Source organism: Thalassophryne amazonica, chromosome 5 (assembly GCF_902500255.1).
Source record: "Thalassophryne amazonica chromosome 5, fThaAma1.1, whole genome shotgun sequence".
Lineage (NCBI taxonomy): Eukaryota > Metazoa > Chordata > Actinopteri > Batrachoidiformes > Batrachoididae > Thalassophryne > Thalassophryne amazonica.
This window is the reverse complement of record NC_047107.1, coordinates 29,015,971-29,088,059: the sequence shown is the minus strand read 5'-3', so window position 1 is coordinate 29,088,059 and position 72,089 is coordinate 29,015,971. Positions and strand designations below refer to the sequence as shown.

General features: G+C 42.0%; 1 protein-coding gene across 1 annotated transcript; it reads right to left on the bottom strand.

Annotated features, from left to right (window-relative positions):
- Window positions 1-14,026: 14,026 nt before the first annotated feature.
- On the bottom strand, window positions 14,027-47,938 carry LOC117510250 (tetratricopeptide repeat protein 28-like). Its single transcript, XM_034169890.1, has 2 exons — window positions 47,721-47,938; window positions 14,027-14,344 (listed from the first exon to the last, which is right to left on the bottom strand). The coding sequence occupies exons 1-2, from the start codon at window positions 47,748-47,750 to the stop codon at window positions 14,027-14,029; spliced, it is 348 nt and encodes a 115-aa protein (XP_034025781.1). The 5' UTR covers window positions 47,751-47,938.
- Between the last annotated feature and the right edge of the window lie 24,151 nt (window positions 47,939-72,089).

The following is a 72,089-nucleotide window of genomic DNA, read 5'->3' as shown; positions in this document are numbered from 1 at the left end:
TCCACACCCGTAGGTGTATCCATAGACAACTCTCATTTGGCAATTAATATAAGCAGGTGCACAACCCTCCATAGTGAGGAATTCAATAACAGCACTTTGTTTCAAATACACATCCATGTACAGTATGTCGCCTATTTTTTTAACGACTACTGTGAGCATGTGTTACGTCAAACATTTAATGTGGAGATAATAAGTAGATGATTATTCTTGTGACAGTTTCACTTTGACATTCATTTCAATTAATCCTTTATTGTCATTGTATACAGGATACAACAAAATTACACATGTCCCTTGGTGCTACAAAACGAATGTAAAAGAACTATATAAAATAATGCAATAAAAGTATAGAATTAAATCTCAGTGTAGCATTCTGTGCTGTTATTGCTTTAGGATGAAAACTATTTTTAAAACCATTTGTCGGGTTTTTATTGTCCTGAACCGTTTGCCAGAGGGCAGCAGTTCAAACAGTGAGAGTCCAGGTGAGTCTAACTCTTGATGCTAGCCTTGCTAGCATCAAGAGCTAGAGAATACATCATGCTTTAGGGGAGGTGATGGTCTAGTGGTTAAGGCGTTGGGCTTGAGACCAAAAGATCCTGGGTTCAAATCCCAGCCTGACTGGAAAATCACTAAGGGCCCTTGGGCAAGGTCTTTAAGCCCCTACTGCTCCCGGTGTGTAGTGAGCGTCTTGTATGGCAGCACCCTGACATCGGGGTGAATGTGAGGCATTATTGTAAAGCGCTTTGAGCATGTGATGCAGTTGGAAAAGCGCTATATAAATGCAGTCCATTTACCATTTTTAACTTTGCAATTAATAGAATAAGTAGACATTTATTAGTACATCTCTTCCCACAGTCCTTTGCGTTCCTGTGACGTCGCCAGGTGCCATCTTTATTAAGACAAAATATTTCCTACAAAGACTTGAGCAATGAAAATAATGTGGGTGCATTTTTAATATAATATTGCAGGAGGGATGGTCATTTCTTTCTGCCTTGCATTAGCAGGTGTTTTTCCATTTATAGTCATTTATACTATGTTATAGCTGATTTCACTCCAACAGTTTTTTCTTTTCTGTTAAGTATTAGGAGTGGGACCGAACACCCAGCAGAGTCTGTTTTACTCTGCAAAATTTACTGCATTCATATATCACTTCTTTTCCACATCATCCAGGAGGGTAAGAACCAACAGATGATTTAAGAATGCCCAAGTGAGATCAACTTTCTCTGCACAATATTATGAGTCTGCACTCTATATCATATTCTCATGGCCAACTAGAGACATTCATATTTCATAAGTACTCTGGGCCTGGTATTCAGGTTGATACAGGCTGTATTTGGTTCTGTCAAATCACTCACCAGACCAAATCATACTAATCATAAATATGTATCACTGAAGTTATAAATATTCATTGTTACACAACAGTAGTGTGGAGACAGCTGAGAAATTTCAAACTGCAAACAGACCAAGAAATATTCCCTAGAGTTTATATATTCTGCATTTTTCTCTGCATACATTTATTTGCCTGCTTTCACTTATTCATATTTTGCTTTATTATCCAAATTTGTGCAGTTATTAATTTTCAGACTGAACTTTTCTCATAAGAAATCTTTAGTGAAGTTTCAAAGGACAGCAAAAAATAGATTAAAAAAAATGAAAGTTGTGTCGGGTTGTGCACGCCATTTAAACCAATATTTCAAAGAAAGCATTGAACAATGCAACACATCGACAAGTATGTCCCAGCTTATTTAATAAAATTCAAATTTTGGTCAACAAATCTGAATTCTTTGTATTTTGGACCTACTATGCGGCTTTTTCAGTTCATCAACAACCTGTTAAATAACCAAAAATGTTATGAAATAAATACTCCAGGTGTTTTGTTTGTTTTGGGTTTTTTTAAGAAAAGCAAGAAAAAAACCCTGGCACTGTAACCACTCTCCATGTCAGCTCAAAGGCCAGGTTCATTTTTCTTTAAACACACACACAGATGAGATGAAAGTTGGTTTAACGTACCGTCATAGCAACAGGGGAGCCCTACACCATGGAGGATTTCATCCACATGAAAAGCAGAGTACTGCTGAGGGTGGCAAGGACGAAGGTCCTCAAATCAAGCGTGCCGTACTGTTCTTCATACTATGTGTACAACAGCACATATTCATGGTGTACAATAGCCACACAAGGCAGCCATCAACTCTCATTACAAGAAAAAGACCTTATGGACGTGTCAGGATCCACTCCTCACATGATTGCTGGATATGCTGCTGTAATTAAAGTCCTCCCTTAGCCCTCCACATACCATGACCTTTTCAAGTGCAAACACTCGTCTCAGGGAAACTGAAGGAGCCTCCACTGGGACTCAAATGGCTCTTTTTAAGTAGGCAAAAAAAGAAAAATGAATGCAAGCTATGTCAGGAACCATTAGTGTGACTGTCAGTAACAATGTCTGCTTGAAACACCTGAAAATGCCAAATACCAGCGACAGACAGTCATGACCTATAATCAGAAGATATGGAGATGATGCATGTTTCTCCTGACACTACAAGACCATCTTCCCCATGAGGAACAGCCTAAAAGTGTTCAAGCATAAATGTCCGTTTTTCAACTGAATGTTTTGTTAAAGAATTACATAATGTTTACATTTGAGTTTAACCCGATTACATTTACACGTTATTAATGTGTTGTTGCCACCATATCAAAATCTAATCTGTTAAGGGAAATGTGACGTGAGGTCTGTGTAGGGATGGGTATCGAGAACCGGTTCCTTTCGGGTATCGTTAAGAAATGATTCAATCCACCGACATCAATAAGCTTTGTGCTTAACGATTCTGTTATCGGTCCTTCAGAGTGGCCGTTGTTTTGGCGGGTGTTTGTCAGGAAAATGATCATTTCTCTACATTGATTACAGACCCTGCAGCGGGTCCTTAATCAACTTTTCTGTAGCGCGGCTTTGCTTTGAACCTTGAACCAATCGAAGCGTGGTTCGCAGATTGAAGCAATGCTTTGGTCGATTGCTTCGTTTATTTCTTTCTTTCGCTCAATTTTCCCCCGCTAAAACCCTAAAGAGCATACGTCTGTGAGTATTATTTACCTTTTCTAACCGACCTGTTATGGTCTTCTGAAACAATTGATAGATGTATTTTATAACTTATAAACGGGAGCGATGCTAACGCGTTAGCATGTCTATGGCATTTTCAATGTTAAAAGTTAGCATTTAGCAATTGCAGCCGTCATCACGTTCGGGTGCATTTGTTTTCAAATTGTAATATTCCTTAAATTTATTTTTGCTTATATATTAATAATCTAATGATTATTATATACAATTTTAGAGAAAGAGACAAAAAGAACCTGAATAGAAACACAACAGAAAATATATAATAGCAACTAACATAAATAAATACATACATACAGAAATAAATAAGTGTTTCCTGTGAACACCGAGTGACTCTTACACCTCCATTTCATCCCTGTTTTATTTAAGTTTAATGACAGTTTGTTTCGGTCAAACCATATTTTCAATTTGTTAATTTCTTCAGTGATTTCCTCCAGAACTATCTGCCAAACTAGAAAACTGCTGCATCCAAGTAAGAGCAGAATACTACTGGAATTAATTTGAATAAGGAAAGTTGTATTTTTTTTTTCTCACCTAAATGGATTCAGCACTCACTCCAGTTTATTGTCTGGAATAGTCCCAGATTGCATTTCAGAGCTTCTAGAATTCAAACATTTGGGGGGTAATTTTGGGTTTCAGCTTTTTTTGTTTTTCACCACTTTCATCCCTGAATATGAGTTGTGATTCACTTTTGTGCGGATTAAAGTTACTAACTGGGACTCCTGTCTTGTTGCGAGAAAGAAACGAGAATCATCCTCATTCTGTTCACACAGCTCCAAAGGTTGCGCGGCTCTCTGACAAGTCAAGATAGAACGATAGAATTCAGTCTGAATTAATAACTTCAAAGCGAAACACAGTTTTGTTTATTTTATTTATGTCCAGAGATCAAGGATACAGTGACTAATTTCATATTTATTTACTTTAAGACTCAAGGAAATACATAGAAAACCTGTAAAGCCTACTTTTAGTACAAAATTCACAAGAGGTATCGATAAGGAATCGGATCGATAAGCAGAATCGATAATGGCACCGATATCGATAAAACCTTATCAATACCCATCCCTAGGTCTGTGCATATCATACCCTTTACTTTTTGTGGGTCTGCCAACCCCCACCCCACACACACAAAAAGCAAGCCATCTGTGATGTTTTTTTGATCTTCAAAGATGGCGAAGAAATGACAGAGATAAAAGTAGATGAGAATGCTATTTTATCTGGCTATAGTTCAGCTTTGGTCAGTGCTACACTGATCCCACTGTTGTATATTTCATGAAGTAGAAGGCATCATGTTTCTCCCCATAGCTGGTAAGTTTAACTTATTAGTTCCCATGACGGTGAGTACTGCTCTAGCAGGTGGCAAAACATATAGGTCAAACAAAATTGCTTTTTCAACTGATCTGGTCCATCAAAGTTCCAGAGATTTTAATCAGCAGGTCTCTGTTATATGACATTTCAAGTTGTTAATGTGAAAGATCATAGCATAGATTCCTTTTTGAGTTATTCATTACACAGACCTGTTCAGCTGGACTAACCCACCCCGCACACTACAGTTTTGTTGTGCAAGCTCTATGCTGTTACAAGCACAGAAAAAAAATATATCACCTGACACAACACATGTATGTCACATAGACTATTCCATTTAAAATGCATAGACACATGTTTAGGTAAATTAATACTGTATAGGGAAATAAGTCTGAGCATACAACAGTTTTCCTCCCACACAAACATGAGCAGAAAACACTGTGCTCTTCTCTATGAAATGACACCCTATTTTGTTCTCATTTAAGCTTTTAAATTCAGTACGAGGGTGAGGTACAAAGGGCCTAAAGCTGTCTTGGGTCATTACACTACATATTTTCTTTCAGAATGTGTTTTCTGCAGGGAAAGCTGACAGATTAGACAGGAGTTCCTTCACGAGCTGGCTGCAGGCTTCCAGGGGGTGGGCTGCTCACTAGTGCTTGGGGCAGCAAAACCATGCCTGTCGCCGTTTGACAGCCCAATCCAGAAGTGTGGTCATACAGGGGTATGATTGATGATATTATGTACTCACACAGGATCTAAATGCCAGCACACTGCTGTGATTTAATCCCCATTCCTTCATCAAACATCCAGCCTGAACAGATGGACCGCATAACGGCAAAGCTCTCATTCCCTGACGCCAATGCCGCGAGTGTCACCATCGCCATTGCAAATCACTTATTCTCGGTGGCGCTGACTGGATATTACAAATCATTCCTCATTCATATCCACTGCAGTGCAACAAGATCATACGCAGAAAAGTGAGTGAAGACAGCGTCACATAATGCTTCGTTTCAGCTTTACTTTTTATTTCTGACTCAGGAGACAATAAAACTGGAAGCTGAATTTGCTGTGACCTTGGACCACAGCTGTACATTTATCAAATAGGAAAAACACTGTTTCCCCACAAGTCTGGGGAAACAGTCTGGTGACTGCGATCATGCATTCCTAACTACAGTGAAAACAAAAGCCAGTCATGATGAAAACATAGTCTACCTTGAACCCAATAAATGCAACAAAAAAAAAGGATCATGGAAATAAAATAACTTGAACAACTTTTTGTTCTGCACAGAGCAAATGCTGACAGCATGATCAACCCAGTGAAAACACGCTTTGTTTGACAACACTGGCCCCTTGTGGTGACATACAGATATTAAATTTATAAAAAGAGCCTGAATCCTCTTGACTTGTCAGCACTACTTAAGGATTAAACCTTTAGTCTAACAGCACAAAGCAGAAAGCTAACTTAAGCCTGCTAACTTCAGAATCGGAGACAAAAGCCGTCACGTACTAAATCCAAGAATAAGCAGATCTACGCAGCTCAGATTAGATCAGCCATTCCACCGTCACACCACAAAGACTTCATTGTACTTGGACAGCATATAAAGAAGAAAAAGGGAAATGATTTGGTCGTGATTTTCAATTACACTCAGGCCTCACAGACCACAGCGGCCTATGAAACTGTCACAAGTGAACGATAAAGATTTATTCCACATTAATGCCAAGATGCAAGCTAAAAATGTAGCAACATCAAGATTACTGGCATATAATCAGCAATATAACTGCTTAGACGACAACAGAAAAGTAATGAACACAACAACAGCTTGTTCGTAATGTAAGAAATGCATATTCATAAGTAACAAAAGAAAAACTGTGTAAAACGTAGCATCCATTAATAGAAAAAGAAACTTACCTGAACATGCAAGGGTGCACAACCTCCAATCAAAGAAGATGTGGCCTTTTAATGAACCAGTCCAAAAGACAAATTATCATCAATATCACTCCTACACATTACCATCAATCTCTTGCCCCAACACAGAAGTATCTCTCAGTGCTAAATCATGAAATCAATCCATTTCTATCACTAGGAGGAATAGGTCTCCCACAGTGATCTCTGTCTCTGACTGATGTGAAATCCATTGCAGGTTATAGTCCGCACAGCCCGTACAAGATCAAAGATAATACCTTAGAAAACTTTACATTGATTAGCAGACACGATGCTAGGATTAAATATGCGAGTACAATCTGGAATAGCCAATTCTGCAATATAAGAGTAGCTGTAAATTTTCAAGAAAAGTCTTTTAAAGAAAAAGAGCAAACGCTAACAGTGTTCCTCCTCTTCTTACTTCTGTAACCAGCTTTTAATAAAGGAAGCTCCCAAAATAAATAACAAAACAAACATTTTTCTCATTTTTCTTATTATCCGGTAATTAAAATTTCAATGTCTCTAATTATATCCAAGCTAATTTCTCTGACTTTGATTATCAAGATATCTAAGCAAATGACAATGACTTTTAAAATTCTATTGAGTCTTTCAGTTATTATAACACTGTGTAAAATGACGGCTAGTGTTGGAAAAATATTTTTCCAGAGTGAAAGTGTAAATTATCAAGGCCACAGTGGTCAGCCAAGTGTAAATGTTTAACTGAAGTTTATTTAACCAAATGTTTAACACTAATAGGATTGGCGGAATATTATCAACCTAGCAACATGCTTGCTAGCCATGTTTGCAAGTCATTAACAACTGAGCATGACTAGCAACCTTTTGAGCTTGTTTGGTTACCTTTTATATAACGCTTGCTGAAACAAAGATGTTAAAATTCTCTCTTGTCTTAAAAGGAATTTTTTGGGGAACAACTGTTCCTGTAAATTGTTTTTTGTTTGTTTGTTTTTAATTAAGTAGTGGCAAAAAAAAAAACAGCTGCAACAGTGGTGAACACTGTCTCCTTTCTGACACCTTGTGACTGGGCAGTGATGAAGGTCTGTATGTCAAGATTTGCCATAAATTAACTCATAAATATGCATACAAGTTACACAAGTGAATATTTCACAGCTGTGGAGTAAGTGACAAATTTGAAATACATTGAAATTTGTTCATGTCTGGTCCCTTATGTCTGAGACATAAAATTCTGAACAATGACACTGTTTTGGAGCAGAAACAACAAAAATAAAAAAAAAATTATAAAGAACGCACATAGTGTAACTCTACAGCAAACTCACCAATGACCTGCCTTTTGTTTTCGCATCAGTGTTGTAGCTAGGCATGGGCTGGTATGAGACTTTAAAGGTCTGACGATATAAAACAAACATTGTAGCATGCGCTAGTTTTAAGTGTTGCACACCTACATGGACACTGTATTTCAGTGTAAAGGGCCTTTAACACTGTGATAGAATGGTGCCCTGTCCACGGTGTACCCCGCCTCATGCCCTATTACTGCTGGGATAGGCTCCAGCAACCCTGTGACCCTTAATTGGAGTAAGCAGTTGAAGGTGAGTGTTTCTTTATATTTTAAGAAACATATTTCTTCACTTGTCCCACATCAGGAACATTTCAACATTTGCTGTACAGAGAACCTTGTAAATAAACTTCAAAACTTCCAGTGATGAGCTGAACACCAAAACCTGAAGTCAATAAAGATGAGAACATCTCTGCTCTTCAAATTGTGAGGAAAGTGTCTCCAAAAACTCCACCAAGAGGTTGAAGCTGCAGAGGAGACCTTCATCTGGTTAAATGTCCCTAGAGTCCAGCTCACCTGTCATCACGGAAAACCAACACCTGCTGCTACCCTTCTAAATAAAACAAAGGCTCTTTAAAGAGCAACTATTTTATTATTTGAAAAAGGTGTTTTCTTTAATATTTTAACATTAAATCCATGAATCATTAAACATGTCTATGAAGTCAAAGTTCAGTCATTAAGACACTTACACAGGTAGAAGAAGTCCCGCCCCTACTGTGCATAATTTCAAAGTTTTCACAATCGCTAGAATAGTCAAACTCATATTTTAGAAAATACTCTGTCCTACAACATTAAAACATATAACACAATGCTAAAATACCCTCAGCTGTATGAGCCTTGTGTTCTTTGTAATTTGCAGTTTATTTAATTATTGAGATTGTGTTGTCTTACATACAATTTGTACATGTTCAATAAAGCCCCTCTATTACAAACAATATTTATGTTTTAACAGCGTCTGCAGGAGCCTTTGCGTGTACATGAGCTTTTGACAAAAGTAGAAATTATGCAAATTAAAGAATATTGGTTGATTACCCTCTGTGCATTTGCTGGTATTAATGACATAAATTTAACTCCATAGGAAGTTAGCTCTGAGTTAGCGGACATTGGCGTGCACACTAACACCGCAAAATGTGTTATCAGGTTACAAAAAGAGCGTTTTCAGTTTTAGAAGTGTTTATTTTTCGCTACCTTGTAATATATGACAAAGAGGATATATTCAGTGGTGTAGTCTACATTTTTGAAGTGGGTTGACTGTGTTTTTTGTCCGTCATCAACCTCGTGCATTGCACCCCCGGTTATTAACATTTTTAACACCATAACAACAAATAGATCTATACTTTCCATCTGATCATTTATATTCTATATTTGCCACTATAAATGTGAGAAATATGTCAGAATGTAAGTAAGTAATTTGCACCAATTGCAAAATACAGTATACAACAGTAAATCTAAAAGAGTGATTAAAAAAATACAAAGATCAAATACATTTATTTTTTGGCATCTGAAAACCTAATTTAACAAAGAAATTTAATCAGGTCATAAACCAGGAATAAACAATGTTTAAATCCAGCCAAAAGTATCATATGCAAGCTACTGTGTATTGTTTAACAGTAAATAAGACAACTTTAAGTCACAGTCACTCAAAAAAAAAAAAAGTGACTGTGACTCCTTGTTATTAAGAAAGAAAAGTTCTCTTAACAATAATAAGGAGCAGATTATTGCCTCCCAACTAAGTATATTGCAAGAGTTCACTTTTCCTCCCTCTATTTAGTATCGGATATGAGCCTGTACTGTCAAATTCAGCAGCTGCAAGATTCACCCTTCATATAATCCGCATGGCCCCACGTTGTTTGTGGACAGTTTAGACGATAAACAAAAACAAAACAGAACACACCGGTCTACATGAGCATGCACTGGCTGCAGAGCCTCATGCCTCCTACCACAATCTCTGTTGAAGTTGACAGTCCATCACCAGGTCCAGACAGGGGACTGGAACCTGTAGGCTTTGTGGTCCATAAGGAAACCTACCCAGTATAAACAAGCTAGTATTAGTATACGTTAAGTTCCATTAAAACAGCAGCTAGGCTGAAGGACAGAAGCCAGGACAGAAGCTAGCTCCCAGAAAATTCACATACAACAATGAAAATATGGTAGATGCTTTACTTTGCAGAAACCTTTTCAACCCATGACAAAAACATTGTAGGCCAAATCAGTGGCACAAAAGTATAGTATGAAGACAACCAACTAACTAAGACAACCATGCAACTACTGAGAGTATGCCACTTACTAATTCCAGTCATTTTAAAACTACACTATCCAACAGCAAACAGGACTCAAGCTCAAGAGAAATCTGTAGATTACCGGCAAAACTCTATTATTTTTTAAAAAGCTGTTTCATTTTATGTTTTAACAATAAATGAATGGATCATTAAAAATGTCCACGAATCAAAGTCAAAAGACATTTGCACAAGTAGAAGCTCTCCACTTATTGTGCTCAAATTCATATTTTAGAAATGACTCTGTCCTGATAACAACATTAAAAGGCAATTACATATTTTGTCAAAATTACAAGTTGAAATGACCATTAAAAAAATTCATCAAGAGGTTTACGTCACAGAAATCCTACTTTACAATCACTGCAGTCATTGTTAAATTATTTCCTGTTGCATTTATAATAAACATTTGTATTTATTTACAGTGTCTGTTTTTCTGGTTGAAATGAGATATAAATAATCTACCAGACTTAAAAAAAAAAAAGTACAAATTTCCATGTTATTTTGTCTAAAAATAAATGTCCGAGGTTCCTTATGTTAAACAAGAAATTATCTAATCTGAAATAACAGGTGGTTTCTAAAGAAACATTTATTGATTTATTTAGCTATTTTAATTACAAGTGTTCTAAACTTTTTTAACAGTAATTAGAAATTCTGAGGTAACAAACAACAACAACAAAAACCATTTCCAAGGATTTTTCTTCAGAAAACTGCTCCATAAATGAGCAGTCCTGTGACACGTTTGTTTTGTACAGATCAGTGGTTTATTTCTACACCGATCCATTTTGTACAGATCAGTGGTTTCTGCCACTAGTCTCCCGTGTTTTGGCCCGACGCGTCGTTCCTATTGGACAACGCAAAGGTAAGTCACAGCTCAGAAAGTTGGATTGGCTTGAACTTTGTCCACGTCAGCCTGCCGACAAGCGGCAATGCGCGCTCCCGTCAGCATCTAAAAAGCAACGCGTCTCATTGAAAATAATGTTTTTTAGACCGTTTTTTGACACATCTGACGTATTCAGTGTGAAAGGCCCATTAGCTTAGTGAACAAATAAAAAACTAGCTGTCGTAGGCCAGCCCACTTACCAGCAATGCAGACAGCGCCAGGTTTATCTCCTCCACTCAGGGTGCAAACTTCATCAATCGGCCCTGAAGCAGCAGGTGGACGTTTTCGAAAAAAAAATCTAAAACCGAGGCCTGTTTTCATTTTTTCGGGTAATAATCACCATCGATACTTTCTGCAGCATTCTTCTTGTTTGTGTGCGGCTTTCGCGCTGATTAGCTGGTAGCCCCGCCCCCATCTGTCTATGAGCCAATTAAAACTCTTATCTAGCAGAGCGAGCAGGGGAGGGACATACGGTGCACTCTGCAGTGATGGACGCCTGATGGCTGTCTTTTAAAGGGAGAAAATAAAATTACAGTCAATAAGCGCTTATTTTATTTACACTGTCACGTTCCCCGGGGCAATCTGAAGTGGGTAGACGGAAATTCCCGGTCATTTTAGGTGAGTAGACGGCATCTACCTGCGTTCCACGTAGACTACACCACTGGATATATTTACACACAAAAGAAACAGAGTTTTGCAGCTAACTACCAACCTGTGACGTCACCATGCTAACGTCCGCAAAATAAGTTCAGAGGTGTTATTAGGTTCCAAAAACAGCATTTTTGGTTTTAGAAGTGTTGATGTCTCGCTAGCTTTTACATAATATATGAGAGACATGCATATAAACACAAAGCAAAGTGCTTTTGAAGAGACCAGCCACTGACATCACGGTGGAGCTCTACTCTGATTGGCTGTTATCCCCCGCTACTCAAAAACAAAGCAGAACAGATTCAAACAGAATGTGACATTTTAAGACCAGTTAATTAATTAATTAATTTTTAATTAATTAATTAAGCTCTTAAAATACCTCTTAATGTATGTCAAGGTCAACCATCTTTGAACTTGTCCATGGTCTGTGTCCCAAGAATGTTCCCTGTGAATTTGAAGACTGTGGCAGTAATAGAACTGGACGTATGCTGAACACAGACAGATGAATGGATGGACGCCAGGTCTTCGCAATACCCGATGGCCATATGTTGGCCTCGGGTAACAATCATAGTCAATGAGGATGTGATTAATTGTTGAAATTAGCAAATTAAAAACTGATTTCATCATGAGGTTTATGTCAGATTGAGAAATTCTAATTAACAGACACAGTGCAGTCATTGCGATATCTCCTTAAATGCAGATATGAATGAATGAATCTACCAGACTTAAAAATGTACACATTACTACTTTTCATGCAATTGTATTTGTCTAAAAATAAATGTCCAAGGTTCATTATCATGTTTGTCAAGAAATCACCTCATCTGAAACAACAAACAAGTTATGGTTTTAATTTACAGATGAACATCAAGATTTCTAGAGTCTTTTTTTTAATTAAAGCTATTTTCATTACAAGTTTTCTAATGTAAGAAACATTTCAAACACTTCAAAATGTACAGTAATCAGAAATTAATAAAGGTTAAAAAAACATTTGTAAAGATTTTTAGAAAATTGCTGTGTATAAATTAACAGTTCTGATGTTCCTCTGATACACATTTCTGCACTCTGTCATCTTCTGTGTTTTGGCCTGATGCCTCATTTCTGTTGGATACATGAAGCTACATCACAGCATGCAGTGGTGAAAGTTTGAGTTGAACTTTGACTGTGCAGTGAGTTTGACATCAAGTGGGGGTGTACGCTCCGAGCAGAGCGTCATGCAAGCTCTGTTTTTGCACTTGTGTAATGCGTATCATTGAAAATAATGGGTTTTGGAACAATGCGCACCATGTTGCGCACTTGGTGTGAAAGGCCCTTAATGGTACATGTATTCCAGCTACTGCACATGTGGAACTTTTTCTGTGTGCTGAACTCACTTTCCACATTTCCCCCATGCAACTTCAGTAAAGTCTTTAGTTGTTGTTGGATGAGCCCGTGTGTGCAGTGCAGTCCCTGCTGGTTTGGAACACATTGGTTCTTTTATAGAATGATGGACATGTGGATCAGATGAAAGCTATATGTGGCACTTTACATCTGTGGTCAGGTATGACTATACTAGTTGTTGAGAACACAGATTTTAAATCCATGCTGAACACAACTGAGCCATAACTGTTACGACGGTACCCCTCTATCTCATTAAATAAAAAAATAAAGTTGTTTTCTTTCTTGTTTTTACTGTACCAGAAGCAAACTGTGACCTCAAAACTCCCAGCAAATACTGAACCATGATTTTTGTGTACCGATACACCCCTATTCAGTTTTGATATGTGAATTATCTCTGGCCTTCTCATATCCAGAATCTGCAACGGTCATGAAAAGCAAGGTTTTTATTTCATGCATTGATGAATATCAGAGTAAACCACTGAAATTTGTTGAAAGCAAAGCACCACAACGCAGTATTTCATTTAATTACACCATGCTTTAGAAAAGTAAGCTCATTTGCTGTACTTTAGGGAATTTTACCCAGCAGGTTAATGGAATCTTTCATGATTTAAACTCTAATTTATAATGTTAACAATAACAGCAGCAATAATTTGTGAACAGGTTGCTGACTCCATGTCATTTTGATTTGAATTCTGTCTACACAGACTGGAATGAAAAAAAAAACCTTCACTAATCACATGTGTTCGAATAAGCCTCATTAGCAAAGCTCAAAAAATAGTTCCACAATTATAGCAGCTCCCTATCTAGTTCTTAATCATTTTATTTTCAAAATAATGCCATCTTGAATTTAGCACAGAGCTATGCCCCAAAGAGTCACATTTTTCCTCTTCTTTCAGTCACTCTTCAAAAAAAATGCTTTGTAGCTTGGGTGGTTTACCTCTTCCAACTAGCAGTCCTCAGTTTATTTGTTTTGTTTTATTACTCCCACACTCCAGACATGATGTACAGGTTTTAGTTACCTAAACCTCAGTGACTGACCCATGTGGAATGACATCAGATTTGTTTACAAACAAAGGGCATACCATCAAACTGGAAAAGTTTACGATTTTGTAACAAGGACTGTTTTCAAACCGTAGTAAAAGATGCAACCAGTAATCAACATCTACCTAGTTGCAGCATCTGGTTTAACATTTTATTTCAGATTACTTCACTGAGACACACTTACCTTGGGCCACTTTGAATTAAGCTCACAAGCCTTTTCAGCATCATCTAGAGCTGCCTGGTGCTGTCCCAGTTTGAGGAGAGCTGCAGAACGATTACTGTACAGGATGCAGTTCTGTGGGTCCGCTTCCAACGCATCACTGTACAACTGAACTGCTGCCTGAAAGTCACCGCGCTGACATGCTTCGTTGCTTTGCTGCACCTTCTCCATGAACTCTGCTTTGCTGAGACCATTCCTCGCCCCTTCTTCTCCAGGAACATTCCGATTAGGTCTTCCCATGGTCCGAGAGCCAAAGAATGACAACTGTTGAAATGGATAGATGTAAGTAACTAGGCAAATGTTGGTCTGAAAACCATCTTAATAAACACGTGAATAAGGACACTCAATACTTTAATGTTCAGCAGGAGAAAACTGCCAACTAAATTACTCCCATCTTCAATGCTCTTTCACACACCTCAGCACTAAACTAGTCTTAGCTGTTAGGACAGGATACCTGAAAACAGTTACAACATGCAACTTAAAGGTTAAGAAACCAATATATTAGATTCAATTTCAATTTATTTAGCGACAAATCACAAAAAAGTTGCCTCAAGGCACTTCACTCAAGTAAGGTCTAACCTTACGAACCTCCAGAGCAAGCACACAGGCGACAGTGGTAAGGAAAAACTCCCTCTGAGGAAGAAACCTCAAGCAGACCAGTCTCAAAGGGGTGACCCTCTGCTTGGGCCATGCTACTGACAGAAATTACAAAACAATTCACAAAACAATACAGAGGAAACGTTGCCGGTGCACAGGACACCAAAGCAGACACCACACCCATCTCTGGATGGAGCTGTACCTCAAACAGAGAGAAAAACAGAATCAAGCATCAGAAAGACAACCAATACAATATAATTTGTCAGCATTAAGTAACAAAGAAAACAAAGGAAATATTAAGGTGATAGCCGGCCACTAGCCCTAAGTTTCACTAAAAGACCCAGAAATTAGACAAAGTTGAGGCTGCGGTACGCTCAGTTTCCTAATAAAATGAATTAAAAGAGTAAAAAGCATAGTAACATACTATACCAGTATAGTAGCCACAGGAAAGGGAAATAAGTGCGTCTTAAGTCTGCACTTGAAAGTCTCTACAGAATCTGACTGTTGTATTGACGCAGGGAGATCATTCCACAGAACAGGTGCATGATAAGAGAAAGCTCTGTGACCCGCAGACTTTTTATTCACCCTAGGGACACAAAGTAGTCCTGCACCCTGAGAACACAAAGCCCGGGCCGGTATGTAGGGTTTAATTGGGTCAGCTAGGTAGGGAGGTGCCAGTCCGTGAACAATTTTATAGACTAGTCGCAGAACCTTAAAATCTGATCTCACAGGGACAGGAAGCTAGTGAAGAGATGTCGAAATGGGTGTAATGTGGTCAAACTTTCTGCTTCGTGTCAAAAGTCTGGCAGCAGCATTTTGAACCAGTTGGAGACCCCTAATGGTAGACAGCGGTAAACCAGAAAATAGAACAATGCAGTAGTCCAATCTGGAAGAGACAAATGCATGAATCAGGGTCTCAGCATCAGCCATAGACAGGATGGAACGAATCTTCGCTATATTTTGCAGGTGTAAGAGAGCAGTCCTCATAATATAGAATAGAATGCTTTTTATTGTCATTATACACAAGGTACAACGAAATTAAAAGACAACTCATCTCTAATGTGGAGGTCAAAGGACAACATAGGATCAAAAATTACCCCAAGGTTCTTCACTTTGTCAGTGTGATGTATGACACACGAGCCTAGGCTAAGCACTAGCTGGTCAAATTGATGCAGATGTCTTACTGGACCAAGAACCATCATTTCAGTCTTATCAGAGTTTGAAAGTAGGAAGTTGCGAGACATGCAGCTTCTCACTGATGCAATGCAATCTTCTAAGGATTTTACGTGAATGAGATTACCAGCAGTTACAACTGGATTGGATGATATGCATTTGTCCAACAACACATATAGAAACTACTCTCCATAGGGAAAGTAATGTATCCAATACAGGGGTGCATCCAGACATTTTTGGTGGTGGTGGTGATTCATCATAACTGGGTAAAGGAATGTGTAATATTGTCACTAATATTAAAACTAAATATTTTTTATACCAACAGTAAGCAACTTTTTCCATTGTGAATACCAACATAAAAAGTCAAATTTGCAATGTAAAATAGTCATTTTATTGGAAACAATATCTTAATTAAAAAATGCAATATTGCTAGTTTTTGCAATGGTTAATAATGAATTTAATTAACAGATTTACATTTTTAATAATACATTAACAATTTCAAAAAGGTCAGAGACATCGTCTTAAACTGAGTATTTTTCAACACCTAACATTAAGCTTGAGTACTGCAGAAGGTCTAAATTGAAAATTAAATTCTGCAAGCATGAGAATAATAGTATCACAGAGATCATAGGCGTTTAACATACTTCTATGGACAGATGATGCAGTGTAAATAAAAAAATTCATATTGTTGAACACATCAAGATATGCTCATCTTTTTTCAGTGGAGGATAATGGCTAAGAACTGTGGCAAATATTAGGTTATCAAATTTTAAAACTTTCTCTTGTTTTGTTTTCTTTTTTGTTCATACATTTTGTTTTTCCCATCTTATCTTCGCAAGTCCCAGATCCATCCCTGCTCCAATAATGCATAAGTTATTGCCCCTTCATACGTAACACAATTCAAGCTGACTGGCACACAAAGGAGGAATCGCATGCCACCCGTGAAAAATCTGAGCCGCCTGGAACACCTTACAGCTGCCGCCACAACCATTCGTGCACACCAGCGGGTGAAAGACAGCGAGTGCCCATTGGACCCCCTCTCAGCAGGTGTCGGCCAAACTCCAGGTGCCACACACAAACATCCAACATCACTCACTGGGCACTTTGAAAAGGCGGGGCTAACTGCGCTCCTGGCACGATAATGGAGTGCAGATGATCACATACGAGCTGTCTGTGAAAATTGTCGAAGTACCTCACGTGTGCTTTCAAGCAACACGTCAAGCAAGTGTCCTCCCAACACGTGGCCTGCGTGTGTGTCGCATCCTCCCCGCCCCCCACAAGACGTGGCATGCAGGGGGGAGGGAGAGCACACTTGCATGACATGCTGATAATTATGTAGAGACAAGATCACAAGAAGACCAGCCAGCCACATCTGAGCGCACACAGCACAGCAAGGCTCCTCTCAGCTGATCACTGGCCAGCCACTTATTGACAGCTAGAAATGACGGCTCAGTTCACATAATGTGTTAAATTAAAAACACAGAGAACACAGTCAGGACAAGTATATAAATAATTACTACAATAACTACATACACAATTACATAACAAATAACTAAAATAATTAATCACAGAGCAAAAAAACAGAGAGTGACACTTTGTTCTGTGCACTGATCGAAAAGGTGGGCATGTCTGCGCGAGCCGCTGCTGTTCAGATCTGTGTACCTGGAAGTCACAGCTGGAGAATACGTACCGTGATATAAAGGACATGACCTTACAACTCTACACTGTGAGGTGCGTGTGTGTGCTTGCTGTTCTCACGTAGAAATACATACAACATATATCGCCTTTGCATGGGCTGGGAGCGGTCATATAGCACGCACCTCGGCAGGCTGTGCCAGGTGAAAAGGACCGTATGATCATGTGTATGCTCAACTGGCGATCTGAATGTCATGTCACCATCATGAGCTATGGTCCACATGACACGGTGTCCTTCGGCGTGCCACTCACTGGGCAAGCTGGACACATGCACAGGGCCAGCTGGACACGCCAGGGCAGCAGATGTGGACATAAGAGAGCATTGCTCCATTCATGTCATTTTATGACTGTACGTCTATGACCATGGGTCACAGAGGAACAGAAAGATCATACTTGTATGGTCAAATCGATTAGAGGAATTAAATATTACAAACTGCGGTTTGTTGTATGGTGTGTGATTTTTATTGTTTTCCCTCACACCGGCGGCACAATGTGGTGTCACACGTTCCAGGTGCTGGCATTGTGTTACCGTCGCCGCAGTATCGTGCACTCCTGTCCGACCGTGTGTCCCTCCCAACAGCAGGTGGAATGTTTCGTGGTTCCCTATTTCGTTTTTGTTCGCTGATTTTCTGCCGGTTTCTGCTTCTTTCGCCCAACTTCGTTTTATGTGTGAAGGGGCCCCTTAAGCCCATATCTCACAGAGCATCAAATACTGACAAATGTAGTGAATTTCGGGTTTCGTCAGTTTGCAAGCTGTTTTTAAAGTCGTAAACAGTATTTTTTGTCACAAAGAAATTTTGAACATGTTCAAATAGTGATATTGTTCAACAGCTCGGATAGTGAGGCAGCCACTAAATAAAAGGCAGTTTATGTCCATCCATCCATCCATTTTCTTCCGCTTTATCCGGAGTCTGGTCGCGGGGGAGCATCTCAAGCAAAGCCACCCAGACCTCCAGAGCCACACACACCTCCCCTAGCTCCTCCGGGGAACTCCAAGGCATTCCCAAGCCAACCGAGAGATGTAGTCCCTCCAGCGTGTCCTGGGTCTTCCCCAGGGCCTCCTCCCAATGGGACGTGCCCAGAACACCTCTCCAGCGAGGCGTCCAGGGGGCATCCGGAAAAGATGCCCGAGCCACCTCAACTGACTCCTTTCGACGTGGAGGAGCAGCGGCTCGACTCCGAGCTCCTCCCAAGTGACCGAGCTCCTCACCCTATCTCTAAGGGAGCGCCCAGCCACCCTGTGGAGGAAACTCATCTCGGCCGCTTGTACTCGCAATCTCGTTCTTTCGGTCATGAGACAAATCTCATGACCATAGGTGAGGATCAGAACGTAGATCGATCGGTAAATCGAGAGCTCTGCCCCCCTACTCAGCTCTCTCTTCACCACGACGGTCTGATACAGTGACCGCATCACTGCAGATGCTGCACCGATGCGTCTATCGATCTCACGCTCCATCCGTCCCTCACTCGTGAACAAGACCCCGAGATACTTAAATTCCTCCACTTGAGGCAAGGACACTCCACCGACCTGAAGAGGGCAAAGCACCTTTTCCGGTCGAGAACCATGGCCTCGGATTTGGAGGTGCTGATTTTCATCCCGGACACTTCACACTCAGCTGCACTCAGACTAAGGGCAGTTCAGAACCTCCATGACCAGTAAAAAAAAAAATCAAGGACCGAGACGTCGCCCGGTATGGCGGAGCCGGGGCCCCACCCTGGAGCCAGGCCTGGGGTTGGGGCTCGCGCGCGAGCGCCTGGTGGTCAGGCCGTAGTCCATGGGGCCCGGCCGGGCTCAGCCCGAAAGAGCGATGTGGGCCCGCCCTCCTGTGGGTTCACCACCTGCAAAGGGGGCCATGGGGGTCGGGTGCAGAGAGGATTGGGTGGCGGTCAAGGGTGGGTGGCTCGGCGGCCCGGTCCATGCTCACAGCCCCTGGCAGTTTATGTACGTTTCAAAAATCAAAGAAATTGGGAAACAGTCAAGCCCCATAGCATTTGAAGAAACAAGAAAACTACTGCATCAATCTGAGGGGAAAAAAATAAAAGACTCAAGATTCCATGAACTCAGAACTCAACTGAAAATAATTCAGAACAAAATTACATTAATGTCAGCTGTCAACATGGTAGTTAGGAATAAACTGAAATAAAAAAATATACATAACACTTTCATGATAAATACCATTTGGCAAGAGTTGGCAAATATTATTACTCATATACTCTTCTGCTTGAGGACGGTGTGGCACACATTCACTGATTGAGCTCAGAGGCAGTAGTACGTATTTTGTCCTCATCTTCCTGTTAGTTCTTTCAGGGCTCTCCCTGAGCAGTGAAATAATGGCTCAGTGTCATCATGCTATGATCTCAGCACCATCATGCTGATTTTCAAATTTAGGATATTCCTCCTCTGTTTTTTTGCAGGTAATTTTGCTTAATTTTATCAAAATCCATTGGTTTGCAGCCATGCAAGATCATTTTCCTTGGCTTCATTGTTTTCCTGTGAAATCTCAGGAAGCAGCGTCAGGTTGCGATGTTTCAATATGTCATAGACCCACCTCTCTATATACAGTCTAATCTCAGACCGGGCAACTTCCACCCTGCATTTGTTCACAAGCAATTTTCATGATAAGAAATTAAAACATTGTCGTCATTGTCTTCTAACGCAAGGGAGAGAAGAGTAGATAACAGTTTTCGTCAGGCTGTGATGATGAATCTGGCTGAAAGGAGGCAACAGGTCACATTAAAAGACTTCAGATTTCCTCAGTGTCACTTTGTCAAGTTCTCACTTCTGCTGTTACATTGATTACCTCCTTAAACTGGGTGGTTATGCACATACTCTACATCTTCTCAACTTTTTGTGGGAGTGTTACAACACCACATACAGGCCTGGCATATATACTACACCATTTTCAGTGCATTTGTTTGTATGCAGGTATTTCTTGAAATGACAATTTCAAATAAGAAAATTTTAGATAATATGCAAAGCTGAACTTGCAGGAAATGGCTTCCATTCATATCTGACAAAAGTCAAAATGCTAGAACTTCTAACTAATGAAAGAGGGTCTACCCCACCTCTGGACCACACACCCCGCGCCTGACCTCTAGCGCCACCATGCTCTAAATTTCTGGAGACAGCCCTGATTATTGCTGTGCATGGACAATGATGTGCGCCTTACAAAGGCTGTCTCTAATGGAGCAGGAGCAGCACGACAGACAGCTTTTTATGTGAGCGTGAGGCTTTTCCTCTCTGCTCATAATCAGCTCACAGTTTTATTTCACTGACATCTGCACTGAGATTTATGCAGCTGTTACTTTAAAAACAAGTCACCATGGCAATAAATCTGTACTTCACACTATTATCTAAACTTTGCAATTAATCCAAGGTGGGCCGAAGCATGAGAAGCGGCCCGCACAGATCACGGATCAACAATGATCCGTTACTCCATTAATGCAAAGATGACGCACCTTTGGATCACCAACGTGTGCAGCGCCATGCTTCAAAGAAACAGCAGAAAGCTCATTGTCTGGCAGTGTACAGTGTCAGTACAGTGGCTGGAGTCTTGGCACATATTTAAACAGGTCCAGAATACACTCTGTGACTGATTTTCACCCTGCCACACTGTCAACATCCATTTATTTCACTGACAATAGAGCAAATGTGGCTGAAATGCAGCCCACAGATAATAAGACATCTGCAAATTAGTGAAGAGGGAAAAATCAAGTTTTAAAAATGTTCACATTTGAGATAATGTAATTAACATTTTACTCCCTAATGATCATCCACCCTTTGTGGGAGGTAATTCTCTGCACATCTCTGTGTGCATGAACGTCATTACAGTTTTGTGTGTATGCTTATTTTTGTGTGTGATTCACACACTGCAGTGCATGAATGGAAATGCTCGATTGCCTTTAATATGCTTGCACTGTGCAACTGTAATATCTATCAAATTCTGCAAGATAATCCTTCCAACCCAGTAGCTGTGCTATATTAAGATGCTGACTAAACAATATGGCCATTGCAGACTCATACAAGCACAGGGAATATACACAGTGAACACAAAAACATTCCTTGGTTTCAAATATTTATAATATCAAAAGTCATGAATAATTTTACAATTTTGGTATCTACAGTTGCAGAAACTCAAGGGTTTTTCCTCTTTTGCAGATTCTTCTTCAAAACTGTAAATTTATTCATGTAACTTTTGATATTATAAATATTTGAAACCATGGAGTGTTTTGTGTTCACCCTGTATAGTAGATAGAGATAGTGTGTAAAATGTGCACTAAGAATTAAGGTTGTACATGCACTATCACAAAGCTGCACCATAAGAATTTTCACTCTCTGCACTGCTACAAGGGCTGTCAAAATAAACATATTCTTATTCTTTTTTTCCTCAAATGTACATCATACCTACAACCGCATAGATTATTTTTTACTGGATAACAGGCTTTTACCTAAGGTCAATAATTGTTCATACGCCAGTATTGTTATATCAGCTCACACTGTTTTACAACTTAACTTGGATCTTCCAAACCACCCCAGCCCTAACAGAAACTGGAGATTTAACCCTCTTATTCTATCAGACGAGAAATTCATAGAGTTTATCTCATCCCTTTCCTATAGACCAATACCTCCCCTGAGGTTTCATTTGCCATACTATGGGAAACTCTTAAAGCATACATTCCTGGACAAATCATAGCTTACTCCTCTGCACTTAAGAGAAAAACATTCAAAACTGCATGAAATCCATCCATCCATCCATCCATTTTCTTCCGCTTTATCCAGAGTCAGGTCGCGGGGGCAGCAGCTCAAGCAAAGCCGCCCAGACCTCCCGATCCACACACACCTCCCCCAAATCCCCTAAGGAATACTAGATATCGATTTGAGATATGCTCAAAGCCCGAATTCGGTTCTTTACAAAGACCACTTGAGATTACAAACTGAATTCGACCTACTAACCACTAATGACGTAACACGCCTAATTATGAAAGCCAGGCATAATGTCTATGAATTTGGAGACAAATCAAATAGACTATTAGCTCTGCAAGCTCGTCAGGCAGTAGCTGCTCGCTTGATCATAATAATCCAGTCACATACAGGTGAGATAATGACAGATCATGATGACATAAATAAAGGCTTCTCTCAGTTCTACTCTGAGCTTTATACATCAGAATGCAGTGGTGACTCTGTCCTTGCTCACAACTTTTTCAAAAACCTGACAATCCCTACCATGTCAGAGGTCCAAAATACTAAACTGAATAACAAGTCACCTGGCCCTGACGGGTATACGTGTGAATTCTACAAAAAGTTCGCCCACCTACTAGCACCAATTCTCCAATCTATGTTCAGTGAAGGACTCTCTCTAGGTACCTACCCTTCCTGTGACACTGAGACATACCTCAATTTCTCTATTGGCGAAGAAAGATAAAGATCCACTCTTCTGTACATCATGTCGTCCAATTTCTTTTTTAAATGTTGATTTCAAAATATTATCCAAAGTGTGGGCTATGCGCCTGGAGAGTGTGATCCCCGATATTATTTCGCCTGATCAGACAGGATTCATACAAAGACAATCTTACTCCAATTTGAGAAAGTTAATCAATATCGTACACTCGACCCAGTCAACATGACCCAAGATAATAATTTCACTCGATGCTGAAAAGACCTTTGACCAGGTCGAATGGGAACATTTATTTTTTACTCTTCAAGAGGAGTTCATAGCCTGGATGAGGTTGCTTTAATCTTCCCCGCTGGTGTCAGTGATCTCTAATAATACTCAATCTGGTTACTTCCCTCTCAGACGGGGGACAAGACAGGGATGTCCTCTGTCTCCTCTCCTTTTTGCAATGGCCAGTGAGCCCTTGGCAATTGCACTGCGACATTGTAACGACTTTAAAGGTATACAGCAGGAGGGCTTAGAGTTTAAAACTTCTATTTATGCAGATGATCTGCTCCTATACATTTCTAATCTTTTCCCCTTTAAAAGGGTCCAAAGTGGCCTTAAATACCTGGGAATTGAGGTCACTCGCTCCTTCTCTGCTACCTTTAAGAAAAACTTTATCATTGTCTTTAATAAATGTAAGTAGGATATGAATCGATGGGCCTCTTTACCATTGTCAATAGCAGGACTTGTTAACTTTATTAAAATGATAGTCTTGCCAAAATTTTTATATCTTTTCCAAAACATCCCAATTTTAATTAAAAAATATCTTTCTTTAAAACACTTGATAAAGCCAGTGTCTCTTTCATATGGGCAAACAAACCTAGCCGTAGTGCCGTATAAAACTCACCTCCAACGATCAAAGTGTTCTGGACCATTAGCACTGCCGAATTTGATTTCTTATTATTGGGCATGCAACATCCAGAAATTAATTCATTGGTCGGAAAATGACCCGGCCGCAGAGAGAGCAGACTGGGCGCAATTGGAGCTTTCATCATGCCAGCATCACCTAGGCTCAGTCAATTGTGCGGCCTTGCCCCTTATAAGCAATATTCTGACCTCAAATGGAATAGTTAATCAATCCATAAGAAGTTGGGTGCAATTTAGAAGACATTTTGGGTTTCAGGGACCTTCTGCCCTCTCTGTCAGGTCAAATCACATGTTCATTCCCTCTTGCACTGATCCTGCACTGAATCTGTGGTTTAACAAAGGGATCAAGTCAATTTGTGTCTTGTATATAGAAGGCATATTTATGTCTTTCTCTCAACTATCCCTAACCTACGATTTACCTAAGAGCCATTTTTCCGTTACTTACAGGTAAGGAGCTTTGTACAAAAGACATGTAATTCATTTCCACATAAGCCCCCCCCCCCCAAAAAAAAAACACTGAAATCAAACCGGAGAGGGCTTCTAACCCAGATCTATGATCTCATCCAGAACATTGACCCACACTCCACTGAAAATTTAAGGAAGGCTTGGGATTGTGATCTTGGAACAGTTTTCAGAGACGATCGATGGGACTCCATCTTAAAACTAATACACACATCATCTATGTCTGCTAAGCACAGTTTAATCCAACTGAAGGTGGTGCATAGAGCTCACGTTACCAAGGCCAGGCTGGCAAAGATCTGTCTGAATGCTAACCCATTATGCCCCGGGTGCAGAGCTCAACCAGAAGACCTAATGCGCATGTTCTGGCTGTGCCAGAACCTCTCCAACTTTTGGTCAAGCATTTTTAAAGCCTTTAGTGAGATGTTTGGAACACAGTTAGATCCTGATCCAATCTGTGCCCTTTTTGGTCTAACTCCAGAGGCATCTCAGGCTCTCTTACCCGCTAAAGCACATGTAGTTGTAGCCTTTACCACACTCCTGGCGCGACACTTAATCCTTTTCAGGTGGAAACAAGCTCCTCTATCTTTCTCTCATTGGGTTAAGGATAGTATGTATTTCTTAAAACTAGAAAAAAATAAATATACACTTAAAGACTCCTCTCAATCCTTTCTTAAAACATGGAGGCCTTTTCTAGACTTTTATGACTTGTTGCAGGAGCCCCTTGACAATGAGGCGGAACTGACACATGATTGATTGTAGCAGTGCCCCCCCCCCCCCCATTAATTTATTGATTGATTCTTATTTTAATTTACTTATTTCTTTCTTATTTTAGGTTTTTATTTACATTATTGTATTATTTCATAATTTCATTTTTTATTTCTATTCTTAATATAATTTATATGTATGTATGTATGTATGTTAGTTTCCTGCTGGCCAAGTGTACATCACATCCTATGAACCTATGGGTGAGTGCTTGGGCGGGAGGAGATGGGAATAGTGGTTCCAATATGTCAATGTATTTGCTGACAATTTTTGCAGTTTGGAAATGAGTGTATAAATTGAAGCGATATGCATATGTTCTGTATCTATTACCTTTGTGTGACAATAATTGTAAAAAACAAACAAACAAAAAAAACAATAAAACCGAGTTGCAAATATATATATATATTTATTTTAAGTATCTAGTGAAATAAAATGTCCTCAGTCCTTTGACCACCAGGAGGCATGTGCAAGTGATAACGATGCATTTTACAACTGCCATTAACATCCAAGCTGAGGTTGCACAATGATCTTATTTTTGTGTATTACAGATAAACCCTTCAGGGTTTTCAAATTGGTCTGATTGGAATATACAAGCTTTTGTACAAGCATCATGTTACCTCCCAATCCTTGTGGTCATCACATCCTGTGCAAGTATACAAGTTACACTCTTAAACATTTGTTGTTATTTACTGCTGTAATAAAGCGTTCATTACAATGCCAGGGGTTCTCTTAATACAGCAAGACAGCTCTCGCCTTCGAGCAGAGGGAGGGTGAGGTTTGTTCTATTAGTGGCCATTCCTATTCCACATACTCACATCTCAAACTTAAATGTAAGTGTATACCACCAATAAAGTCTGACTGATTAAGTGGAAGGGTGCTGTATCCATTTAACAGGGTTAGTTTGAAGGGCATTACTGAATCATGAAATTCATCTCGGGTTGCAAGATTTTTGGGCCAACTTCCATTATACCTCTTTCTCACCACACCTCCTCAGACTGAATTCTGGGAGAACGCAGGCTGGGTAATTACTTCCAGAGGCCGAGGGAGTAAAAGCAGCAGACATGGCTGCTTCGGGTATCAAGTAGATTCAACCATCAAGTTACACTGCAGCACCAATCGTCTGCTTCCTGGCACATTTTAACCTTCATTTTTCACACCTTATCTTGTTCTTTTCTGAATCACAGCCATTATTAATCCTTTTACCTCATGACAACATAAAGAGAATATTCTCCTTCTTTACTTTAAAACAACTATGAAAGTGAGTGGTTTTTATCCCCACAAAACCTCTGCAAATTGTGGCAGAAGCAAAACAACTGATAAAATCTAGGAAAGATTAAAATTATTTATAGTTTTTTTATCAAGTAAAAATGTCACAGTCTTCTGTAGACTTTCAAATATGATTCAGCGCATTTCTACTTCACATAATGAAGTCTGTCAAAAAAATGTTTTCAGCAGTTGTTAGCAAGACTGTGCTAAAACAAATTAAAGCCAATTTTAACAAAACTATGAAAGAGTTTAATCTCGACTGGAATCAACATTGTCAATTTTGGTGGCAGATCTTCATAAAAGAAAGGAAGACAGGAAATATTTAACAAAAATTTGGCCAGTTTTGGTGTAAAGCTTGGGTTTGGTATGTTTACCACTGTGCTACATCACCTTTCCTTCTAACAACACTCAATAAGCGTTTGGGAACTGAGGACACTAATTGTTGAAGCTTTGTAGATGGAATGCTTTCCCATTCTTGCTTGATTTACGAGTTCAGTTGTTCAACATTCCGGGGTCTCTGTTGTTGTATTTTGCACCACACATTTTCAATGGGCGACAGGTCTGGACTGCAGGCAGGCCAGTCTAGTACCTGCACTCTTTTACTAAGAAGCCACGCTGTTGTAACACGTGCAGAATGTGGCTTGGTATTGTCTTGCTGAAATAAGCAGGGACATCCCTGAAAAAGACGTTGCTTGGATGGCAGCATGTGTTGCTCCAAAACATGGATGTACCTTTCAGCATTGATGGTGCCATCACAGATGTGTAAGTTGTCCACACACCCCCATACCATCACAGATTCTGGCTTTTGAACTTAGCACTGGTGACAGTCTGGATGGTCTTTTTCCTCTTTTGTCTGAAGGACACGACGTCCATGATTTCCAAAAACAATCTGAAATGTGGACTCATCAGACCACAGCACACTTTTCCACTTTGCATCTGTCCATTTCAAATGAGCTCGGGCCCAGAGAAGGCGGCGATGTTTCTGAATGTTGTTGATGTATGGTTTTCGCTTTGCATGGTAGAGTTTGAACTTGCACTTGTAGATGTAGCGACGAACTGTAATAACTGACAATGGTTTTCTGACGTGATCCTGAGCCCACGCGGTAAGATCCTTTACACAATGTCGGCTTTTAATGCAGTGCCGCCTGAGAGATCGAAGGTCACAGGCATTCAGTGTTGGTTTTCAGCCTTGCCGCTTACATGTAGAAAGTTCCCCAGATTCTCAGAATTTTCTGATTATATTATGGACTGTAGATGGTGGAATCCCTAAATTCCTTGCAATTGAACATTGAGAAACATTGTTCTTAAACTGTTGGGCTACTTTTTCATGCAATTGTTCACAAAGTGGTGATCCTCGCCCCATCTTTTCTTGTGAATGGCTGAGCCTTTTGGGGATGCTCCTTTTATACCCAATCATGAGTGTCCTCAGTTCCCAAATGTGTGTTGTTAGAAGGAAAGCTGATGTAAAACAGTGGAAAACATATCACTGTCCCAGTTTTTTTGAAACGTGTGGCAGGCATCCATTGCAAAATGAGCAAATATTTGCACAAAAACAATAAAGTTTACCAGTTTGAACATTGAATGAATGAATGAATGAATGAAAACTGTTTATTTCGAACATTTGATACAACAACAATTACAAGATAGATCAGTAAAGACAACAACAAAAAAGTTCCTACTGTGTACCCAACATGTCCGAAAAGGGGTAGGGTGAAGCATCAGCTTATTTATCCCTACCCCTTCTTCCCCACAACCAGTAATACCCTTTGCCACATATACACATAGATTCCTACACACCTAAACCGATATCAATATATATATATATACATATACATACACATATATATATACATACACACATCAACATACATACACATATACATACACATATACACACATATACATATATACACATATATATATACACAAACATAAATATACACCTACACATACCTACTTACATACAAAATACTATATATTTACAAGCCGAAGCAAAAAACAAAAACACCCTAACCCTCATTACCCTTCCTCCTCCCTATACCCAGAAAAAAACATATTTTTGTACCGCTGTTTGAACTGGCTCATGCTTGGACATTGCTTGAGCCCCACTCCCAATCTGTTCCACATCCTCACCCCACAGACAGAAATACAGAAACCTTTTAATGTTGTTCGTGCCCACTGATGCTTTAAATTAAATTTCCCCCTCAGACTGTAATCCCCTGATCTGTTAAAAAACATATTTTTAATATTTGCTGGAAGTAAATTGTTTATTGCTTTATACACAATTTGTACTGTTTGAAAATGAACCAAGTCTGTGAATTTTAAGAATTTGGATTGTAAAAATAGTAGATTTGTATGATCTCTATAGCCAGTATTATGAATAATTCTTATAGCTCTTTTCTGCATTACTGATAGTGATTGTGTTGTACCTTTATAAGTATTACCCCATACCTCATACTTTGTATATGTTTTATATGAGTCTTCCAGTTTATCTTATCATCTATTATCACCCCCAGAAACTTATTTTCATGTACCCTTTCAATATCTACCCCCTCGACTTGTAACTGAACCTGTATGTCTGTATTACAATAGCCAAATAACATGTATTTTGTTTTACTTAAGTTTAATGATAATTTGTTTCTGTCAAACCATATTTTCAATTTTCCCATTTCTATACTGATCCTCCTCAGTAACTCCTGCAAATCCCCCCCTGAACAAAAAATGCTTGTGTCATCTGCAAATAATACTAATTTTAATATTTTGGAAACATTGACAATATCATTTATATAAATTAGAAACAGTTTTGGACCCAATACTGACCCCTGTGGGACGCCACAAGCATTGTCCAAGCATGATGATGTATATTCCCCCAACTTCACAAACTGTTTTCTGTTACTTAAGTAGCTTCTCACCCAGTGCAACACCAACCCCCTAATCCCATACTGTTCAAGTTTATTGATTAATATGTCATGATTAATTGTATCAAAAGCCTTTTTAAGGTCTATAAATATTCCAACTGAATGTAATTTGTGGTCTATGGCATTTGTAATCTCCTCAACTGATTCTATTAATGCAAGTGATGTTGAACTATGTGCTCTGAATCCATATTGACTATCAGTAAGTAATTTATGTTTATTTATGAATTTGTCTAATCTATTATTGAATAACTTTTCTAATAATTTGGAAAATTGTGGAAGCAAAGAAACAGGTCTATAATTTGTGAAGTGGTGTCTATCCCCAGTCTTATACAGCGGCACAACCTTAGCTATTTTCATTTGATTGGGAAATTTACCGGTTTGAAATGATAAGTTACAGATGTATGTTAATGGTTCTACAATCCATTCAATGACCTGTTTTACCACCACCATATCAATTTCATTTAAATCGGTAGATGTTTTATATTTACAATTATTCACAATGTCTATAATTTCATTTCCATCCACTGCTGTGAGGAACATTGAACAGGGATTTCTTTCTATAAGATTATTATCCCAATCCTCAGATTGGGAATCGGGAATTTTTTCTGCCAAGCTTGGTCCAATATTTACAAAAAAATTATTAAAACCGTTGACTACCTCATCCTTATTTTCCTTCTTGACATTATTATCAATGAAATACTGAGGGTAACTCTGTTTTTTATTACCATTTTTGATAATGCTATTTAATATATCCCATATTCCTTTAATATTGTTTTTGTTATTATATAATATGTTACTATAATATTCCTTCCTACATACCCGTATAATATTAGTTAATCTATTTTTGTATTTCTTATATCTATTTTCTGCCTCTTTAGTCTTTAGTTTTATGAATTCTCTATACAGTGTATTTTTCTTATTACATGCATTTCGTAACCCTTTCGTCATCCATGGTCGAGCTTGGATTTTTTGTTTTCTGTAGTCTTGTTTAATTGGACAGTTTTTATCATATAATGATGTAAATATTTGTAAAAAAGTTTCATATGCACTATCAACATCACTTTCACTGTATACCTTTTCCCAGTTTTGCTCCTGTAAATCCTTCTTTAGTGTGTTCATGTTTTCCTCTGTCCGCACTCGCCTGTATTTTATTTTCTCCTCTGGCTGATTCCGCCGATGGGGAACTGGGGTTGTAGATGGGAAACTTGCAAAATCGACAGTATATCAAATACTTATTTGCCTCACTGTATACACACACAAAAGCAGTGTCATATACATGAAGAAAAAAAAAATCTATAAAAGTAACATGGCAGTAAGTTAGCTAAAGTGCAAAGTTAACGCATCTTGACACTTGCACGAACTTTGGCTCTGCACTGGCACGAAATCTTGCATGCCAATGATTAAACCGTTGTATACTTTGTGTGCAATGACACGCAGTGGTTGTACATACATATACACACACACACACATACATATATATATATATATATATATATATATATATATATATATATATATATATATATATATATATATATATATATATATGCCTAACCTGCGTGGCTTTGGATGTGGGAGGAAGCCGGAGCACCCGGAGGGAACCCACGCAAACACGAAGAGAACATGCAAACTCCACACAGAAAAGCCACAGGTGGGAATTGAACCCATGACGTTCTCGCTGTGAGGCAACAGTGCTAACCACTAATCCACCGTGCTGCCTGCATTTGAACTACAACCTCAAAAATATAGACATGCACTGCTCAAAAAAAAAAAAAAAAAATCACTGTATGCTCGGTTAAATGTAAAGTCTGACTACTTCCTGTCCATGGCTGATGTTTGTCTGAGCTAAACCTGCTTGCCTTTAGACTGTTGGAGAGATTTTTTTTTTTTAAAGCAGTACAGATCCACATTTGGATTTGGCACAAGAGTTACACTAGATGCCTTTCATGATACAACTCCAGTTCTACGTGGACGAACATGCTCACAGCATTCCCAAGCAGTCTCCCAGCCAAGGACTCATCAGGACATAGCCTGCTTTATTTCTGAGCTCTGACAGGAGCCAGTGTGCTCAGAGTGGCACTGCTGCGGCACACTAACAAGTAATTAAAAGAACCCAATCAATCATAAGTCCACCATGGCCGACTGAAAAACAATCATGTTTCACCTGTGCTGATTCACCAAAGTAAGAACAACACTGAAACCAAATGGTAGAGATTATGTAATTAAAGAACCTGGATCTCCATCTGGACGTGGATCCACCTCAAAGTCTAATCATCTTTTCCTTGGCCAAAGGGCCATCTTTCCAACAGATTTCACTGGAATCTGTTTTAAAAAAAAAAGACAAACGCCAGTACTAGTGCACATGAACAATAGCTAAAAAGTAAAAGACAGCAGTAAAGACAGGAGAACTTGTGCTGTTGCTCTTGTCACATAAAAACTCTGAGGAGCTGACACCACTGTTGTGCTCACTGACACTCAAAGGTTTACTCACACAGATATATCAGCAGTAGCATCTATAATACATTAGGATGTCTTGAACCCTGGTGGACACAAGTTTTCTTTCCAAACAAGCTCTACACCTCCACCAGAGTATAATCGGATTTTAGAGGAAGGTAGGTTGATTCATCTGCTCCAACACAGACAGGGGGCTGTCAACGTGGGCACTGGGCAGGAAGGGTGGAGAGTGAGATAATGAAAGCCTGCACCCAACCAGCTCCCTGTGCAGACCAACACAGAGTTTAAGCAATACAAAGGCTCAACTCTACAAAGGCAGAGAAACATTCAACATCTCTTTTATGGGGAAGACAAGATTTTGGTTTGGAGCTTCTCACAGCAGCATTTGTCTGCTTGTTTGTTCATATAAAATGTTTTCAGCCAATCCCCACAAAGGCTGAAAGAAGGACTGACCTAATTAGAAGGTAAAATCCATTAAATTTTGATGTTGATCAGGATCCGGATGCAGATTCCTTTTTATGTTTTAGTTGCCTTTAACACAGAAAACAGGATACTGAGCCACATAGGGTGTGCAGCTAGTACACTCTGAGTGCCAGGCCCAAGGCCGGATAAATGAGTAAGGTTGCATCAAGAAGGGCATCTAGCATAAAACAAGCCAACCCAACCATGCATCGTACAAATGGAAATTCTATACTGGATCCGTTGAGGCCTGGGTTAACAACAACAACCACCACCAGTGCCGCAACAGGGTGTCGGTGGAAATTGGGCTACTGCTGTGCGAAAAGGAAAACTAAAAGGGTGGACATGAGAGTGGAGGAAGGCGCACACAGGTGGACTACATTCTTTGTAAGAGACCAGGGCTGGTATGATTTAAATCAGCTGATTTAAATCACTGTTGAAAAAATAAATAAATACATTTTTTTTTTTTAAATCAGTACTTAAAACATCACCGAAATATGAAATCAGTACCATTAATTAATGGTACTTGTACATGTTGTGTGTGCACCTTTATGTTTTAACATGTCAATAAATATTATAACGAATTATATATTTTTTTAGTTTCTTTTTAGGAAAAAAAAAAAAAAACGCCTTTTTCCAACCCTGTAACGGAGGTGCAAGCTGAAAGAAAAGGTAGATCTGCCATGCCCAACCAGTCAAACGCAATCGACTGGTCAATCTCAGGCTGAGTTCCAGTCGATCGCATGAAAAAAAAAATCCTTGAGAATTTAGTGCTCCTATAACAGACTGATGCAGCAGGTGGCAGCAATGCACCAACAAGGATGCCGGCTGCTGTTAAACGCCAGAGAAGAAGAGCTCGAAAAATTGTAATTTTCATCCCGGACTATTTTTTCATTTATTCAAATGGCAAATTCATCTGTCTTATGGGCAATGTAAATGTGGCTTTACTGAAGAAAGGAAATTTGGAGCGGCATTTCAAAAGATTTCAAAAGAAATACGATGCTAACTTCTATAATGCTAACCCGGCTAAATCCCCTCTGCTCATCTGAAAAGTCCAGGAATTGAAAAGTCTGCGAGCATGAAGAGTGATGAATGTGGCCAACAAGACTGCAGTGTTCTGTTTGGGCCAGGAGTCTGAGGACATTTATTCTGTTCAGAGCTGGAGGAGACACAATTCTGCTGCACACAAACATTAGGTGGCTCAGCAGAGGTAAATTTCTTGAACAGTTTTCTGCCTAACATTAAAGAATTGCTGAAACGTTCAAATCATGCTGAATATGCACAGCTTTTGGATTTGAAAGCAAGTTTAAAAGCAAATTACACGTGCTATCAAGCAGGTTGCAACAGTGTGACCTGCAGAACTTTCCATACATGGACACAGAAATTAAGCACCAGGACAAAGACTGTGGCACCTAAGAGTGCACGTTATGATGATCACGTGCAGAACATCTTGTCAGAATATGACAGGCGCTTTACTGACTTTGCATCTAAAGAGCCTGTTGTCAGTTTGCTCTGTTTTCCATTTGGGGAAAATATAGATGCGGACTGTATATCATCCAAAGTGGTATCACTCTTCAACCTGGATCCTCACACTGAAAAATGACATTGAGCTCAAATCCAGAGCAACACTTGACATGAATGTCCAAATCTGGAATCTAATGCAGAAAGAGAGTGTCTGAGTGCCTGCTTACGGCTGCACTCAGCTCCTACTGTCTGGACTATGGCAGACCAGCTTCCTCCTCTTGGTGTCAGAAGTCCCACTAAGGTAGGGAACAACTTTTCCAACTTGAGGCCAGTCCTAGGCCTACTTGTGCTTATTCTTTTCCACAATGCACATTTACTTCAGTGATGCATTATTGTTAAAACCTGCCAGAAAATTCAATTTCAGTTTCATTTATATAGTGCCAATCACAACAAAGCTGCCTCATGGTGCTTTACTCAAGTACGGTCTAACCTTACCAACCCCCAAAGCAAGCACACAGGCGACAGTGGTAAGGAAAAACTCCCTCTGATGAAGAAACCTCAAGCAGACCAGACTCAAAGGGGTGACCCTCTGCTTGGGCCATGCTACAAACACAAATTATAAAACAGTTCATAATACAAAATCCTGGAAATGCTGTCGGTGCACAGGACATCAGGTTTTCCAGGCAGACATCACAACAAAAACTGTGTTATTATTTTGGTGCACAATATATTGTGGCTACACTATGGTGTTTGATATGGCTTGTTAGATCTTGATACACTGTCAACTTTAAAAGTCGATCTCGGTTCAAAAAAGGTTGAGCACCTCTGCTGTAGATGGTGATGTGGTAGCAGGAGAGAGTGTAGCTAGACAGCATAGGATGGTGGTTTGTAGGATGACTTCAGAAGTAAATAAGAGGAAGAGAGCAGAGCTCAACAAAGGATCAGATGGTGGAAGCTGAAGGAGGAAGACTTATGTGAAATATCAGTGAGTAGGTGAGACAAGCACTGGATGGAGGGGAAGCAATTTTGGACAACTGGAAAAGTACTGCAGATGTGGCGAGGGAGACATGTCCCAAACTGCTGTATCACACCGCGAAAATGTCAGTTTGGCTATTTTTATTGCATTCCTTTAACTGAGCCTAATCATTTACTTCACTGAGCTTTACAAGTTCATTGCTGCCTAAATTCATGAACTTGGGCCTTACAAGTACTGCAGATATGGTGAAGGAGGCAACTAGGAAGGTACTGTGTGTAACATCTGGACAGTGGAAGGAAGACAAGGAGACTTCGTAGTGGAATGAAGATGTTCAGGAATGCATAAGGAGAAAGAAGTTGGCGAAAAAGAATTGGGATAGAGTGATGAAGAAAGTAGACAAGAGTACAAGAAGCTGCAGCGTGAGGTGAAAAGACAAGTGGAAAAAGCCAGGGAAAAGACATAGCAAGATGTACAAGACGTTGAACAGTAAGGAAGGAGAAAAGGACTTGCACCAATTGGCCAGACAAAGGGACTGAGCTGGAAACGATGTGCAGTGGGTTAGGGTGGTAAAGGATACAGATGGTATTGTGCTGACAAGCGAGAGGAGTGTTTTGAGAAGGTTGAGGGAATATTTTGAGGAGTTGATGAATGAAGAAAATAAGAGCGAGAAAAGGCTGGATGATGTGGAGATAGAGTAAATCAGGATGTGAAAGAGATTAGTAAGGATAAAGTGAGGGCAGCTATGAAGAGTGGAAAGGCAGTTGGTCCAGATGACATTCCAGTGGAGGCATGGAAATGTCGAGGAAGATATGGCAGTAGATACATTCATACTTCCATACTTCATAGATGCAATAACATGGAAACCTCAAAGTGAGGATTAACAACTATTTTGAGCCAATATTCAGACAGAAAGGAGGAAACACTGAAAAATCTGCCATGTTTAGGTGCCACTGTGCATGTGAAAGGCAAATGAAGCCACAGGAATACACAAAAGATAAATCAGTCAGAAGGTATTACATTTTATGAACATTTTGTCTTCAATGCATAACAAGAGATAACTTGGCATTTGTTTAACATCAAAACTACAGAAGCAAGGAAAAAGTGTGTGTGTGTGTGTGTGTGTGTGTGTGTGTGTGTGTGTGTGTGTGTGTGTGTGTGTGTGTGTGTGTGTGTGTGTGTGTGTGTGTGTGTGTGTGTGTGTGTGTGTGTGTGTGTGTTCGTTCAAAAATTGTGTTCAACCTGGTCTTGGTTTAAAACTGATTCATACTGTGTTAAAGGACAGACAACTGTTCTTCATATTTAAGGTAAGAAGAGGGGAAGTAGTATTTAAAAGGAAATACTTCAATTCTTTGCACAATTGCTTCACGGGAAGAAGGTCCTGGGTTCAAGCCCACCAGTGCACATTTCCTTTCTGTGTAAAACTTGCATATTCTCCTCATGTCTATGTGGGTTTCCTCCCTCCTCCATCAAAAACATGCACTTAAGGTTGTTTGTCCTCTTGGATCTTCATTTTTAAAACTCTGTGCAGAATCACGACTAAAACTGTTGGTATGCACAAAGGCAGAAATATGCAGGCATTCTTTTTGCCAGAGTTATAAAACCGTACACATGGTTCTCCTTTATAAATCTCAGTAGTCATGGAAGTAGACGTATGTGCACAGACCTGCTATCCACTCCCATCTTTTTCCATGACACAAACACAATCTTAAATCATGTGCGTATCCAGTCAGTCTGTGTCCATCATTCTAAAGATGGACCACTCTGTTACACCACGTAGAAATTACAAATTAGGGGGGGAAGTCAATAAGAGAAATTTCATCAAATGTGAAATTGTCAGTTCTTGAATTGCAAACTGTACACAACCATAGGTGTGCATATGAACAGAAACAATATTTTAATGATAGTAAATGATAAAAATTATCACTAAATGGGAAAATGATGATTAAAATAAATGGCATTGGCTGCTATGTTTTGTGTTAAATCCTACCTGGCCTTATTCTTTTCCTATTCATGATATTTGGCTCAACTTGCTCTGAAAAGCATGTGTACCCCCAATCTGAAGAATGACTGATTGGTAATAATTTGCATGAGTCATTCTTCTAAATTTCTATTCAGGTGTGGGGAAAAAGTGCACACATGGTTTTTGTGCACACACAATGTTTATAAATGAGGTCCCAGGAAGGGCGACTTGTGCTGAATCAATATACAGATCCACAGGATCTACTGTGAGGACTCTGAGCTAACAGGAGCAACCAAAAGTAGAAAAACTCCTCACGAACAAAAGTGGGAATTCACAAACAATAATGAATTCTCTGTGGTCATAATCCTCCTAAGGATCCCAAACATTCTCTGTGTTTGAGGTGAGGATTGGGATTCTTACACTGGATTATAAGTATCGTTATATTCTCTCTCTCTCTCTCTCTCACACACACACACACACACAAATAAATAAAATAAAAACAAAAACAAGGGGCACTTGACCTGGTAAATAAAATCACTTCATGCTTAGTAACATGCTAATTAATTGCACCAAACAACCCTAAACTCTCATAAAATCCTCTACTCCTACATCTGCCTTCACAGCCACTGGGTTACAAGCCATCACCTCCTACACCTGATATGCCGCTGAGGACTTATTTTTTAGTCGTCTCATGTTCAGCGCTCCACCTGGGCCTTCATGAATACTGTAGAAGCCACAGGAGACAAGCTCCCCACCAAATTCTCACCCCAACAGGGAATCCCCTACTTAATCAGTTACCCAGGTGTCACTATGCAGATGAGGAGCAGATGATTAAACATAAGGTCAAGTCTGGGAGCATACTGGTGATGCCACATCAACTACATTACAGAACTATCCTGGGTCCAACCATACACGCAGACAGCTAGTCCATCAACACCTCCTGAAAGAAACAATAAATCTGTTGCAGAAAGGTAATGTCATCCCCTTGCTCTGTAAACAGGAGAAACACACGACAAGGAGGAATGGGAAGAACCACTTAATTTTTTTTGGAAACTGCTACCTTCCTGGTCGTGAGAAATGTGATATCACATGCACCATTCACCAGAAACGGAGTTGGTGTGAATATGAAATGATGTGATGATTGTGAAGTTTGTGAACTGTCACCATGTCACCTGTGAGAACTGCCTCTTGTTACATTGAGCTTAGCAAACAGAGGAAGACTGATGTTCCCTGTTGATTTGTAATCAGTTTTTTTTTGTTTGTTTGTTTTTTGCATATTTAAAGCAGAATACTACTTTTTTCTTTTTTAAACACACACGGTGGCTGTGGCTCTGTACTGAAGCAGCAGCTGTCGAGCTCCATCCTGCAGAGACGATGTGCACACACTTATTTGATAACAGCATTTCATTATCAATCAAATCAAAAATAACAGCTTGATAAGGCCTTTTTTTTTTCCAAACAAAGCCTTGTGGTTCTTAATTTTGATGCAAATCAATGATGTCATCAACAAACTATCAGAATGAGCCAGTGTAATCAAAATGCCAAATGCTGAATTTAAAATTATATAATCTACTGTTTATACCCCCACCCCTTCTGCAAGTGACACATTTCGTACGAGTCTCCCTATCCCGTTCATTTGACAGACATTTTGAACAGGGATTCATTTGGGTAGTTTCTGTTGTCATTATGATTTAAAAGAGTAAACACAGTTGTTTGACAATAAATGGCTTCACACAACCACAAGTGAAAAAGTTTTTGTGTTATCATTCCTATTCTCTGAAATTGGCAAAAAAAAAAAAGGGTATGTAAACCTTTGAGCACTGTACATAAGTATTCACAGCCTAATCATCCTTGACATGTCTCAACAACTTAATTGAAGTCCACCTGGGGTAAACTCAGTTGATTGGACATGATTCGGAAAGACACACACCTGTCTACATATAAGGTCCCACAGTTGGCAGTGCATGTCACAGCACAAACCAAATACGAAGTCAAAGGAATCATCTGTAGACCTCTGAGACAGGATTGTCGAGGCACAAATCTGGGGAAGGGTACAGAAACATTTCTGCTGCTTTCAAGGTACCAATGACCACAGTGGCCTCCATCAGATCCACCCGCACTCTTTCTAGAGCTGGCCGCCCATCTAAACTGAGTGATCAGGGGAGAAGGACCTTAGTCAGGAAGGTGGCCAAGAACCCGATGGTCACTCTGTCAGACCTCCAGCATTCCTCTGTGGAGAAAGGAGAACCTTCCAGAAGGACAACCATCTCTGCAGCAATCCACCAATCAGGCCTGTATGGTAGAGTGGCCAGACAGAAGCCACTCCTTAGTAAAAGGCACATGGCAGCCCACCTGGAGTTTGCCAAAAGGCACCTGAAGGATCCTCAGACCATGAGAAACAAAATTATCTGGTCTAATGAGACAAAGATTGAAAGATTGAGGAAACCAGGCACCATCCCTACAGTGAAGCATGGTGGTGGCAGCATCATGCTGTGGGGATGTTTTTAGGGCTGAAACGATTAGTCGAGTAATTCGAATAATTCGATTACAAAAAAGGCAAATTTCTATGCCTCGAAGCTTCGTTTAACGTTGTAGTACATATGCCAGGCCTGTGTGTGGTGCTGTAATGTCCCCAGAAAAACAAACAGAAGAAGAAGTAGAGCAAGTGCTAATCAAATTAGCACAAAAGCTACAGCTTTCCAACGCGACAAACAGAGGGAAATAAAGCCTTTTAGGAAAAAGACGGTCCACGTTGATCATCTGAAATAGCTTACTGTGCATTTCATGCAAAGCAGTGTGGTTTTTTTTGTTTGTTTGTTTTTTTAAAACGCAGTTTGTCTGCTGGCCGCTCTACGCGCGGCGGCCGGCTACTGCCTCTCTCTGCCCGGTGTGAGCGACTCAGCACTGCCCTCACACAGCTCCGTCCCGGCCACAGACAGTCTCTGAAAGAAGTCCACTCTTTCTTCTGTGTGACTCGCAATGAGTGTTTCGCTTTTTATTTTTCGCTTTTTTGGGCAACACATAATGCTTCACAAACATGGGAACTCAATAAAATAATAATAATATAAACCAGTGACTGCGAGGCTGCATGTTTAATTTCCAGCTGAAAATGAAATGCACTGGCTGAATCCCAGAGTGTTAAAAAGAAATTCATGCAGGGACCCAGTCCACCACCTTAATAAATAAATAAATAAATGAATAAAAACGGTTCAATTTTACAAGTTGGGGAAAACAAAAAACAGAAAGCCACAACCCATCGCCATTTCAGCAAAATGTCAAGACTTTGGCCCAACTTTGGCTGAGCTCCTGACACCAGGAAAGATCCAAAACTTGTAAAGATGTGAAAAAATAAATAATAACGCAGTGACATTGTGCCATTACTTAGGGAGAGCCCTGGACTTAATGTTTTAAAACGCAAAAGTACTTTTTATCCGATTACTCGATTAATCACCAGAATAATCGATAGAATACTCGATTACTAAAAAAAAATCAATACCTGCAGCCCTAGATGTTTTTCAGCAGCAGGAACTGGGAGAGTAGTCAGGATTGAGGGAAAGATGAATGCAGCAATGTACAGAGACATCCTGGATGAAAACCTGCTCCAGAGCGCTCTTGACCTTCAGACTGTAGTGAAGGTTCATCTTTCAGCAGGACAATGACCCTAAGCACACAGCCAGGATATCACAGGAGTGGCTTCAGGTCAACTCTGTGAATGTCCTTGAGTGGGCCAGCCAGAGCCCAGACCTGAATCCAACTGAACATCTCTGGAGAGATCTGAACATGGCTGTGCACCGACGCTCCCCATCCAACCTGAGTTTGATAGGTGCGGCAAAGAGGAATGAACAAAACTGCCCAAAGATAGGTGCACCAAGCTTGTAGCATCATATTCAAGAAGACTTGAAGCTGTAATTGCTGCCAAAGGTGCATAAACATGTATTGAGCAAAGGGTGTGAATACTTACGCGTTTCCTTGTTTTTTATTTTTAATAATTTAGCAAAAATTAAAAAAAATGTATGTTTCATTATGGGGGTGATATAAGTAGAATTTTGAGGGAAAACATGGATTTACTCCATTTTGGAATAAGGCTGCAACAAAACAAAATGTGGAAAAAGTGAAGCATTGTGAATACTTTCAGGATCCACTTTGCATGCTGGCTGTATGCAAATCTATGATGTACTGGGGGTCCCATAAATTCTTAGAATGTCCCAGAGAGCAGCCCAATCAAGTGAATCAAACATCTTCAGAAAATCAACATAGGCTGCAAAGAAGTGCTGCCAGATCTCACGCTTGCAGTGAGTAAGTACTTGCAGAGCTAGGATGCAGTTGATGGTTGACTTCTTGGGCGTGAAGCCAGGCTGCTCTGGTCGCTGAGCAGCAAATAATTGTAAGTAAATCCTATTAAGAATGACCCTTGCTAGTAGTACATTTCCCAGCACTGACAACAGTGTAATACCCCTGTAGATGTTGCAATCCAGACGATCATCCTTTCCTTTCCAAAAAGGGACAACAACTCCTTTCTTCCAGTCTGTTGGATTAATATCTCTATCCCAGATGGAAGAACAAACAATTTACAACACCAGCAGAACATCACCTCTACCCACCTGAAGAGGTTCAACCGAGATGCTAAGGTTCTGTGCAGCTTTCTCCACCCTCAGCTGTACTAACTGAAATTATTGTGTTCACAGAATACATTCACGTAAACACACAGAAGCCTTTGTAGACAACGGTGATACATTAATATACATTTTTGGCAGAGGCGGAAAACCTGAGCTTCACTGAGTAAAAGTCCCACCATGCACTGCTTTTACCTGTGGACCTAAAACAGGTCATTTCATTGATTAGCTCATTTATCTGCCTGAAGAGTTGAACTAATTGGAATCAGCTGGTTTCATGAGTGAGTGGAACCATTATGTCCACACTGAAGCCAGGGTTTTCTGATTTTTGGCTTTGGGTAATAGACCAATGTTGTAAACTGAATGTGCATTCTCAAAGGTGTGTAATTCTTGCATGACTAAGCGTGAAGTCCCACTTACGCTATCAGCTTGGGAGGCAAAGCATTATTCCAAGACTGCGACACTATAGTGTGAAGCATTTTACCGACTGTCACATCCTGGACATGATTAAGAGACTTCCCCCCTTTTTTAAGCATGTTATGGACATTTGCTGCAGTGTTATCCATAGATTCGACCATGTCCGTGTAACTTATGCGGCGCTTGCATGTTTGAAAACTGCTCACTTAACGCTTTTGCACCCTAAGCGGTTCCACGCGAGCAGCTTCGGGAGTACTTATTGCGCACATGCCAAACAATACAACAATAGTCTATTCTTCTGGGATGCTAACATTGCACATGCACGCTAACACCTAAAATGGTTTTATTTTTCCCATTTTCATACTTTCTGTTCCAAAATACACACAAACTGCTAGTTAGTCAATTAACTCAATCTTGCATCTTTACAAGACACTGAGGAACAATTCTGTCAAAACAGGCAGCATTAACAACGTGCAAAGAACATTCTCCTGTCATGTGTTCTGTACAGGAAGCATTCAGTAGTCCAAAGGATCACTAGTCTGTGTGTATTTACTCCAAATTAAGCCAAACATCGCAATTCACAATCACCCGTACCAAAGTCTTAATTACAAAATAGTGTGTATGACATTTATATATGTGCATCTTTTTTAAGTCACAGTCACTCTTGCATCGACTTTTAATTGAATCGAAAAAAGTATACAGCTAGTACTGCAGCCTACTGAAACTTGGCATCAAAAAAATTCATTTATTGACCTGAATCTTCAGACTAGTGGGATGTTCCCGTTCCATTACCTGAATTATACAACTGCGTGAAGTGCAAAAAGCCGGTGTCGCTGACCGAACGGTCACTCCCAAAAAACTGGTCCCCCCTGCCTTCACTGCACATGCGTCATTTAAAAGCATTAGCTGCGATCCACCAATTATCACCTCATTTCTGCTCAAAACTGCACTCCATTCATCATGTATCTCAGCGATAGATATCTGAAGCTTCTGTACAACAATCATTTCGTAATAAAAGACGGTGGACTGATCAGAGCACAGCAGTGGCACGGCAGACATCTGATTTCGGTCAGTTCGGTGCATCATCGATGCTTATCGATCTGATTCTTTATCGATTCCCTTATCAATACCGCTTGTAAATTTTCTATGTACTAAAGGGAATCGTTAAGCAAAAAGGCTATTGATGTCATAAATTTTGTTGTGGTAGAAATGTGCTTTCTAGCTTGAATGAATGAATGAATGAAAACTGTTTATTTCGAACATTTGATACAACAACAATTACAAGATAGATCAGTAAAGACAACAACAAAAAAGTTCCTACTGTGTACCCAACATGTCCGAAAAGGGGTAGGGTGAAGCATCAGCTTATTTATCCCTACCCCTTCTTCCCCACAACCAGTAATACCCTTTGCCACATATACACATAGATTCCTACACACCTAAACCGATATCAATATATATATATATATATATACACATATATATATACACATATATATACACAAACATAAATATACACCTACACATACCTACTTACATACAAAATACTATATATTTACAAGCCGAAGCAAAAACAAAAACACCCTAACCCTCATTACCCTTCCTCCTCCCTATACCTAGAAAAAACCATATTTTTGTACCGCTGTTTGAACTGGTTCATGCTTGGACATTGCTTGAGCCCCACTCCCAATCTGTTCCACATCCTCACCCCACAGACAGAAATACAGAAACCTTTTAATGTTGTTCGTGCCCACTGATGCTTTAAATTAAATTTCCCCCTCAGACTGTAATCCCCTGATCTGTTAAAAAACATATTTTTAATATTTGCTGGAAGTAAATTGTTTATTGCTTTATACACAATTTGTACTGTTTGAAAATGAACCAAGTCTGTGAATTTTAAGAATTTGGATTGTAAAAATAGTGGATTTGTATGATCTCTATAGCCAGTATTATGAATAATTTTTATAGCTCTTTTCTGCATTACTGATAGTGATTGTGTTGTACCTTTATAAGTATTACCCCATACCTCTGCACAGTACTGTAAATATGGTAAAACCAGTGAGCAGTAAAGAATGCGGAGTGAGTTGTGGTCCAGAATATGTTTCGCTTTGTTTAGAACTGAAATGCTTCTTGACAGTTTACTTTGTATATGTTTTATATGAGTCTTCCAGTTTATCTTATCATCTATTATCACCCCCAGAAACTTATTTTCATGTACCCTTTCAATATCTACCCCCTCGACTTGTAACTGAACCTGTATGTCTGTATTACAATAGCCAAATAACATGTATTTTGTTTTACTTAAGTTTAATGATAATTTGTTTCTGTCAAACCATATTTTCAATTTTCCCATTTCTATACTGATCCTCCTCAGTAACTCCTGCAAATCCCCCCCTGAACAAAAAATGCTTGTCATCTGCAAATAATACTAATTTTAATATTTTGGAAACATTGACAATATCATTTATATAAATTAGAAACAGTTTTGGACCCAATACTGACCCCTGTGGGACGCCACAAGCATTGTCCAAGCATGATGATGTATATTCCCCCAACTTCACAAACTGTTTTCTGTTACTTAAGTAGCTTCTCACCCAGTGCAACACCAACCCCCTAATCCCATACTGTTCAAGTTTATTGATTAATATGTCATGATTGATTGTATCAAAAGCCTTTTTAAGGTCTATAAATATTCCAACTGAATGTAATTTGTGGTCTATGGCGTTTGTAATCTCCTCAACTGATTCTATTAATGCAAGTGATGTTGAACTATGTGCTCTGAATCCATATTGACTATCAGTAAGTAATTTATGTTTATTTATGAATTTGTCTAATCTATTATTGAAGAACTTTTCTAATAATTTGGAAAATTGTGGAAGCAAAGAAACAGGTCTATAATTTGTGAAGTGGTGTCTATCCCCAGTCTTATACAGCGGCACAACCTTAGCTATTTTCATTTGATTGGGAAATTTACCGGTTTGAAATGATAAGTTACAGATGTATGTTAATGGTTCTACAATCCATTCAATGACCTGTTTTACCACCACCATATCAATTTCATTTAAATCGGTAGATGTTTTATATTTACAATTATTCACAATGTCTATAATTTCTTTTCCATCCACTGCTGTGAGGAACATTGAACAGGGATTTCTTTCTATGAGATTATTATCCCAATCCTCAGGTTGGGAATCGGGAATTTTTTCTGCCAAGCTTGGTCCAATATTTACAAAAAAATTATTAAAACCGTTGACTACCTCATCCTTATTTTCCTTCTTGACATTATTATCAATGAAATACTGAGGGTAACTCTGTTTTTTATTACCATTTTTGATAATGCTATTTAATATATCCCATATTCCTTTAATATTGTTTTTGTTATTATATAATATGTTACTATAATATTCCTTCCTACATACCCGTATAATATTAGTTAATCTATTTTTGTATTTCTTATATCTATTTTCTGCCTCTTTAGTCTTTAGTTTTATGAATTCTCTATACAGTGTATTTTTCTTATTACATGCATTTCGTAACCCTTTCATCATCCATGGTCGAGCTTGGATTTTTTGTTTTCTGTAGTCTTGTTTAATTGGACAATTTTTATCATATAATGATGTAAATATTTGTAAAAAAAGTTTCATATGCACTATCAACATCACTTTCACTGTATACCTTTTCCCAGTTTTGCTCCTGTAAATCCTTCTTTAGTGTGTTCATGTTTTCCTCTGTCCGCACTCGCCTGTATTTTATTTTCTCCTCTGGCTGATTCCGCCGATGGTTTCTATTATAAACGATGAAAACTGGTAGATGATCACTAATGTCATTGATTAATAATCCACTCACAGTGTTATTCTCAATATCATTGCTGAATATATTATCAATTAAGGTAGCACTATGGGATGTAATTCTGCTTGGCCTGGTGATTTTTGGATATAAACTCATACTGTACATTATACTGATAAATTCATCTGTTATTTTATGCTTATTTGGATTGAGCAGATCAATATTTAAGTCACCACAAATGAACAGTTTTTTGATTAGTTTTTGAGAACATTTTTCCCATACAGTCAGTGAATGTTTCAATACAAGATCCTGGTGCTCTATATATACAGCTGACTAATACATTTTTGCTTTTTTCTTCACATATTTCAATAGTTATACATTCTAATAAGTTATCAATCACAGTTGTCATATTGTCTACTATTTTATAATCCATGTTCTTATCCACATACACAGCCACTCCTCCTCCACTCTTATTCTTTCTGTTTACACAATTAAATTCATATCCATCCAGTTCAAAATCCATTCCTTTATCTTCATTGATCCATGTTTCTGATATAGCAATTATGTTAAATATTTTTTTAAACTGACTTAAATATTCTTTAATGTTGTTAAAGTTTGCATATAGACTTCTGCTGTTGAAATGGATTATTGATAATTTGTTATCCATTTTAATGATCCGATTAAACTGTTCATCTGTATAATAGCAACAACTGTCATTGATATTTGAGAAGAAATTATTGTCCGGGTCTGTATCGTGCTCCAAGTCCAGTACATTGTGGTCTGTGTATTTAAATGTTCTCAGTTCTACTTTTCCATGATCAGCAATCCTTTGAGTTATATCCTTCTTGTCTCCAGATGTAGATGAATAGGTTCCTCTGGTCTGTGTCATGGTGTTGTGATGTGTTTGTGTCCTCATACCTTATTGGTCATATTTGTCCAGATCCTCGATGTTCCTGATTACCATAACCTTCGCTTGTTCTGGTGTTCCATTCAATTTGATAAATGTTTTGCAGTTGGATGTCCATGTCTGTTGAATTTTTCCCTGCTTTTTTAAGAAACGAGCTTTCCTGGCGATGTCTGCGTTTCTTTTGGTCAGATGTTCATTGATGAATACGTTTGTTCCTTTGAGTTTCCGTCCCTGTTTTAACAATGCCATTTTATGTTTTCTGTTGACAAACCTCATTATAACTGCTCGCTTGTCTCCATCCTCTCTCCTGGGCAGGGGGTGGCACGCTTCAATGTTATTACAGTCCATTTGAATACCTTTAGATTGCAGGAAGTCAGCCACCTGTTGTTCCACTGAGCTGGCCTCCTGCTCGTTGGCCTCCCCTCCGCTGTCTTCTGACACCGCCCGTGCGTAGGATCGAGGTTTAATATGAATTCCTGTAATAATGTCGTTCATCCTTGTGTACTGTTCCAACTCCGCAACACGGTTCTCCAGGTACACCAGACGCCGGTCTTTCTCGGCATTCTGGATGCTTCTATCCGTGGTGCATTCAATGTGCATTGGAGGACAAAAAAATCAATGCAAGGAGGCAGCGAGCGATGAAACACGATTGAACGCGTCAAATGAATCTATGCACACTTAATGAATCGATGCACTTGCATTGCACGTTTGTATCTAGATATTGATTCATAGAAGTAATGTTTAAATTTCCAAACGTCTGGTGCATTTTGGAAACTATAACTCTTTTCCAAATCCTCATTTAAGATAAAACAATTTGCAAGGTCGCTAGGCAGCTGAGACATCAGATCCAGCCTCATTTTGACACTAGAGGTGTGCTGCGCATTGCCCTTCCAAAAATGATGGTCAGTTTCAGGAGTGTGAAGAATTAATTTATGCTGATTCGCATAGCACGTGCGTGGAACACGTACTGAAAGACTGATATAAAACACTAGAAATGCTGTGGCAATCCTATATCTTAGCTTAAACATGACAGATAATCAAATTAAATTTCATTCAGATCCAGGTTAGGACTTCAAAGTGATTGCTGGCGGAAGTGTGCGCTCACTCCAGCGCCAAGATAGCTGCTGCTGCTCAGTTTTTCTTTCCAGTACATAGCAAAGAAATGTGAATGTATATGAGGCCTGTTCTGTAATTATTTCTGGCATTTAAATCACATTGATGTTGGCTATTGTGTGGGCCAGAAAATCCCACACAGCTGCAGCTGCTGCATGAGCGGAAAATAATCGATAGAAAGCTTTTTACCTTTTCGCAGGCACTTATACTTTCTGTCCACGACGTGGTCTAAAAACCTATTACATTCGGGTGGGTAATAAAAGAACAATAAAGCTGACAGACGTAGAAAGAAGTTTGTCTTTAATGTATTTACCTTCTCTTTCAGAGTGGTTTGCTTCTCCATCCCGTCTGACTGTGGATTTTCGCTTTCATCCCATCACAGTCTTCAGCCTTCAAAAAAACAAAACAAAACAAAAAAACACCTCAAACCAACACCGGGAGTGTCAATAACAGGCGACAAAAACTCACAAAGACTAAGCTATGAAACGTTCGGAGGAAGTTTTCTCAAAGAAAGTGCGCCATGTTGTCAAATTTTTTCCTTTTTTTTTTTTTTTTTTTTTTTTTGTCTTTTTCCGCTGTTGCCATAGCGGATTTATCTGCGCGCGCGCACGTTGTGGGAACCTCGGAGAAGTGCACTCACAGTTTATACTTTGCTGTTTTGTTATAACGTTGTGTTGCTTTTTATCCCCTCAGTATAAACCTGAGAAATCCCTTTGGATTTTTTATTGAATTTATGAATCCGGTAATCGGATTAATACGTTTCTTTACTCAGAATTACTATGAGGATTCATAGTCTCACGAATATCAAGGCACAACTGACACGAATTACTTCTGCAAACTTTGATAAAGGCATCCTGTCAGTGGTCTCAAACAGGCGGCTTGTGGGCCAAAGAAGCAAAAACTGGTTGGTTGTCCATTCGCGGCTGCTCCCGTTTTGTGTTCGGGGTCGCCACAGCGGATGCAACCAGATCCGCATTGATATTTTGGCACAGGTTTTACGCCGGATGCCCTTCCTGACGCAACTCCAGTGTTACCTGGAGAAACACACACAGCCACTGGTGTTCCAAAGAGGTCTCCTGTACTAACCAGGTCCCGCACTGCTTAGCTTCTAAGATCTGACGGGATCAGGCTTACACAGAGCAGACTGGCTGCCAAAGAAGCAACAACTAAAAGTAGGTAAAGAACTGCATTTATATAGAGGGTTTTCAATCACGTGACCGATTTGCTGCAGGACAGGTGCTGTCTCCATTGTGGATTACAAGGAGGCTGGCGCGTGTTAGAAAATGGACAGAATGTCTGGTTATTACGATGCTTTAAATCCTCGAGATAAAGCTATTTATCATGATAGATGTGTAGCAGTTGGTTCAGTGGATCCGTATCTTATACCAGATAGTGAATTTAGTGGTGATGTGACGAACTGGCCGACAGTGTGACACTGCGATATTGTGAACTAGGAAGCTGCCAACCAGGTCAGCCTCGCCGGCCTCCTGCAGAGCATCACAGCGGAGCTCTGAAAGCGGAGGTCGTCTTGAAGTCCTGAGTGATTTCTCTCACCAGGCACTAGAAGGGCAGCTTGGGGATCAGCAGCTCGGTGCTCGAGGACCACAGTGTAAATAAGCATCTGTATTGGAAGTGTTCTTGTGTTATCCTCAGCAGTATTTTTATGTATTCTTATATAATTTTATGGCCAAATAAAATAAAATAAAATTCTGGTAGCAGTGGATTTCTGTTAGCGGCAGATATCTCAGCGCCACGGTGCCGTGAGGCTTCTTTACACCGACGTTGAAGCTTCTGCAATTGTTCGCCAAATGCATGTAGCGTAACACAGCGGCCACCGCATGGTAATCCAGAATGGCCACGGGACACAAAATGACATGACCGATACGTCACATGAAGACCCTCTATAGTGCTTTTCCATTTGCATCAGACGATCAAAGCACTTTACAATAACGCCTCACATGCATCCAGATGTGAGGGTGCTGCCATACAAGGTGCTCACTACACACCGGGAGCAATAGTGATTTTCCAGTCAGGCTTGGATTTGAACCAAGGATCTTCTGATTTCAAGCCCAACGTCTTAACCATTTGACCATCACCTCCCCAAGGAGGTACGCGCGTATGACCTAAATATGGCGCCTGCTGCTGTGGCTGTATCAGCTGCACCTGGCTTGCGAGACTTTCCAGGCAGTAGTGCTGAGTTTGTGCTTCGAGGAATGCGTTTATTTTTTGACAATCGGGAATCTCCCTATTTGATGACGGAGATTAAATTCCCCCTGCAACCTCATCTTCGAATGGTGTTCCTGTGATGAGTAGAAGTTAGGAAATTCTGTGAAAAATTGAATTGAAAAATTGCATCAAAAACATTTGATGTTTAAAGGTGAGTAAGATCAGTTTTCTAATAATATAGAGCATTTAATTCATGTGATTATGTACTTTTCTGTGAAGTTTGGTGTTGATCGAAGCCTTCGCATGCATGTTTTTATGATCCGCAAAACTGGTGTCAAGACGGCAGACATGGTGAAATAGCCTGTTTTTTAAGCTTGGAAACTACTGTCAGAAAACAGTGTTTATGCGGTGGATCGTTGCAAATCACACATGTAAAGGAGATAATAATTAGGTTTGACAGAGTACCATCATTCTGAAATGTGAACAATGAGACACTGGTCACAGCTTTCTGGTGTTTTTCCCTTGAACACACAGATGTAAATTACCAAGATCTTCCAACCTTCAAATACCTTTCTTCAGGTGACATTGAACAAATATTTAAACACCATTTTGAAGGTCTCTATAGGCTCTTTCCAGCCACACCATTTCTGTTACAATTCCTTTAACTTAACTTTAATTTTATATAGCGCCAAATCACAACAAAGCTGCCTCAAGGAGCTTCATATGAGTCTAACTTACTCATGTCACAAGTTATGGTCCTTCCAGTTAAGGGTCACGGAATGTCGGGTGGGGGGTGCACCATTGGCAGACTGCCAGTCCATCATAGGGTTGCCAGACTTAAGCCACCTTGACACGCACGAATGTAATCCCCGCACTGCCGTGCAGTTCATCATGCCAATGCGTCCCACTTTGTCCCACTTGATGCCACACTATATAAAATAAAGCCTGTGTCATATCGTTACGTAGCTATAACACATTTGCTCTCAGAACTTGGCTGGTGAAACCATTCTCTTGTTGCTGCCAGAACCACAGAGAAATTATCTACAGCTACAGGTTGCCTCGTGCATGTCGTGTGGTGGAGAATGCATTTTGAATCTTGTCTCAAAGATAATTATATATATATATATATATATATATATATATATATATATATATATATATATATATATATATATATATATATATATATCTCCATCCATTTTCTTCCACTTTATCCAAGGTCCACTTAATCACTGCAGACGCTGCATCGATCCGTCTGTCGATCTCACGCTCCATCTGTCCCTCTCTCCTGAAGAAGACCCTGAGATACTTAAACTCCTCCACTTGAGGCAAGGACACTCCACCGACCTGAAGGGGGCAAAGCACCTTTTTCCAGTCGAGAACCATGGCCTCGGATTTGGAGGTGCTGATCTTCATCCCGGATGCTTCACACTCGGCTGCAAACTGCTCCAGTGCACGCTGAAGGTCCTGATTTGACGAAGCCAACAGAACCACATCATCCGCAAACAGCAGAGACGAGATTCTGTGGTTCCCAAACCGGACCCCCTCTACACCCTGACTATGCCTAGAAATTCTGTCCATAAAGGTAATGAACAGAACCGGTGACAAACGGCAGCCCTGGCAGAGGCCAACGTGCACTGGAAACAGGCTGGAATTACTACTGGCAATGTGAACCAAGCTCTTGCTGTGGTCATACAGGGACCAGATAGCCCTTAACAAAGGATCCCGGACCCCGTACTCCCGGAGCACCCCCCACAGGGCGCCTCGAAGGACACGGTCGAACGTCTTCCCCAGATCCACAAAACACATGTGGACTGGTTGAATAAACTCCCATGAACCCTCAAGCACCCGATGGAGGGTGTAGAGTTGGTCCAGTGTGTGGCACAACCAGGATGAAAACCACACTGCTCCTCCTGAATCCAAGGTTCGACTATTGGTCGAATTCTCCTCTCCAGTACTCTGGAATAGACCTTACCGGGGAGGCTGAGGAGTGTGATCCCCCTGTAGTTGGAACACACCCTCTGGTCCCCCTTCTTAAGCAGAGGGACCACCACCCCGGTCTGCCAATCCAAATCAAATCAAATCAATTTTATTTATATAGCGCCAAATCACAACAAACAGTTGCCCCAAGGCGCTTTATATTGTAAGGCAAAAGCCATAAAATAATTACAGAAAAACCCCAACGGTCAAAACAACCCCCTATGAGTAAGCACTTCGCGACAGTGGGAAGGAAAAACTCCCTTTTAACAGGAAGAAACCTCCAGCAGAACCAGGCTCAGGGAGGGGCAGTCTTCTGATGGGACTGGTTGGGGCTGAGGGGAGAGAATCAGGAAAAAGACATGCTGTGGAAGAGAGCAGAGATCATTCACTAATGATTAAATGCAGAGTGGTGCATACAGAGCAAAAAGAGAAAGAAACACTCAGTGCATCATGGGAACCCCCAGCAGTCTAAGTCTATAGCAGCATAACTAAGGGATGGTTCAGAGTCACCTGATCCAGCCCTAACTATATGCTTTAGCAAAAAGGAAAGTTTTAAGCTTAATCTTAAAAGTAGAGAGGGTGTCTGTCTCCCTAATCTGAATTAGGAGCTGGTTCCACAGGAGAGGAGCCTGAAAGCTGAAGGCTCTGCCTCCCATTCTACTCTTACAAACCCTAGGAACTACAAGTAAGCCTGCGGTCTGAGAGCGAAGCGCTCTATTGGGGTGATATGGTACTATGAGGTCCCTAAGATAAGATGGGACTTGATTATTCTGATTACCTGACTTTGCCTTACAATATAAAGCACCTTGGGGCAACTGTTTGTTGTGATTTGATGCTATATAAATAAAATTGATTTGATTTGATTTGATTATTCAAAACCTTATAAGTAAGAAGAAGAATTTTAAATTCTATTCTGGAATTAACAGGAAGCCAATGAAGAGAAGCCAGTATGGGTGAAATATGCTCTCTCCTTCTAGTCCCTGTCAGTACTCTAGCTGCAGCATTTTGAATTAACTGAAGGCTTTTCAGGGAACTTTTAGGACAACCTGATAATAATGAATTACAATAGTCCAGCCTAGAAGAAATAAATGCATGAATTAGCTTTTCAGCATCACTCTGAGACCTTTCTAATTTTAGAGATATTGCGCAAATGCAAAAAAGCAGTCCTACATATTTGCTTAATATGCGCATTGAAGGACATATCCTGATAAAAAATGACTCCAAGATTTCTCACAGTATTACTGGAGGTCAGGGTAATGCCATCCAGAGTAAGGATCTGGTTAGACACCATGTTTCTAAGATTTGTGTTATGTGGGCCGCTGAAGAGGAGGTACTGCTGGCCCACCACCACCAGATGGCGCCCTGCTTGAAGTGCTGGCTTCAAGCACGAGAGGGCGTCGGAGCAACCAGGAGTGACAGCTGTCACTCATCATCAGCACCAGCTGTCACTCATCCACAGTTCATCACCACCACCATAAAGGCCGGACTACAACTTCACCTCCCCGCTGAGAAATCAGCCACTAGAGAGGTAATTTCTCTGCTACACTTAACTCTGACTTAGAGTCTGAACTTCTTTGCAGCCGTTTTCCTGTGGTGTGCCTTATCTGAGGGATTGGCGTTTGGTGTGATCAGCGACGGCTTCGCTTCACACTCCAACCAGATAAGTGGTTAGACAGGAGCTGCACGAGTGTGTGACTGGAGGTGGAGGTGCTCCTTCCCAAAAGAACACAGACTGTGGGATTACTGAGTGTACGAACTCACACTCATCAATACTGTTTCTGTTCTCTGCCAGCAGTACCAGGTCTGACAGCTGGAGACGGTGGCCATGTACGCGTCAGACGCCAACCGGGTGGCTTACGTAATAAATCTGCTTCAAGGAGAGGCACGCGCCTGGGCTACGGCGCTCTGGGAGCAGAATTCACGGCTCCTAACGACGTATACTGGGTTTGTGAGGGAGTTCAAGCAGGTTTTTGATCACCCCCCATAGAGGCGAATCTGCTTCGAACTTGCTGCTGTCAATCAGGCAGGGGTGTCGGAGCGCAGCTATGTATGCAGTCGACTTCCGCATTGCGGCAGCGCGAGCTGGCTGGAATGCTGTTGCCTTTGTAAACGGACTGTCTCTGGTCCTTAAGGAGCACCTGGTGGCGAAGGATGAGCCGCGGGATTTAGACGGGCTTATCGACCTGGTTATACGGTTAGACAACCGATTAACAGAACACTGATGGGAGCGAGACGAAGGGCGTGGTCAGGCACAAGCCGTCCCTCTTCCTCCCGGGTCCGAAAGGGAGCCGACTTCCTCACGCTCCACAGCCAGGGCACTCCACGTGTCGACAGCTCCCCCTGATGACGTTGCTATGGAAACGAGCAGGGCCAAAAGGCGATCAGATCAGAGACAAAGGAGGCTGGTCCGTGGGGAGTGTTTTCTCTGCAGCTCAACCGAGCACACACAGAAAAAATGTCCCAAACGGTCAATACAGCAGCACTCGTTAGGCACATGGGTGGAGAGACTGGGCTAAGGGTGGGTCACAATACCCACGTGGGGAGACCCCGAAAATCTGCACGCATCCCAGTCATGATCCTGAGTGGGGATCTAACCCTTCACGCCCCAGCACTGGTGGACACAGGGTCGGAGGGGAATCTGCTGGACAGCAGATGGGCAAGGGAAGTCGGGCTCCCTCTAGTGGCTCTACCTTCACCTTTGAAGGTACGGGCACTAGATGGCACCCTTCTTCCATTAATCACACACCAGACACAGCCAGTGACATTGGTGGTGTCTGGTAATCACAGGGAGGAGATTGTGTTTTATGTAACACCTTCTACCTCCCCGTGTGATATTGGGTTATCCTTGGATGATAAAACACAATCCCCAGATTGATTGGCTGTCTGGGGTTGTGGCTCAGTGGAGTGAAACCTGCCACCGGGAATGTCTCGGATCCTAGGTTCCGCCTGGTGTGACAGCTAATGAGGAGGTTAAAGTCCCCCCCAATCTGACGGCGGTGCCAAGTGAGTACCACGATCTTGCTGACGTTTTCAACAAAGATCTGGCACTCACCCTTCCCCCGCACCGTCCGTATGATTGCGCCATTGATTTGATCCCGGGCGTTGAGTACCCGTCCAGCAGGCTGTACAACCTCTCACCTCCTGAGCGAGAATCAATGGAGACCTACATCCGGGACTCATTAGCTGCCGGGCTGATCCGGAATTCCACCTCCCCTATGGGTGCTGGTTTCTTTTTTGTGGGCAAGAAAGACGGCGGACTCCGTCCATGCATTGATTACAGGGGGCTGAACGAAATCACGGTTTGCAACCGATACCCTTTGCCCCTGTTAGATTCAGTGTTCATGCCCCTGCATGGAGCCCAAATATTCACAAAACTGGATCTTAGGAATGCGTACCACCTGGTTCGGAACACCCCGTTAGGTCACTTTGAGTACCTGGTCATGCCGTTCGGCCTCACTAACGCCCCTGCCACGTTCCAAGCTTTGGTAAACGATGTCTTGCGGGACTTCCTGCATCAGTTTGTCTTCGTATATCTGGACGATATACTCATCTTTTCCCCGGATCCTGAGACTCATGTTACGCATGTACGTCAGGTCCTGCAGTGGTTGTTGGAGAACCGGCTGTTTGTGAAGGGCGAGAAGTGCGAGTTCCACCATACTTCTTTGTCCTTCATGGGGTTCATAATCTCCTCCAACTCCGTCACCCCTAATCCGGCCAAGGTAGCGGCGGTGAGAGATTGGACCCAACCAACAAACCGTAGGAAACTACAACAGTTCCTCGGTTTTGCTAATTTTTACCGGAGGTTCATCAAGGGCTACAGTCAGGTGGTTAGGCCCCTGACAGCCCTGACCTCCACAAAAGTCCCCTTCACCTGGTCGGATCAGTGCGAAGCCGCGTTTAGAGAGTTGAAACGCCGGTTCTCGACTGCACCAGTTCTGGTGCAGCCCGATCCAAGTCGCCAGTTTATAGTCGAAGTGGACGCCTCTGACTCAGGGATAGGAGCCGTGCTGTCCCAGAGCAGGGAGTCCGACAAGGTTCTCCACCCATGTGCCTATTTTTCCCGCAGGTTGACCCCGGCTGAAAGGAATTATGACGTCGGCAATCGGGAACTTCTTGCAGTGAAGGAGGCTCTGGAGGAGTGGAGACACCTGTTGGAGGGAGCTTCGGTACCGTTCACGGTTTTCACTGACCATCGGAACCTGGAGTACATTCGGACCGCCAAGCATCTGAACCCCAGGCAAGCCCGCTGGTCACTGTTCTTCGGGCGTTTTGACTTTCGGATCACATACCGCCCCGGGACAAAGAACCAACGATCTGACGCCCTGTCCCGGGTGCACGAAGAGGAGGTGAGGACCGAGCTGTCAGACCCAACCGAAACCATCATCCCCGAGTCCACTGTCGTGGCCACCCTCACCTGGGACGTGGAGAAGACCGTCCGGGAGGCCTTGACACGGAACCCGGACCCGGGGACCGGCCCAAAGAACAGACTATACGTCCTACCAGAAGCAAGAGCTGCCGTCCTGGACTTCTGTCATGGTTCCAAGCTCTCCTGCCACCCAGGGGTGCGAAGAACCATGGCAGTTGTCCGGCAGCGCTTCTGGTGGGCGTCTCTGGAAGCCGACGTCCGGGAGTACGTCCAGGCCTGCACCACCTGCGCCAGGGGCAAAGCAGATCATCAAAAGACCCAGGGCCTCCTCCAGCCTTTGCCCGTACCTCATCACCCCTGGTCTCACATCGGCCTGGACTTCGTCACGGGCCTCCCGCCGTCCCAGGGCAAGACCACCATCCTCACGATAGTGGACCGGTTCTCCAAGGCGGCCCACTTCGTGGCCCTCCCGAAGCTCCCAACGTCCCAGGAGACTGCAGACCTCCTGGTCCACCATGTCGTGCGTCTGCATGGGATTCCATCAGACTTTGTCTCGGATCGTGGTCCTCAGTTCTCCTCCCAGGTCTGGAGGAGCTTCTGCAGGGAACTGGGGGCCACCGTAAGTCTCTCGTCCGGGTACCATCCCCAGACGAACGGGCAGGCAGAGTGGACGAATCAGGAACTGGAGCAGGCCCTCCGTTGCGTGACCTCCGCGCACCCGACGGCCTGGAGTGACCATCTGGTCTGGATCAAGTACGCTCATAATAGCCAGGTATCATCGGCTACCAGCCTCTCCCCGTTTGAGGTGTGTTTGGGGTACCAGCCCCCATTGTTCCCGCTAGTGGAGGGAGAGGTCAGGGTGCCCTCGGTCCAGGCCCATCTGAGGAGGTGCTGTCGGGTGTGGTGTACCGCCAGCTCTGCCCTGCTCAAGGCCCGGACGAGGGCTAAGGCCCATGCAGACCGCCGGCGTGCCCCGGCCCCTATGTATCAGCCCGGGCAGGCGGTTTGGCTATCCACGCAGGACATTCCACTACAGGTAGAATCCCAAAAACTAAAGGACAGGTTCATTGGACCATTTTCCATACTTAAAGTCCTCAGTCCGGCCGCAGTGAAGCTGAAGCTACCAGCTTCACTGCGGATTCATCCAGTGTTCCATGTTTCACGAATCAAACCCTACCACATATCAACTCTCTGCACCCCCGGACCGGCGCTGCCTCTTGCCCGGATCATAGATGGAGAGCCTGCCTGGACCGTGCGCAGGCTCCTGGACGTCCATCGAAAGGGCCGAGGGTTTCAGTATCTGGTGGACTGGGAGGGTTATGGACCCGAAGAGCGCTCCTGGGTGAAGAGGAGCTTCATCCTGGACCCAGGCCTCCTGGCCGACTTCTACACCCGTCACCCGGACAAGCCTGGTCGGGCGCCAGGAGGCGCCCGTTGAGGGGGGGGTTCTGTTGTGTGGGCCGCTGAAGAGGAGGTACTGCTGGCCCACCACCACCAGATGGCGCCCTGCTTGAAGTGCGGGCTTCAAGCACGACATGGCGTCGGAGCAACCGGGAGTGACAGCTGTCACTCATCATCAGCACCAGCTGTCACTCATCCACAGTTCATCACCACCACCATAAAGGCCGGACTACAACTCCACCTCCCCGCCGAGAAATCAGCCACTAGAGAGGTAATTTCTCTGCTACACTTAACTCTGACTTAGAGTCTGAACTTCTTTGGAGCCGTTTTCCTGTGGTGTGCCTTATCTGAGGGACTGGCGTTTGGTGTGATCAGCGACGGCTTCGCTTCACACTCCAACCAACAATTTGTGGGGCCAAGTACAATAACTTCAGTTTTATCTGAATTTAAAAGCAGGAAATTAGAGGTCATCCATGTTTTATGTCTGAAAGACATTCCTGCAGTTTAACTAATTGGTTTGTGTCCTCTGCCTTCATGGATAGATAAAGCTGGGTATCATCTGTGTGACAATGAAAATTTAAGCAATGCTTTCTAATCCAGAGGCACTATTCCCAACCGCCACGTGATGTTGCAGAGACGTGGCAACCAAGACAGTCACACAAAATCCAGAGACTTAAGGTACTCCAGATGGTTTTCATCCACCCCGGGAGCCTTGCCACAGAGGAGCTTTCAGACCACCTTGGTGACTTCGGCCTGGGTGATGGATGAGTCCGCCTCTGAGTCCCCAGTCTCTGCTTCCTCTTCGGACTCGGACCCTCACGATATGTTTGGGCCTGTCAGGTCTGACCGGCTTCCTCCCCTCCCAGCGGATCCAACTCACCACCAGGTGGTGATCGGTTGACAGCTCATCCCTCTCTTCACCCGAGTGTCCGAGACACATGGCCGAAGGTCAGCTGATACGACTACAAAGTCGATCTTCAACCTCCAGCTCAGGGTGTCCTGGTGCCATGTGGACTTATGGACACCCTTGTGCTCGAACATAGTGTTTGTGATGGACAACCTGTGGCTAGCACAGAAGTCCAACAACTGAACACCACTCGGGTTCAGATCGGGGAGGCCGTGCTTCCCGATCACCCCCCTCCAGGTCTCACTGTTGCCGCCCACATGGGCATTGAAGTCCCCCAGGAGAACAATGGAGTCCCCAGTCAGAGCACTATCTAGTACCCCTCCCAGGGACTCCAAGAAGGTTGGGTACTCTGCACTGCTGCATGGCCCGTAGGCTGAGACAACAGTGAGAGACCTGTCCCTGACTCGAAGGCGTAGGGACGCGACCCTCTCATTCACCAGGGTGAACTCCAACACATGGCGACTGAGCTGGGGAACAATGAGCAATGCTACCCCCGTCCACCACCTCTCCCCTTGGGCAACGCCAGAAAAGTGGAGCGCCCAGTACCTCTCCAGGAGTTGGGTACCAGAGCCCAAGCTATGCGTGAAGTTGAGCCCGACTATCTCTAGTCGGTACCTCTCAACATCCCTCACAAGCTCAGGCTCCTTCCCCCCCAGCGAGGTGACATTCCACGTCCCAACAGCCAGAGGCTGTGAGCGCGGGTCGGGCCGCCAGGCCACCTGCCCTCGACCGCCACCCAGTCCTCTCTGCACCCAACCCCCATGACCCCCTCTGCAGGTGGTGAACCCACAGGAGGGCAGGCCCACGTTGCTCCAAGGCCCGACCACCAGGCGCACGCGCGTGAGCCCCAACCCCAGGCCTGGCTCCAGGGTGGGGCCCCGGCTCTGCCGTACCAGGCGACGTCTCTGTCCTCGATTTCATACTGGTCATGGGAGCTTCTGAAATTATATATATATATATATATATATATATATATATATATATATATATATATATATATATATATATATATATATATATATATATATATATATATACATAATGGATTGGTAAAACAGTTGGATTTTCATTCCTTCTTATGATTTAGATGATGTATCTGTAAAGTTATGTTTATTATAACTGTAACATCTCTTCATAATGTAATTTCAGATTCAGATGCTCTGCACGCAATAACATGCAGTGTTTTTAAATAGGTTACGCAATGCTCACAACTAGTTCACACATGTGGCACGGCACTGTCAGAAATTTTGAACATTTCAAAATTTTCTTTCTGCACTGGCACACAGAGTTCACACACTTTATGACAAGTTTACTCATTGGCACACAAGATTGCATGCCAGTGCGGGGATCAAATTCATGCAGGTGTCAATTTAAAGACACCAATTCACATAATTTGCATGTCTTTGAATGTGGGAGGAAGCTGGAGTACCTGGAGACATGGTGAGAACATACAAAGTCCACACGGACAGGACCAATAGTCCAGTAAATCTATGAATAATAGGGGTCAATCCACCACTAATTGCAATAGAATTTATTTCTTCACTAATGGTTGCAAAAATGCCTCTAGAATAACATACTAAAAGTCTCCTAAAATCTAAGGAGTGGAACAATAGCTAATTCACTAGAATGTAAGCATAAGTACAGTGAAAAAATTGATGCATTTTGTGGGCATATGCTGCATATATACCCAGCCTCTTCAGTACAATTAAGCTATAAATGTATGAATAACTGACAAAGAATTGATCATGCGATGCATTTAGATCATTTACCAATGGACAAAAGACAAAATGAAAATGTAATTCAGTTTTCATGACATTTTACTTTGGAATATTGCAATGATAAATGGATGTGCAATGTATTTGCTTATATACTTTCTAAATACATTTACTGATGTATAGGGTTCAACTTCTACAACATATATCAACACTTCCAGTGGCATATTTGGTATTTCCTTGCATAGAATAGGGCTTACTGTACTTGAATAATGAAGTCTCAGTGTGTGGTATTACATAAGGTAAGTCCCTTCGGCTGCTCCCTTGTTTGCACCAAATCCAAATTGGATCTGCATGTTGAATTGGCATAGGTTTTACGCCGGATGCCCTTCCTGACGCAACTCCACATTACATGGAGAAATGTGGCAGGGGTGGAATTTGAACCCGGAACCTTCTGCACTGAAACCAAGTGCATTAACCACTTGGCCACCACCCCTAATGTGTGGTATTACATAAACAGAGCTATTTACGAAATACCACAAAGAGTATACCTATCAATGAATATACTTGGTTTTTAACACCATAGAAACCATATTAACCATTCCTTTCCTTGCTTTGAATATGTATTCTAGTAAAGTTTGAAGAGACTTGGGAATGAGAGAGGTTGTTTGTTCCAAGGAATCCATTTCTTTGCATTAAGGATAACTGTCTCTTGAACAACTGACTTTATGTCATTCTTGATCAACTTTGCAGCTGTTTCTACTCTTGAACCCCTTCTTACTGCCTTTTATATCTCCTGTTCCACAAAAAAAGACAATTTCTCTTGCAGTAAAATGGTTTCTCAGCATTCCTCAGGTTGTGTGTCCTCTCCTCAGAAGCTTAATTTCCTCTTTTGCGGTTATGAGCCTCAATGCTGGGCTGCCTACAATGTTCTTTGCGACATTCAATGTGCACATTTTGTCCAGGCACTGTTACTGTCACTATGTCTCTTTCTTGCTGAATGCTTTCACATCAGTTTCTTATAAATTTTGCACTGGCTTGGCTTTCTAACACAGATTTATTGCACATTGGGCAGTGGAGCTCATCCATCTTTATTCAATCTGGAAAAAAAAAAACACCTCCACCACACAAAACATTATTTAATTGGAGTGGGTTAGTTAAGCCAGAGAACAGTGCAGTATTATCATGGTTTAGCAGCCTTTTTAATATGTGTTAATTGAGGGCCAAGTAACACAGTGTGACAATTGTTCATCTACATGTCCATATTGCAGAAATATGGATAAAGTGATCATTCAGGCAGCCATTAAAATAATATTATGTTAATTAGGGGTCCCAATTTAGAGGTTTGAAAATGTTTATATTGTGTTTCGTAGCCCCCAAATGTCATTTTAGACCCCAAGATTGTCCCTCTAGGTGCCCTTATTGTAGAATTATGGATATTTTCATAATTTCTGTGACCATTTTGAAATATGTGAATTAAACCCATGTCTTAGAGATTTAAGAATGGTTCCACTTTATCCCTTGGCCCCAAAAATGTCAATTTAAACCCCAAAAATGTCATTCTAAGTGTACTAGTGGCAAAGATTAGCATTTTTTTATTGTTATGGTGGCCATTTTTAATATATGCAAACGTAGCACTGTTCCACCACTTGTTTTTAGGGGACTTTTAGTACGTATGTCATTTAGCAGACTATTCTGCACTCATGGTGAAAAACAAATTCTGTTGTAATAAGTGGTGGGTTATTTGATATTTTACCTAGACTACAAGTCAGAAGTGAATCTCAGACCTTCTCACTGTGTGTCAGCAGGGCTCACCACCAAGTCACTCTGCTACCAGTTTATTCTTTTGCCTACTCTGACGTCACATACCCACAATGCCGTGCGTAACACATGCGCCCCACACTGAAAATGGTGGCAACAACTCGAGCTGTCATGGAAAGACTTTGCATTGGAATGAACATTCAGTCTTGATGTTACAATTTATGAGCTTCTACTGCAGTTCCGAGGAGGTGAGTGCTGGCTACATTATTTACGAGGGCTGTCCATAAAGTATAGGTCCTTTTTATTTTTTTCAAAAACTATATGGATTTCATTCATATGTTTTTACGTCAGACATGCTTGAACCCTCATGCGCATGCGTGAGTTTTTCCACGCCTGTCGGTGACGTCATTCTCCTGTGAGCACTCCTTGTGGGAGGAGTCGTCCAGCCCCTCGTCGGAATTCCTTTGTCTGAGAAGTTGCTGAGAGACTGGCGCTTTGTTTGATCAAAATTTTTTCTAAACCTGTGAGACACATCGAAGTGGACACGGTTCGAAAAATTAAGCTGGTTTTCGGTAAAAATTTTAACAGCTGATGAGAGATTTTGAGGTGATACTGTCGCTTTAAGGACTTCCCACGGTGCGAGACGTCGCGCAACGCTCTCAGGCGCCGTCGTCAGCCTGTTTCAAGCTTAAAACCTCCACATTTCAGGCTCTATTGATCCAGGACGTCGTGAGAGAACAGAGAAGTTTCAGAAGCAGTCGGTTTCAGCATTTTATCCGGATATTCCACTGTTAAAGGAGATTTTTTTAATGAAAGACGTGCGGGCGGATTGCAGCGTCGGCTCGCAGCCGCTGCGACGCTCCGCCACAGGAAAAACACCACTGTTGGAAGCCTTAAGGACAAGTTGGAACATGTCCAGCTGTTAAACAATTTCTCATATACTCACTCCACTGAAAGCCATCAAAAGCCGCCTGGATTTTACAAATGGTTAACATGGAGGTGTTTTTCCTGTGCCGCCACACCGCGTCGGCTGCGTCCCGACGCCCGGACCCGTCCGCACGTCTTTCATTAAAAAAATCTCCTTTAACAGTGGAATATCCGGATAAAATGCTGAAACCAACTTCTTCTGAAACTTCTCTGTTCTCTCACGACGTCCTGGATCAATAGAGCCTGAAATGTGGAGGTTTTCAGCTTGAAACAGGCTGACGACGGCGCCTGAGAGCGTTGCGCGACGTCTCGCACCGTGGGAAGTCCTTAAAGCGACAGTATCACCTCAAAATCTCTCATCAGCTGTTAAAATTTTTACCGAAAACCAGCTTAATTTTTCGAACCATGTCCACTTCGATGTGTCTCACAGGTTTAGAAAAAATTTTGATCAAACAAAGCGCCAGTCTCTCAGCAACTTCTCAGACAAAGGAATTCCGACGAGGGGCTGGACGACTCCTCCCACAAGGAGTGCTCACAGACGAATGACGTCACCGACAGGCGTGGAAAAACTCACGCATGCGCATGAGGGTTCAAGCATGTCTGACGTAAAAACATATGAATGAAATCCATATAGTTTTTGAAAAAAATAAAAAGGACCTATACTTTATGGACAGACCTCGTATGTCGTCACTGGAACGTTCATAGTCTGCTTTCTGTTTTTGATTTGCTACAAACTTACTTGCTTACTTCAGTGTGGATTTGTATCTCGATATTAACGGTTTTCCACTTGGCAATTAGTGGTTTATATCAGTTGTCTGTCCTGACGAGCTCTAAATCACGCTTATAGTGGTCCGATACTATGATTAAATCTTGGGATGATGTCCTGATGAGATCAACCTGATAAAGTCTTTTTTTAAGACATTCATTCCTTGTCTTTAAATGCGCAACATCTATTTTATTCAGAAAAATCATCAACAATGTGCGACATGAATGTACAGCTTTCAGATAGATGATAATAAATGGTGTAAACAATGCTAGTCTGGTCTGCTTGAGGTTTCTTCTTCACTGTCACCGGAGGGAGTTTTTCTTGACCAGTGTTGCCTGTGTGCTTGTGTGCCATGTACTCCGTAGTGGCTGAGATGGAATTTTAAAAAAGCATGCATGTATATTGCTACCTTCTTTTTTCTTTTAAATTGAGTTAATTCTTTTTTAAGGTGTATAGACGCTCCAGCAGCATGTGACCTTCATACAGCTGTAAGTCAGTCATTTCACACTTACTGTTTTCCTTCATTTGCTGATAGTCAACATGATTATTAAGACTAATAACAGGAAGAAGATGAAGAGACCACATCACTGACAAAGCAGCAGCCTTGGTTAGCTTGGACATAAATACTCTGGAACATATCCTGAACAAAACGTACACTACAGCAAGTTATGTTCCCATGGTTAGAATAGTTTTAGTTTTTATTGTCATTTTTTTTTGGGGGGGGGGGGGGTGTACAATGAAATTGGGGTGCTCCTGCAGAGCTACTGTAGACCACAAAAGAAACAAAATCTTATGCACCACAAAAATTGTTTAAATATGAAATATGCACTGTATACATAATATAAACACTCACAATTCCAATGAAGTTGGGACATTGTGTGAAATGTAAATAAAAACAGAATACAATGATTTGTAATTCCCCTTCAACCTATATTCAATTGAATACACCACAAAGACAAGACATTTAATGTTCAAACTGATAAACGTTATTGTTTTTGTGCAAATAGTTGCTCATTTTGAAATGGATGCCTGCAACACGTTTCAAAAAAGCTGGGACAGTGGTATGTTTACAACTGTGTTACATCATCTTTCCACTAATTGTGAGTGTCATGATTGGGTATAAAAGGAGCATCCCCAAAAAGCTTAGCCGTTCACAAGCAAAGATGGGGCGAGGATAACCACTTTGTGAATAACTAAGTGAAAAAATAGTCCAACAGTTCAAGAACAATGTTTCTCAATGTTCAATTGCAAGGAATTTAGGGATTCCATCATCTACAGTCCACAATATAAACAGAATATTCAGAGAATCTGGAGAATTTTCTGCACGTAAGCAGCAAAGCCAAAAACCAACACTGAATGCCTGTGACCTTCGATCCCTCAGGCAACACTGCATTAAAAACCGACATCATTGTGTAAAGGATCTTACCGTGTGGGCTCAGGAACACTTCAGAAAACCATTGTCAGTTAACACAGTTTGTCGCTACATTTACAAGTGCAAGTTAAAACGCTACCATGCAAAGCGAAAGCCATACATCAACAACATCCAGAAACGCCACCACCTTCTCCGAGTTCATTTGAAATAGACAGGCACAAAGTGGAAAAGTGTGCTGTGGTCTGATGAATCCACGTTTCAAATTGTTTTTGGAAATCATGGACGTTGTGTCCTCTGGACAAAAGAGGAAAAAGACCATCCAGATTGTTACCAGTGCAAAGTTCAAAAGCCATCATCTGTGATGGTATGGGGGTGTGTTAGTGCCCATGGCATGGCCAACTTACACATCTGTGATGGCACCATCAATGCTGAAAGGTACATCCAGGTTTTGGAGCAACACATGCTGCCATCCAAGCAACGTCTTTTTCAGGGATGTCCCTGCTTATTTCAGCAAGACAATGCCAAGCCTCATTCTGCGCATGTTACAACAGCGTGGCTTCATAGTAAAAGATTGCGGGTACTAGACTGGCCTGCCTGCAGTCCAGACCTGTCGCCCATTGTAAATATGTGGTGCATTATGAAGCGCAAAATATGACAATGGAGACCCCGGACTGTTGAACAACTGAAGTCGTGCATCAAGCAAGAATGGGAAAAAAAATTCCACCTCCAAAGCTTCAACAATTAGTGTCCTCAGTTCCCAAATGCTTATTGAGTGTTGTTAGAAGGAAAGGTGATGTAACACAGTTGTAAACATACCACTGTCCCAGCTTTTTTGAAACATGTTGCAGGCATCCATTTCAAAATGAGCAAATATTTGCACAAAAACAAGAATCTGTAAGTTTGAACATTAATTATCTTGTCTTTGTGGTGTATTCAATTGAATATAGGTTGAAGAGGATTTGCAAATCATTGTATTCAGTTTTTATTTACATTTTACACAACGTCCCAACGTCATTGGAATTGGGGTTGTACACACACACACACACACATATATATATATATATATATATATATATATATATACACACACACATTCACTGTAAATTATGGAGGAGTACAAAATGGAGGTGTGTGTGTGTATTTGTGGAATACCCAGTGACAGTGCCTGTGTCCCGCTTCAGTGGCTACATGATACTAAGACTGGATTCTTCAGCGGTTTATATCATAAATGGCACAACTGAGCTGTCCCATTTTAAAGACTACTTGTAAAGCAGCCAACATGTGCAGCATTCTTTCCCCCAAAACGAAAGTTACAAGGGCAAGGCAAATTTATTTATATAGCACCTTTCATGCACAAAGCAACTCAAAGTGCTTCACAAGATTAAAAACAAAAACACCTTAACATTACAGGATTAAGAACATTAAAAACAAGACATTTGTATTACAATAAAAGGAAATGTGTATATATATATATATATATATATATATAAAATAATACAATATTTAATAAGTTATAGAAAGGCAGCATTGAATAACAATGTCTTAAGCCCAGATTTAAATAGACTAACTGTTTGGGCAGACCTCAGATGTTCAGGTAGTTTGTTCCATAAATGAGGACCATAAAAACTAAAGGCTGCCTCACTGTGTATAGTTCGAATTCTAGGGACACACAGTAAACCTGTCCCAGATGACCTGAGGACCTGGGTGTCGCACAAGGAATCAACATATCTAGTATATAATTTGGTGCAAGACCATTTAAGTGTACAAGTGTATCCTTTGCAGCCCAAGCAATCCCATGAGTCACTAAGCAATTGTTTCCCCCACCTCCCAAAACCAAACAGTTGGAAAATTTATTTATTTAAAAAAAAAAAAGACAAAAGGACTCTTTTAGGTTCTGTGTGTGCGACTGCAAATAAGTAACATTCATAAATAAGCACTGAAATTGATTACTAAACAACGGATTACACCCACTATGATAGCTTGTCACATTCTGTCAGGGTTACCAGGCGACAAGGGATAGGCGTGTCAGAGTTGGTATTTCTGTTCTAGATTTGTTTATATAACAGCTGAGTGGATCCTTGTCATTTGATTGGTGCTTTGTATGTCACATGACATGGATTATTTGTCCAATTTGTGTTGTATTGCATTTAGAGTGCAGTTCAGTTACATTTAGAGAGCAAATTTGGTTCCATACGTTTGATACCATTGCACTCTGCACACACACACGTGCACAAACACACAAAACAAATCCACTGTGCTGTCTGGAGGCTGTTAGCAGGAAGTTAGAATGAAAAGCTGGGCTAATTTCTGATGTGATTTTTTTTTTTTTTTTTTTTTTGCTGCACTGAGGATGTACACAGTCTTTTTTTTTTTGGTAGTATACGTGCGCATAAGCGCCGACCCGGTTGTGTGCGCATGCGTGCACACACGGGGGACAGTGACTCTCCCAAGACAAGGATTTGATTGTGTTAACTGACACTGCTAATTCTTGTAACATACACACACAAAATCCACTCCGCTGTAAGCTGTCTGGATGCATGAAGAGCTGTTCAAATGAAAAGCTGACATGATTTTTGGCTGGACTGAGGATCTACACAGTCTCTTTTTTTTAAGTCAGTGCATCAGCACCACCTCACAATTTGGACTTTAGCAGCAGTGGAACACCAAAATAAAAGTCCCTTTTCTGTTTATAAATTAATAAAATATCAAATGACAAGGATCTATTTTAGCCATTATAAAAAAATTCTGTGAAAGCTGGAACATACCATTCAACTCAGCTTCACCTTGTTGAATGTATGTTCCAATTTTTAAGTCATGAAATATTCGTACCATTGAAAGAATGTAAAAACATTATTTGTATAATGATTGTTGTTTTTGGAAAATGTTTTCTGTTATTTTTCTTCTTGGGATTTTTGTTACTGTATTTTCTTGTCCGTCACCCTGGGTGCTTGGCAGTGGGTGGTTCCTGTCAGCTTTCCACACCCTGCTCTCAATCTTTCCTTCACACCTGTTCCTCATCACCGGCTTTTTTCTCCCTGTATTTAAGTCTCTTTTTCCTCCTTCTGCCCTGCCAGATCATTGCTTCCAGCCTGTCCTCTGAGTTTTCTGTCTTGACTGCTTTGCTGTTTTTGAACCCCTTGCCTGTTTTTTTGGTCTCTGCCTTTTTTCCGAATGCTTGGTTGCTGACTGACTTTTTGTGTAACAAACCACGCACGTCTTCTCATCACTTTTACCAAAATTGGAGCAACTTTAACTTTTAACCCCTGGACAAACTTAAATTGACCTTTCTCACCATTTTTGCTATTTTTAAACAACATAGAATCCAGTTTTAGATGGTCAAACTACACCTTTTGGAATTTTTATGATCAGACAAATAATATGGATGTTGTGTGGGCCGCTGAAGAGGAGGTACTGCTGGCCCACCACCACAAGATGGCGCCCTGCTTGAAGTGCGGGCTTCAAGCACGAGAGGGCGTCGGAGCGAACAGGAGTGACAGCTGTCACTCATCATCTGTACCAGCTGTCACTCATCCACTACTCATCACCACCACCATAAAGGCCGGACTGCAACTCCACCTCCCCACCGAGAAATCAGCTACCATTCAGGTAACCTTCTCTGCGATTGATATTGTAACTAAACATTGTTCTGTGTGCAGCCGTGTTCCTGCGGGCTCTGTCTGAAGCTGGATTGGCGGATAGTGGGAGTGCGACGGTCTTCGCCTCCCACTCCATCCAGGGAAGAGACTAACAGGAGCTGCACGGGTGAAATTGTTTCTGGAGGTGGAGGTTTTCCCTCCTACCTGTATACAGACTGTGGGATTACTGAGTGTGCGAACTCACACTCATCAGGACTGTCTCTGTTCTCTACCAGCAGTACCGGGTCTGACTGCTGAAGACAGCGGCCACCTGGGGCGCAGGGCTTGGCGGCTCCGGTGTTCTTCAGCTCCGTTGGTGGTGGAAGCTGTGTGGGATCCGGCTCTTCTCTCGCCAGGCGTCTTCTATCGTCAAGCCTGCCCACACGTCACCTGGTGTATAATTGACAGTCACCATATTGTTATTGTCTGTACGTCGTTGTGCGATTCACAACATTAAATTGTTACTTTTGGCTTATCCATTGTCCATTCATTAACGCCCCCTGTTGTGGGTCCATGTCACGACACTTTCACAACAGGATTTCTCGGCCAGCGTCATGGATCCCGAGGGGCGTCAACCATCGCTTGAACAGCCAATGGAAGAGCGAGGTGCACAGGCGCCAGCAGGAGGCGTGTTGGGTGAGCTGCAGCACATCTTAACCGCCTTTACCGCTCAGTTGGACTTAGTTACCGAGCAGAGCAGTGTTCTCAATCGTAGGATGGAGGCTCTCACCGCCCAGGTGGAAGCGCATGCTCAGGGCACTGCTGCAGCACCTCCTCCTGCTGACCGTGTGCCAGAAACAGACATTCCGCTGGTCATTCAACGAACCCCCCCACCTTCCCCTGAAGCATACATAAGCCCTCCGGAGCCGTACGGAGGCTGAGTGGAGACGTGGGCGGACTTCTTGATGCAGTGCTCGCTCGTCTTTTCACAGCGTCCCGGCATGTACGCATCAGACGCTAGCCGGGTGGCTTACGTTATAAATTTGCTTCGAGGAGAGGCACGCACCTGGGCTACGGCGCTTTGGGAGCAGAATTCACGGCTCCTAATGGTTTACACTGAGTTTGTGAGGGAGTTCCGACAGGTGTTCAACCACCCACATAGAGGCGAGACCGCTTCAAGCGTGCTGCTGTTGATACGGCAGGGGCGTCGGAGCGCAGCGAAGTATGCAATCGACTTCCGCATCGCGGCAGCGCGAGCCGGCTGGAATGCTGTTGCGCTCCGCACCGCCTTTGTAAATGGACTGTCTCTGGTCCTTAAGGAGCACCTGGTGGCGAAGGATGAGCCGCGGGATTTAGATGGGCTTATCGACCTGGTTATACGGTTAGACAACCGATTAACAGAACACCGACGGGAGCGAGACAAAGGGTGTGGTCAGGCACAAGCCGTCCCTCTTCCTCCCGGGTCCAAAAGGGAGCCGACTTCCCCACGCTCCGCTGCCAGGGCTCTCCACGTGACGACAGCTCCCCCTGCTGACGTTGCTAGGGAAACGAGCAGGGCCAAAAAGCGATCAGATCAGAGACAAAGGAGGCTGATCCGTGGAGAGTGTTTTCTCTGCAGCTCTACCGAGCACACACAGAGAGAATGCCCCAAACGGTCAAAACAGCAGCACTCGTCCTTACAGACTGGGCTAATGGTGGGTCACAGCACCCACGTGGGGAGACCCCGACGATCTGCACGAATCCCAGTCACGATCCTGAGTGGGGATCTAACCCTTCACGCCCCAGCACTGGTGGACACGGGGTCGGAGGGGAATCTGCTGGATAGCAGATGGGCAAAGGAGGTTGGGCTCCCTCTAGTGGCCTTACCGTCACCATTGTCGGTGCGGGCACTAGATGGCACCCTTCTTCCACTAATCACACACCAGACACAGCCAGTGACATTGGTGGTGTCTGGGAATCACAGGGAGGAGATTGTGTTTTATGTAACACCTTCTACCTCCCGAGTGATTTTGGGTTTTCCATGGGTGTTAAAACACAATCCCCGGATTGATTGGTCGTCTGGGGTTGTGGTTCAGTGGAGCGAAACCTACCACCGGGAGTGTTTAGGATCCTCGGTTCCACCCGGTGTGACAGCTAAGGAGGAGGTTTTAGTCCCCCCCAATCTGGCGGCGGTGCCAGCCGAGTACCACGACCTTGCTGACGTCTTCAGCAAGGATCTGGCACTCACGCTGCCCCCACACCGTCCGTACGATTGTGCCATTGATTTGATACCGGGCGCCGAGTACCCGTCCAGCAGGCTGTACAACCTCTCACGTCCGGAACGCGAATCAATGGAGACCTACATCCGGGACTCGTTAGCTGCCGGGTTGATCCGGAACTCCACCTCCCCGATGGGTGCTGGTTTCTTTTTTGTGGGCAAGAAGGACGGCGGACTCCGTCCATGCATTGATTACAGAGGGCTGAACGAGATCACGGTTCGCAACCGATACCCGTTACCTCTGTTGGATTCAGTGTTCACGCCCCTGCATTGAGCCCAAATTTTCACGAAATTGGATCTTAGGAATGCTTATCACCTGGTTCGGATCCCGGAGGGAGACGAGTGGAAGACGGCATTTAACACCCCGTTAGGTCACTTTGAGTACCTGGTCATGCCGTTCGGCCTCACCAATGCGCCCGCGACGTTCCAAGCATTGGTTAATGACGTCTTGCGGGACTTCCTGCATCGGTTTGTCTTCGTATATCTAGACAATATACTCATCTTTTCTCCGGATCCTGAGACCCATGTCAAGCATGTACGTCTGGTCCTACAGCGGTTGTTGGAGAACCGGCTGTTTGTGAAGGGCGAGAAGTGTGAGTTCCACCGCACTTCTTTGTCTTTCCTGGGGTTCATAATCTCCTCCAACTCCGTCGCCCCTGATCCGGCCAAGGTTGCAGCGGTGAGAGATTGGCCCCAACCAACGAACCGTAGGAAACTACAACAGTTCCTCAGTTTTGCAAATTTCTACCGGAGGTTCATCAAGGGCTACAGTCAGGTAGTTAGCCCCCTGACAGCCCTGACCTCCACAAAAGTCCCCTTCACCTGGTCGGATCGGTGCGAAGCCGCGTTTAGGGAGTTGAAACGCCGGTTCTCGACTGCACCGGTTCTGGTGCACCCCGATCCCAAGCGCCAGTTCGTAGTTGAAGTGGACGCCTCTGACTCAGGGATAGGAGCCGTGCTATTCCAGAGCGGGGAGTCCGACAAGGTTCTCCATCCATGTGCCTACTTTTCCCGCAGGTTGACCCCAGCTGAACGGAACTATGATGTCGGCAATCGGGAACTTCTTGTGGTGAAGGAGGCTCTTGAGGAGTGGAGACACCTGTTGGAGGGAGCATCGGTACCATTTACGGTTTTCACGGACCATCGGAACCTGGAGTACATCCGGACCGCGAAGCGTCTGAACCAAAGGCAAGCCCGCTGGTCGCTGTTCTTCGTGCGTTTTGACTTCCGGATCACCTACCGCCCCGGGACAAAAAACCAACGATCTGACGCCCTGTCCCGGGTGCATGAAGAGGAGGTCAAGACCGAGCCGTCAGACCCCCCTGACACCATCATCCCCGAGTCCACTGTCGTGGCCACCCTTACCTGGGACATGGAGAAGACCGTCCGGGAGGCCCTGACACGGAGCCCGGACCCGGGGACAGGTCCGAAGGACAAGTTGTACGTCCCACCAGAGGCCAGGGCTGCGGTCCTTGACTTCTGTCACGGTTCC

Coding starts and splice junctions, on each gene's coding strand:
- LOC117510250 (XM_034169890.1), bottom strand. CDS start 47,750: ATGGAGAAGCAAACCACTCTGAAAGAGAAG. Junction 14,345..47,720: donor AAACCACTCTGAAAGAGAAG/GTAAATACATTA, acceptor CCATTTCAACAG/TTGTCATTCTTTGGCTCTCG.